The sequence below is a fragment of the Triturus cristatus genome, chromosome 8, assembly GCF_964204655.1.
Source record: "Triturus cristatus chromosome 8, aTriCri1.1, whole genome shotgun sequence".
Lineage (NCBI taxonomy): Eukaryota > Metazoa > Chordata > Amphibia > Caudata > Salamandridae > Triturus > Triturus cristatus.
In genome coordinates, this window is record NC_140591.1 from 1,553,579,666 (window position 1) to 1,553,651,754 (window position 72,089).

General features: G+C 47.8%; 1 protein-coding gene and 1 pseudogene across 2 annotated transcripts; both read right to left on the reverse strand.

Annotated features, from left to right (window-relative positions):
- Positions 1-8,432: 8,432 nt before the first annotated feature.
- On the reverse strand, positions 8,433-11,892 carry LOC146806130 (rho-related GTP-binding protein RhoG-like). Its single transcript, XM_085623864.1, has 2 exons — positions 11,813-11,892; positions 8,433-9,012 (listed from the first exon to the last, which is right to left on the reverse strand). Exons 1-2 carry the CDS (start codon positions 11,890-11,892, stop codon positions 8,433-8,435), a joined length of 660 nt encoding a protein of 219 aa, XP_085479990.1.
- A 17,276-nt stretch (positions 11,893-29,168) lies between these two features.
- Positions 29,169-39,489, reverse strand: LOC146806131 (rho-related GTP-binding protein RhoG-like; annotated as a pseudogene). The gene is made up of 2 exons (XR_014967554.1): positions 39,411-39,489; positions 29,169-29,769 (listed from the first exon to the last, which is right to left on the reverse strand). The product of XR_014967554.1 is annotated as a rho-related GTP-binding protein RhoG-like (transcript).
- Between the last annotated feature and the right edge of the window lie 32,600 nt (positions 39,490-72,089).

The window sequence follows — 72,089 nt, forward strand, 5'->3', positions numbered from 1 at the left end:
TGTTACAAAGGATGACCGATACAGTGATGGGAAAGGGAACGCTGGGTGGCGTGTATTCAAGACGAAAGATGGAGCTGCCAATGCTGCCTCCTGAGTCCTGACGGGGAATGCCTCGGTTTGAGTTCCTAATTTCCCTAGAATACAACCGTGACTTCCTCCTGGTCCAGCTGCTCGCCAACTGTGCCATCAGCTGCTCGTTCTGATGATAATCCATTTATGTTTTATATGTATCGAAACGCCGTTGACACCCTATACACCTGCTCTAATTTGCCATTTTTTATGTGTAAAGGTGTTTCTTCATGATTTGTTTGTTATATTGAAAATTGTGTCTTCAACAAACCTACAGTTCTGCCTGAGCTTCTGTGTTCCCCACTGTTTGTCCTTCCTGACCAAGTAGGATGCAGGCTTGTGTCCCACTCGAATTGTAGTTTGTATTATTCTTGTTTGATCCAAAATATTAAGTATTAGACCTCAGTCCGACTCGACACATTTTACAAATATAGTACTGACCGGGTATATATTCATTCCCCTCACCCCATTGTTGTTTGTCTAGGGACCCTTGTTCTTGATAATTACTTTCTAAAAGTGGCATTTTCAAACACACAATTTAAAAACCATCTCCTTAAAAAGATAGTTTATTAAATTCTGAGCTCAGAGAGCCTAAACTCCAGTTCCTTCATCTTGTCCCAATGGGAAGTTATACTTGTAAGATGTAACAAAGCAACACCCATGTTAACTTAGGGGACAGATAGCCTTTCAATAGTGAAAAACACAATTCTCAGTATTTCACTATCAGGCAATGGGATACACACCAGTGCATTTCCTACCTTTCACATACACTGCACCTTCCCTATGGGGATACATTGGGTCTACCTGAGGGCCGCCTTACATGTGAGAAATGGGAAGGTTAGGGCCTGGCAGGTGAGTGCACTTGCCAGGTCGACATGGCAGTTTACAACTGCATATGCAGACAGTGGCAGGTCTGAGATACATTTACAGGGCTATTCACATGGGTAGCACAATCAGTGTTAACCCCTTCCCTGCTCATGACGGAACCACTCCGTCATGAGCCACGGTTGCGCTGTGCTCATGACGGAGTGGTTCCGTCATGCTGCGGCCGTTGGCCGCCGCTCCGCCCACGCGGCGCTAATTCCCCGCCTGTGCGGGCGATTAGCGCAGTGGGCGGAGACGTGATGGAACCACTCCGTCATGAGCACAGCTCAACTGTGGCTCGTGACGGAGCGGTTCCGTCACAAGCACAGCGCCACCGCGCTGCCCCCAAACCCCCCCCCAGCGCCGCGGCGGAATTCCTGCCACGGCGAAGGGGTTAAAGGCCCACTAGTAGCATTTGATTTACAGGCCCTGGGCAAACACAGTGTACTGTACTAGGGACTTACCAGTAAATCAAATATGCCAATAAGGGGTACCCAATCATAATAATAATTTACACAGAGCAAATGCACTTTAGCACCGATCATCAGTGGTAAAGTGCCCAGAGTCCTAAGGCCAGCAACAGGTCAGGAAAAATAGGAGGAAGAAGCAAAAAACAAAACCTTGGGAATAGCCCGGCAAAAGGGCCATTTCCAACACTGGGCAATTGTGTTTTTTCACGTTGCCTTCTTTTTCTTCGTTATTACATATAAGAGAAGCTCGAAATACATGAGTTCAGGATGTGCGTAGGAAAAAACCTTCCCTTGCGTTTGCGTTAATAAATTATAATGTTGTCCATGTTTAATAGAAACCCAGGCCACCCAGAGGGTGAACAGGACAAGTGATTTGCCTCTTACTTCACCATTGGCGTTGTTGTTAGGGAGGGTAGAAGCAAGAATGTTTCTAAATTCTTGTTTGAAAATGATAATTTTTTTCAGGAAAATGTAGCAATATGATCGGATTTATTAAGGTGAAACACTTCTGCATGTTAATGTAATACACTTCTCAAAATTTTCAAGTCTTTTTCATATTTTTGGTTTGTCTTTAAAAATGAAGGTGTTTCTAAAGGGAAGTGGTACAGGGCACCTTAGTTACTTTCCTTTCTTTAACATCGGGTACGTAAACAAATGCTTGCCCATTTATTTAACATCTATCTGAATGTTAGTGCTCAGTCAAGTAAACCCCAGCCCAGTGCTCTTGTTGAGCAGGGGGCCGAACGTGAAGATCCGGAGGGCCGCAAGGAGCCTCCGGGCTGTACATTGAGTATCACTGCTTTAACACCGCTGCATTGCTTTAGACACAGTGGTGGCTGCTGTTGAAGAAAGTGGTGGGGCTGCGCAGGGGAGAAAAAACCAATCAAAGTACTTACCTACCGGCCGCTGCCCCGGAGCTCTTCTCTTCTGCTCTTCTGCTCACCTGCTTGTGTCGATTCCTAGCAGTCCATGGGGTGGTGCACAGGCTCCCAGACACCCCTATGCCAATCCAGATGCTGTTCTCATTATGGTAATACTATTTCCCAGCATGAGAGAAGCATCGTGATTGGTATGAGCGGGCTGTTTTGACGCTCAGTTAGGGCCTAGGAGCATGGGACTGTTTTCCACCTGACTGTGCAACACATTTCGGGTTGGAGAAATCTAAGTGCGCATGTCAGTTTGGCCGTCCTACGACAGCCGGCCAAACCGACTTGTGCACTTACACTGGCCATCACTCCTCAACCCTACTGCTGTCCATCAGGATGGCCCCGCCCCACCACAGGCTTTTTGTGATGAAAAATAAAATGATAATAACATTGTTTTATAATCCTTTTATTTTTCATATTTGCACTGCTGAGAGAGCAGTGGGGGACGCTCCTCTGCCTTAACGGAGGAGCCACCTCTGTATAGGCACCAGTAAGTTGTGTGTGGGGTCCTATATACCCCTAACCGCCTTGAAAAGCAAGATTGCTGTTAAGTGCCACCTCCCAGAGCATGTTCCTTTGCCTGCAGACTCGTGCCTCTCCGCGATTCTAAGAATCTTTCAGGACATATAAAGCGTGTTCCTATTGGCTGACAACAAGCGCACCAAGAGCTGTACTCCCATTTCATACACCTACATCATCCTTGGATGCTGATTCTGCTGTAAACAATTCTGGTTAGGTTACACCCTCCTGCGACAAGTTTGGTAGTGAAGTGTACATCATGCATAAGGCGAGTGTGAACTGACAACTTAAAGGGCCTAAGGAGACGCGGGAAGTGTGCGCGTTGATTATCAATGGCCCCAAGCGCAGACATACTGTCCCATCAGGACATTATCCTCCTGCCCGAGATGTGCTCTCCCCAAGTGTGTATGGCCACCACAACGGATGTCACATTCTCAGTGACCCCTCCAAACGTCTAGAGCTCCGCCCACTTGTTAGAAACGTTGCCACAAGCCACTGCTCCCCTCTGGAGGGACAGCTGCACATAGGATGAACCTGGATCAGGCCAGATGACTGAGTCACTGAACTATCACAAGTGCACCAAAGTCCACCCCGACATGCCATGAAAGTCCACTGCGATGGTATCTGAAGACTGGTGTGCACCTACCTTGGGTTTCTTCAAGGAAGCTTAGCATAAAGGGACAGGCAGGTTAGAACCTGCCACTCTGTGCAGGCTAAGAACATAGTGTACAGAGGGGAGAGGCAGTGAACACAGTGAGGGGAGGGGCAATGAACACAGGGTGCAGAAGGGAGTGGCAATGAACACAGGGTGCAGAAGGGAGGGGCAATGGACACAGCGTGCAGAGTGGAGGGGCAATGAACACAGTGTGCAGAGGGGAGGGGCAATGAGCACAGTGTACAGAGGGGAGGGGCAATGCACACAGTGAGGGGAGGGTCAATGAACACAGTGAGGGGAGGGGCAATGAACACAGGGTGCAGAAGGGAGGGGCAATGAACACAGCGTGCAGAGGGGAGGGCAATGAACACAGCGTGCAGAGGGGAGGGGCAATGAGCACAGCGTTCAGAAGAGAGGGTCAATGAACGCAGTGTGCAGAGGGGAGGGGCAATAAACACAGTGTGCAGAGGATAGGGGCAATGAGCACAGTGTGCAGAGGGGAGGGGTAATGAGCACAGTGTGCAGAGGGGAGGGACAATGAACACAGTGTGCAGAGGGAGGGACAATGAGCATAGTGTGCAGTGATGGGCAATGAATGCAGTGTGCAGGGTGAGGTACAATGAGCACAGTGTGCAGAGTGATGGACAATGAATGCAGTGTGCAAAGAGGAGGGGCAATGAGCACAGTGTGCAGAGGGAGGGACAATGAACGCAGTGTGCAGAGGGAGGGGCGATGAGTACAGTGTGCAGAGGGAAGGGGCAATGAACACACTGTGCAGAGGGGAGGGGCAATGAACACATTGTGCAGAGGGGAGGGGCAATGAACACTGTGCAGAGGGGAGGGGCAATGAACACAGTGTGCAGAGGGAAGGGGCAATGAACACACTGTGCAGAGGGGAGGGGCAATGAACACATTGTGCAGAGGGGAGGGGCAATGAACACTGTGCAGAGGGGAGGGGCAATGAGCACAGTGTGCAGAGGGGAGGGACAATGAACACAGTGTGCAGAGGGAGGGACAATGAGCACAGTGTGTAGAGGGGAGGGGCACTAAACACAGTGTGCATAGGGGAGGGGCAATGAGCATAGTGTGCAGTGATGGTCAATGAATGCAGTGTGCAGGGTGAGGGACAATGAGCACAGTGTGCAAAGAGGAGGGGCAATGAGCACAGTGTGCAGAGGGAGGGACAATGAACGCAGTGTGCAGAGGGAGGGGCGATGAGTACAGTGTGCAGAGGGAAGGGGCAATGAACACAGTGTGCAGAGGGGAGGGGCAATGAACACTGTGCAGAGGGGAGGGGCAATGAACACTGTGCAGAGGGGAGGGGCAATGAACACATTGTGCATTGGGGAGGAGCAATTGACAGTGTGCATCGGGAGTGGCAATGAGAACAGTGTGCTGAGGGGAGAGGCAATGAGCACAGTGTGCTGAGGGGAGGGGCAATGAGCACAGTTTGCAGAGGGAAGGGCAATGAACACAGTGTGCAGAGTGGAGGGGCAATGAACACAGTGTGCAGGGGGGACAATCAATCAATGAGGGGTTTGTTAAGCCCGACTACTCACCCGTAGGGGTCTCAAAGCGCTAGAGGTAGGGGGGGTCGCAGGTTCCATTCCATCAAGGTGGGGGTCTGTCGAAGAGCCAGGTTTTGAGGTTTCTGGCGATGGTGGGGAGCGATGTTGTCTGTCTGAGGTGGAGCGGAAGGGCGTTCCATGCTTTGGCCGCAAGGAAGGAGGAGCGGCCTCCCGATCTGGTCTTTCTGGTGCGGGGGACCAGGGCGTAGGAGAGCTGGGCTGAACGTTGGGTCCTTTGGGGTGTGTCGAATTTGAGTCGGCTGTTCAGGTATGCTGGTCCAGTGCCGTGGAGGGCCTTGTGTGCATGGGTGAGTATCTTGAAGGTGATTCTCGCCTCAACGGGGAGCCAGTAGAGTGTGCGTAGGTGCTGGAGATGTGGCAGGGTTTTGGCAAGTTGAGGACCAGTCTTGCGGCGGCGTTCTGGATGTTCTTTAGCTTACGAGTCTGCTGGTGGCCAGGGCATGAGTGATGGTCTTTCGGTGTTCGAGGGGGATCCATTTGAAGGTCTTACGAAGGAGGCGGAGGGTGTGGAAGCAGGAAGACGAGACGGAGTTGATCTGCAGGGCCGGCTCTAGGGCGGTGCGATCGGTGCCACTGCACCGGGCACTGACTTGGGGTGGGGGCGTCATGTTCATATTTTCAAAAGCACCTGATGCCGCGTACATAATAAGCAGTTTTCCAGCATCAATAAAAATGACAACTCCGGTGAATAATGTTCTTCCTGGAGAGACCGGAGCTTTGTCTAGTGAGAGATTCGACTCATCATAGCGCAGAGGGTTTATAAGCCTGCGGCAAAGAATGTGCCCCATTCACATCACAAAGTGCATATAATATAAATAAATCAATGGGTTACTGCTTTTGTCAGAGATCCTTTTGTTATTTTCAGTTTATAAGTTAAAATCCTAATTGTGAGCTATTAACTGCCACCAAAGAACTTCATGCAACAGCAAGGAAAATATTAGAGCAATATATTTTTTGCTCAGTCTTTCATTGTCCTAATCTTACAAAAGGGGTTCATTTGGGTAGAAATCAATTCTTATTATTAAATAAAACCCCTAATAATGGTGTTACATTTTAAATTCTGAATTTGTGCTTTTCCAATCCAATCACTCTTAAACTATACTGCCTACCAGTATGGATGAAATGTGACTCTTACTCTTTGTAGGTCTCTGTCTTATGTAACATTTCCTATACACTGATTTACACACCGATGAGTGATTGTCTCTGTGCAATGTGTGTGTGATGTAAAGTGTATGCTGACATCTTAAACTTTTATGAGTGGCGATATAAAATGAAATAAATCTAATAGACAGTGGTTATGGAGACTTGAGGGGCGCTGTCAAATGGTAGTAGTGAGGGAATCCGCAGCTGAGGTGGTCATTTGGGGGGGGGATGGGGGCGCCAACAAACATTGTCGCACAGGGCGGACACTAGTGCTAAGGCCGGCCCTGTTGATCTGCCGGTCCATTTTGAGCTCGAAGTCCAGGATGATTCCCAGGTTGCGTGCGTGGTCCGTGGGGGTTGGCAGGTTTCCGAGGGCGGGGAGGCCACCAGGCGTCAGGGTTTGTGCCCATGATGAGTACTTCTGTTTTGTTGGTGTTTAGTTGTAGGCAGCTGTTTTTCATCCATTTGGCGACGACTTCCATGCCTTCTCCAAAGTTGTGTCTGGTGGTGTTGAGTTCGTTGGATAGGGAGAGGATGAGTTGGGTATCTTCTGCGTATAACACAATGTTGAGTCTGTAGGTTCTGACGATGGGGGCGAGTGGAGCCATGTAGACGTGAAAGAGCATTGGCTGAGAGAGGAGCCCTGGGGGACTCCGCAGGTGGTAGGTGTAGGGTCTGAGAGGAAAGGGGGGAGTGTGACCCGCTGCGTTCTGCTGGAGAGGAAGGAGCGGATCCAGTCGAGGGCCTTGTCCTGAATTCCTGCATCGTAGAATTTGCATATTAGGGTGCGGTGAGAGACTGTGTCGAACGTCGCTGAGAGGTCGAGGAGGATGAGGGCTCTATTTCACCTTTGTCCAGAAGGGTGCGGATGTCTGTTGTGTCGAGGAGGGTGGTTTCCGTACTGTGATTTTTCCTGAAGCTGGATTGGGAGGAGTCGAGGATGTTGTGTTCTTTGATGAAAGTGGCGAGTTGGCTGTTGATGGCTTTCTCGATGACTTTCGCTGGGAACTAGAGCAAGGAGATGGGTCTGTAGTTTTTTAGGTCGGGGAGGGGCAATGAACACAGTGTGCAGAGGGGGGGGCAATGAACACAGTGTGCAGAGGGGAAGGGCAATGAACACAGTGAGGGGAGGGGCAATGAACACAGTGTGCATAGGGGAGGCAAATTACAGTACCCTGTCTACACCGCTCTCTCTGGTGTTTCCAAAGGAAACTTGCTGGTTGCAGGCCCTATTAAGGGGCCCATTTTGCAGAAGATTTAAACATAGCGAGGTTGCTTGTAGGAGAGAGGGGAGCATGCCTCTGGGAGAAGAACCCTTCCCCAGGACATTTGCACGACTGTTGACTTTGACCCCTGGGTGCACACTAGGACCTCAACTGCTGTTACCGAGGTGGTATGGGAATAGAGATTGCACGCCCAAATTCTTGATACATACACATATGCAAACCCTTGTTATAGTTATAAACTGGTTATAGCTTATGTTATAATTATACAAAATTTACTTAGGAAACTCCAGAAAATTAATGACCACATTTCTTCACATGAGCATGGACATCCTTGGGTGCATACCATTGACATGCGAACGATAAACGGGATGCAATAAACGTTATATTTGATAGAAACACTTTACGCTATTATAGCAAATCCTGAACCTCAGACACTGACACCAAGTAGCAGGGGGAGACACCCACACTATGAGGTGAGCAGTCCAGGTGTAGAGCTAGAAAGTAATGGCTGTCATCAATGCTACCTTCACACAAATCAGTCCCATACCCACATCAAAATAGTTTCAAACAGTTTTTCAAGTCATAGAAGGTGCCATGGGTAATCATTCATTGTCACTCCTTTCTGCCATAGTGCATGTAGCTGACTCCTGAGTCTGTACTCATCATGCACCCAGCGGCATCTGCTCTTCTTGAGACGGCACCAATGATGGCTACGGCAAAGCCATAGGTGTTCCTGCACAAGGATGGACCGTTTCCAGAAGGCACAGCTCACAATTTGCATGCTGAGATATTCCACTCCGACCGCTGCCAAAATTTCAGCGTAGTGCTCCTCTTTACAGCTGAGTAGCCTATGATTTGGAAATTAGGTCTATTCAGCAACAATGGAAGTCAGTTCCACATGTGCTTCTGGTATTTTATTGCCAAGAAGCAGACTCTCTGGCCACCAATTAACTCTTCACATCATCTTCATTTCACATCAGGCAGCAATCCCCTTTGGGTTTTTTCTGGACGGGGTTGAGAACGGCTTTGGCTGCCTCCGTGAAGACCTCTTTGACACCCTCCTGGTTCAAAGCTGAGCACTCCATGTACCGGACAGCGTGGATCTCCTTCGCAAGGGTGGCCCCTTGTTGTGAGGTAACCGGGGCTTGGTCCTGTTTCTGAAGCTCTTTGATGACCTCTGCGTTATGCCTTAGATCTTTCTTGGTGCCCACCAGGAGGACAGCTATGTTGGGGCAGTGACGGCTGACCTCCGGGTACCACTTGTGTTTCACATTGTGGTAAGACGAGGGGCTGGCGATTGAGAAGCAGATGATTAAGACATTAGCCTCAGGGTAGCACAGTACCCTAAGCCTCTCGTACTCGTCGCGTCCTCCTAAGTCCCAGAGGTACAAATCAAGAGTCCTACCATCTACTGTGATCATGGATCCACGGTTGTTGAAGCAGGGAGTATAGTGCGGGAAGCCATTTGGTGTGTAGCAGATGAGAAGGCAGGACTTTCCAACGTCACTACCACCACACAGTTTGCACTCTGCATCGTGCCACTGCACAAACCTGCAAGGGAACAAAGACACGGTCAGAGGTGTTGCAAATGGTTAGGATATTTTGGCATGATACATCATCTTTCTTATTTGCCATCTTTTCCTTCTTCCACCCTGTTTTTTTTAGCAAGAGTCGCACACACAGGCGCATATTTCAATTTATCCGCCTTTCATTTTTGAATTTGCAGCATGCAGCAGGGCAAACTTTATTGCATCAAGCGGATAATGCGATAATAGAGACAGGGCACCAAGAGAGGGAATCCTGGGTGAAAATGGATCTCACTGCAGGCATGCCGGCCAATTAGATTGGAAGACGCTGAATGTGGAGCAGCCGTGAGTCCCAAGCACCAACCATCGGTAGGACCTGATCAGCTCACTCGCGGGATCGTCTTCGGGGTGTATAGCTCGATCAGATCTTGTATGTAGCCTGGTGCCATAACATGATGACTGACTGAAAGAAAACACGCCCTCTGGTTGATGGAAGCAAGGCCCACCGGAGATGTTGTTGGGGTTTGTTATGGAGAAAAACAACAAGAATCACAGGTCCTTTCAAGGTTCTACCTCCACCTGCATCAAAGAAAATGGCAGCTCCTTAAAATAAAACGTACCTTAGGTTTATAGCCGGGATCTCTCATTTGACTATTTTACCTAGCCTTGATTGTCGCAGATTATAATTCTAAGGGAATTCGGACGTGTACAGCCACTCTCCATTTACCGCTAGCTTGGAATTTTATTTAGAGTGGAGAAGAGTCTTTAAAATTCACGTCACACTTGCATAGGGGTTAACTGGCTCCATGTCAGGAGAGAGAGTTCCAGGAAGCTTTCTTTTTCAGCCTACTGCACTGAGAATGCTGGGACATGTAGTTTCACTTTTCTCGCTGCAGGTATGGGCCTGCAGGTCCCAGCATGCTTAGATCTACTGGATCTTGGATCCACTTGACGCCTATGTGGTGAATCCCCTCTTCTTCCCCATGCTTCAGCTTCAGGGTGTCATCAAATTATAGATCAGCCAGGGCATCAGGAAGACGACAAGAGACCCTGGTGTGCAGGGCTGAACCCTCCCCGCCACGGAGATGGCGCAAAGATCTTTGGCACACTGGCTGAAGAGGCCCTTTGCTGCGCACTTAAGGATGGTCCGCCTATCTAAACCCAAAGAAATTGGCAACATTGAAAAGTGATGGCAAAGATATTCTGTTTAACTTGATTGGTCACATACAGACAGCATTTTAAGGCAGATTCGTGGGTTAAGGCACCTGCAGCAGAGATCTATGTTTCAAGACATAAAGATAGTTCAAGTAATGAATGTACTTGCTGGAGAGGTTTGTGTGAAATACCTGGTCATAGGTGTGAATAATAAACTAGCTCAGGTGGTAGATATCTATGTTGACTTACATGTAAGAAGTGGGTCACATATTTCTATTTCATATATGATAGCTCCCTGTATTTACAATTTTGTTGCACAAATCCTTATGTAGCCTGCAGGACACAAGTTACAATCATGTGAAATAGTTCTCCATCTACATGTAACTTGCTAAAAAAATTTTTTAAAATGTTTGTTTTAAACTCACCCTTTTGTTATTTAAGTTGGCTGAAATGAGGCTGTGTTGGTAGCAACAAACCCTATAATTATGAGAACATTTTCTTTGCATTGTGAACTATGGAAATGACTGTCTACTAATTACACACACTGGCAGTCCTGCAAAGCGCACATTGTTACCTATACAGAGTGTTTGAGTCTCAAATATTTTCCGTCTCACTTTATCTCCTGGAATCTTGTGAAGTAACCCCAGTGGTACCTTTGTGTGTTTCTGAAAGTGGAGTCAAGGTCCCAGTTGTGTTAGTTTGACCTTCAGTTGCCCCCAGCAGGACAAAGAACTCGGACAAAGGGGTTTAGGGACTGTCCAGGAGGCGAGGCTGCAATGGAAGGAACACAAGAGCCCTTGCACCCTCAGCCTACAGCTTCCACGGTAAGGGGGATGAGTGTGAGCCCCTGGACGTGTCTATTAACGTCAGCATGGAACATCGGGACACATCCTGGAGTAGCTAGAAAAAAACCTTCTTCTGGATTAGTGCTCTGTTGCATCTCTTGGTCCGACCTTCTTCATATTCCTTCTACGCTAGCCAATGTCTACTTCAAGACACCCGTGGTTACCAGGATGCAGACGGTGTGGTTTTGGGACACTAAGAACATTGACATTGACATTAACTCTTCCTTCTGTTGGAAGTCAACAAGACATTCATGGCGCCGCAGCCAAGTACAATGATTCAATGAACGATCTGACTGAAGAATTTGCTCCTCTGAAAAGCAAGAAGAAGATCCCATGAGAGGCTGAAACGTGTTGATCCAAGCGACAGAAGAACAATAGTTATCCCTAATGTGCCGTTGTTCTTGTTCTTAATATCCCTCCGAGGAACCAAGAATAAATTACAGATATTGGTTTCAACTGAAATGGATTTTTAATGTTAATAAGATCTCTCTCCTCGGAACAGGTGGTAATTTACCACCACAAAGTGCTTCCTCCACCCCCTAAAAAACTATCGGTGGAGGTAATATACTCGATGAGGAAGAATCCCATCTAGATTGGTGGGGGAGAGTAGCTCTTATTTTTTTATAAGCATCCAGACACACTGATAATACACAGTATTGCTATTCTATCACTCTCCCCGGTTATACCCTTTACACAGATAGCCCAAGTTTCTGATGTATATGTTGCGTCGAGGATGCTATTATGGGTAGCCCTATCCGCTCTTCCCTATTTTTGAGTTTTTATATATAAGAAAGAGAGCAGACAGATGCATCCACACAATCTCACACCACATTAAGTTGCCAGAATACTCCAACCAAGCAGTACTGTTGGGATCTGCAGTCGATAGTGGCTTCAGTTGGGATCATGGTGCCTATTTGGCACCCATCTGTTTGGAAACCTGAGGTAGGAGACATCCAAGACCCTGCCCAGGGTCCATCCTTCACAGTGGCCTCTGAGAAGGGGTCTCACTAGTGGGGCTCTGCATTAATGGTGTAAGGATGGGTGGACGTCTCAGAAAAGAGATGCAGCCCATCTTGCCTACTCCCTTTTCTCCGCTCCTTGATGCCTACCACACAAAAAAGTGGTACACGACTGGACAAATGTCCCCGTAACCGGACCATGAATGTGGAGGTAGGATTTGTCACCCCAGATACTAACTGAGGGTTATAGTTAATTCAGTCCTAGAGTTTTGTGCTTCAGTATCACTATAGAGGTGTTGTGGACTGGCACCCAGAATATTTCACTCCCTCACAGCCTTTGTGTGATCAGTGTTTGCATACAGGCTCACAAGGCCCCTTGTAATCACACTGAAGTTGTATTTCTATGGTAGTTTATCCAGTAAAGATGCACCTCTCGAACATGTCCCCATCTGTGCGCTGCACTGTATGGTCTGGCGGACTATTTTGTCGAGTTGCAGATGGATTTTGAGTGGGGATGGGAGTGGTCAAGGGTTTGGGGGGGGTTATGAACGTCACAGAGTACAAGGAAGAAAGAAACATCAATTCTGAAATATTTATACTGTTCATACTGTCCTACCTGCTTGGTCATTCATTCTTCCAGCAGTCCACGCACTCATTTTTGCTGCTGATTAGTGGGATTAGTGGATAACTCTTCCTAGCACAGGAGACCTGGATTCTGTGAATGAGCTTCAGAGACGCCAATCACCGTGTTCTTTGCAAGCCCCCTCTTTTGTCTCTGTTTTGTCACTTTGGATTTGTAATTGTCATCTTCTAGGTCTTCCAATGTTTGTAACGTACGTTGCACTGTACACACATTTATTATATTCCACAGACTTACATTTTAAAGAACAGGGGCCCTATTACACAAGCGCTCCGGGGGCGCAACATTCATTTGCGCCCGTTTAATGCTCCCCGGGTCACTTTGGAATTACAGAAGTAGCCGCAGATGCTTGCGCGGCCCCTATTGTAATAGATCGCGCTGGCGCACACCCAGCACATGCGCTATCACTAGAGGGCGTTCCCTCATTTGCATGGGTTGTGCCTCTGTGCAAATGAGGGAATCGCTTTGCCTCTGTGCCTGCACTATATTGACATGGATGCAGAGGCAAACATGCCTTTACAAGACACACTGAAAGTGCGCCACAAAAAGATGGCGCCCCTTCTAAATGCAGCCCTCTAATGGGAGGAAAGGGGGTTCTAGGCCACCCCAGACATCTCCTTGCAGGCGGGTGCAGTCACTCCCAGCACCTGCCTGCAAGGGGATCTCTAATCACGCTTAAAAGTGCAGGCCGGTTGCCGCCTACACGGAGAAACACGGAGCAGCTTTTAAGCAGCTGCTCCATGTTTCTCTTGACTGCACGGCCTGAGGGCAACGCGAGTTTGCGGCTTCCCAAAAGGCAGCACATTCTTCCTGATACAAGACACTTTCCATGTATGAGCCCTATGCCATGCATGCTGGGAAGTATGAATGATCGGGTAGCGGAAAGGAGTGACCAAAGGCCTAGACATGTAGTAAATGGCAAGTTCCCCAGACTCTAGCAACATCCATCAGGGTATGGACCTGGAAGTTGACAACCAGTGCATGAAGTGGGCCAGTTGTTGAACCAACCACAATCCTTCCAGGTGCGGGAGATGTAAGCCGCCCTTCTATGATGAGGAGTGGAGCTTCGCCCCCTTCATTCCCGGTCTATCTGGATGGCGGAGATGGAGCGCTGGATGCTCTGCAGACAGAAGAGCGATAGAACGAGGGGCAGCATCCCAAAGGTGTATTTAAATCTAGGGAGGACATTCGTCTTCATGGTCTGAACCCTCTTCCACAGGGACAGGTTCAGAGCAGACCACCTTTCAAAATCATGCTCCACACGGTCCGCAATGGGTTGCACATTGTCAAGAACCCTGTCCTCCAGACCTCGATTAATATGCACCCCAAGGAATTTGAAACTGGACTGAGGCCACTTGAATGGTAGGCTACCCAGAGAGGCTCTCGTGGTGGATGGTGCAGGGCCTCACATTTCAACCAGTTGATCTTATAGCCAGAAAAGTGGGAAAAAGTCCAACTGAGAGATCAGAGCGGCCATTCCTATCCTGACACCTGCATACCAGTAGAACAGTGCTATGTGCAAGAGGGCAACGGTGAAAAATCCGTTCTGCCCCTTGAATCCCCCTGGATTTTGCACTTTTTAAACAACCTGGTTTGTGGACGTCTGCCATGAGTCTCACTATCCATGTCTCACCCACAGGACCGGCTTTAGATGCAGTGCGACCGGAGCAGCTGCACCTGGTGCTGACTCTGCAGCATGGTAGAGGGATGAGAGTGGGCAGGGCTGGCTGTGTTTAGAAATTAGTGGTTGGAAAGCATTGCAGTGTTCCTTGTGTGTCCAGCAGTTTTCAGGCAACAATAAAAATGTCAAAATATGTTCCAAGATTTATGTTCCTGCTGGAGAGAGATCAGAGTCTAGTGGCAGTATTCATCATAAAGTAGACCGGAGGGTTAATGTGCCTGCTGCAAAGAACGTGTACCTTGCAGATCACAAACCTGTCTTCTAGGTGAATAGCTCAGTGGGTTACCTTTTTTGTCACAGAGGTCCTTTTGTAACTTGCAGTTCATAAATTACAATCCTAATATAGCACAGTGACCTATCAACAGTTATCAAAGAGCTGCATGCAAACGGCATGGTATGCATCAAAAAGTTATGTTTGTCCTCTGTCTTTCATTATCCTAATGTTGCTAAAGAGGGGTTGTTTAGGTAGAAATACATTCTTATTAGTAGAGCCAACCCCAACCACTGTGGTATGTTTTAAATCCTGGGTTGGTTCTTCTCTAGACTAAACACTCTTAAAATATCCAGCTTGGTGCATGTATGGTTGACCTGCGATTCCAATACCATGTCATCCTCATGGTCTTATGTAACATTTCCTATAGACTGATTTACACTTGTAGAATTCATTATCTGTATAATGTTTTTGTGATGTAAATTGCTCTGCCATCCTACACGGGTATGAGTAGCGCTATAAAAGAAATGAAATGCATGTGAGAAAGGGGCGATGGAGTGATGAAGGACACTGTTGGAGGGAGGTAATGAGGGGATCCATGGAGAAGGAGGTCAATGGGGGGGGGGGGGCTGCAAAAAAGATTGTTGCACCGTGCACTGCCAGCACTAAAGACGGCCCTGCGTGCTCACTGTAAACTCTGTTATAATGGACTGGGAAACCTAACAAGCAGCGTCTACCTTTTAAGGGAAGGTCCGCTGCTGCTAGGGAAGGAGGCTCAGCGCTGGTTGCAGGTGAACATGTATGCACACGTGTGTAAGGTGAGCATGTGAGACCGCTATCTAGCTCAGCCTGATATCTGTGCACATGTAGCCTGTCGCAGTTGGGATCTCCACAGATTAGTACAGACCTGGGCTGACTTCATGAATCGGCATTAATAGTGTGACTATGGAGTTGTATAGTGATTACTAAAGAGTCCATTTGCGTCACTGTTTTACACCCTAAGGGCACAATCTACGCTAATCTACAGGTTTGCCATTGTATTCCTAGGAACTCAGTTGAACCACCAATATTATGAGAAATCTCAATCCTGAGTGATGATGTGACATAATCTGCACTTATCTGCACTCCTTGTGGATTCATCACACTGCTGGGCCTAGCTAACTATCGCCTGGCCAGCTGGAGGATCACAGGCCTCTCGACACAATAGGGCAAGTAGCCAGCAAATACACCTGCTCCCAGGAGAGGAGAGGGTGGGCACAGAATATACATGTGCTGGTTACTTTTCACACTGCACCTGGCCCGAGAAGGCTCAGTCCCACAAAAACAAAAGAGGCTAGCCAAGCCTCTAGAGCCCGTCACAGGAAAGGCTTCACTCTGACGTTTTGCAGAAAAGTGGCCAGACAGATGTGGCAGTTTGGGGCAGGGTGTAGACTCTCAGGGAAAATGCTTCAATAGACTATTCTAAAGCGCCATCTTGGAAATTCCCAAAAATGCTGTGCAGGAGGGTTGGTGGATGTATGACGTTACAACGCACACTTTTACAACGCATGCACTTACAACGCATTTTTTACAACGCATAATCCATTACAACGCATGACATTACAACGCATGACACTACAACGCATTTTTAAAAACTACCTTTACAACGCATTTCCATTACAACGCATAATACCTTTACAACGCATACCATTACAACGCATAATATTAAATTGCATTTAAGGTAAGTATTAGATAGTATAGGGGTAAAAGTTACTTTTCTAACTCCAGGGGGTGCAACAGTAGGGTAAGTGTTGGATAGTATAGGGGTAAAAATTACTATTCTAACTCCAGGGGGTGCAACAGTAGGGTAAGTGTTGGATAGTGTAGGGGTAAAAATTGCTATTCTAACTCCAGGGGGTGCAACAGTAGGGTAAGTGTTGGATAGTATAGGGGTAAAAATTGCTATTCTAACTCCAGGGGGTGCAACAGTAGGGTAAGTGTTGGATAGTATAGGGGTAAAAATTACTATTCTAACTCCAGGGGGTGCAACAGTAGGGTAAGTGTTGGATAGTATAGGGGTAAAAATTACTATTCTAACTCCAGGGGGTGCAACAGTAGGGTAAGTGTTGGATAGTATAGGGGTAAAAATTACTATTCTAACTCCAGGGGGTGCAACAGTAGGGTAAGTGTTGGATAGTATAGGGGTAAAAATTACTATTCTAACTCCAGGGGGTGCAACAGTAGGGTAAGTGTTGGATAGTATAGGGGTAAAAATTACTATTCTAACTCCAGGGGGTGCAACAGTAGGGTAAGTGTTGGATAGTATAGGGGTAAAAATTACTATTCTAACTCCAGGGGGTGCAACAGTAGGGTAAGTGTTGGATAGTATAGGGGTAAAAATTACTATTGTAACTCCAGGGGGTGCAACAGTAGGGTAAGTGTTGGATAGTATAGGGGTAAAAATTACTATTCTAACTCCAGGGGGTGCAACAGTAGGGTAAGTGTTGGATAGTGTAGTGTAATATTATGCGTTGTAATGGTATGCGTTGTAATGGTAGTATGCGTTGTAAAGGTAGTTTTTAAAAATGCGTTGTAGTGTCATGCGTTGTAATGTCATGCGTTGTAATGGATTATGCGTTGTAAAAAATGCGTTGTAAAGGTAGTGCGTTGTAAAAGTTGCGTTGTAAAGGTTGTTCCCCAGGGTTGGTGCATGGTGGAGTAAAGACATGTCAACCTAGGATTGTGTAGAGGTGCCTACCTTCTAGAACTTTCCAAAGCCACTTAAAACCCCCTGTACAAGGGAGTTTTGGGAACATCCTGGACCTGGGGAAAGTGACAACAGAAGAATGGCCATCTGGAAGAGAGAAAACTACCACCTCAAGAATGGATTCATGCTCCGAAAAGCTGGTGATCTATGGAAGTCGAAGGGATTCGATAGGTGGGAACTCATTGGGATCTTGCAAATTAAAGATATGAGGGAGAAGGGCGAAGTGAAGACGTTTGCCTCTCTACGACAAAAGCATGAATTAGCCGACACACAGCGATTTCGATACACACAAGTTCGCCACGCACTGCGATCACACCTTCCGAGGGGCTCCTCCCCCCCTGAATCCTCCGCGTAGGAAGATAGATTGCTGGATGGTCACATGCCCGAGAAAACTATTTCATTAACATATAAGAAATTGATCAATAATATGACAGATCCCCTCCAGCCACTGCGGGAGAAATGGGTAAGGGATGGCATGGAGTTGGACGATGAAGAATGGCAAGAGGCGGTATCTTCCCCAAGGGTGGTGGCAATCTCAGCTCGACTCAGGCTAGTGCAGCTAAAAATTCTTCACAGAGAGTATATTACAGGGCCTGGACTGGTACAAATGGGAAGGGCTGAGGGAGGAGAATGAAGGCGACGGTGCGGCCAAGTACGCACATTCATGCACATAATATGGGAATGCGAACACATACAATCCTATTGGCGAAAAATACACGGCATCCTAAGTGACGTACTTGCCTTAGCCCTTCTCCCAGAAGCGCGTAGGTGCCTCCTGAATATATGGGAAACTACTGATCTGAATAGTTACCAAACACAGTGGGCTACACTGGGATTAATGTTAGCAAAAAGAAATATTGCACAACTATGGGGAGCGGCGCAACCACCTGCAGTAGAGGCCTGAGAAAAAGACCTCGACTGGTGCATGTATAGAGAAAAGACGGTTTATGCCGCACGGGGTTGACCTAAAAAATGGTCCCGAATCTGGAGCCCGTGGGACACCTACCGAGGTGAGATATGTAGCCCTCCATGTAGCATTTATTAGGATGATTCCTCTACACCGTAACCCGCCCTCACAATGTAATGTCCTTAAGAGCTGTTACTCATTGTCTTCGCCAAGAAAGATTGTACCGATTCCTCTGCACTATTTTATGTCGATGAATGTTAATAAAAATAATTTTTTTTTAAAAATGGATTCATGGACTTCTGACATTAGCTGGCTCCCAGGGGCAAGGTTTTTGTTCTCCAGAGCCAGTGGCCCAGGCCACCTTATGCCATCTGGGAGAAAGTAAAGGGTTGGGCCTGCTGGAAGGTTCCCTCTGATCTTCAGTGAACTGGTCCTGCAGGTGTGTGACCTCCAAAAGGAAGAGGTTTCTCACTCCTGCTGACATACAGGTGCCTTGCAAGTGGCTATGAAGTCCTAGGACCTGGGGAGTGCAGACAGGGAGAGTATTCTGCCTTGGGGGTGCAGCTGAGGAAGCCCCCGAGCCCAGGAGAGGTGGCAGGTGTCCATAAGGGAGACATGTCCTGCGCATGGAGATGTGTAGAAAGAACACAAGCTCCCAGAAGAAAACACAGGTGTCGGGGCTAGTAGGCTCAAGATAACCCCTCTGATTGGTTGGCTAGAACTGGCCAACAGGAGCAGAACATCACCAAAATTACTTAAATCAGCCCAGTGGGGCCCAAGAAAATACAAGCATTCTGGTGGGTCGGTGGGACCGGGTCTGGCATCGAGAGGGTAGTGCTCCCCTTCTGGTTCTCTGGATACCCCTGGGGAGTGAGAGCCGAGGGACCCTGAGGTCAATGTCAGCAATCTGAAATATGGGATGCATGAAGCCCCATCCCCAGTGAAGCTTTCTGTTTCTGAGACCCCCCTCCCTCCATAGACCAGAGATAATGACATTGTGAGAAGTTGCCCTGGCATATGCTGTTCCTAGTTATAGGGACACCTTGCACCAGTCCAATTCGACTCCTATTGATGATAGGTTTAAGACAACCTTTAAAGAAAGCTATCCTAGTGGTAGCTGTGGAGAGCAGCCTTCAGGCTAAGTCTTGAAGGAGTGTTAAGCTTATTGTTTTACCATAATAACCTCTTGAATAACCAAATGAAAGAGTAGCCCACACAGGTATATATATAAAATATATGTATTTATTCTAGACAGAATCCCACAGTCACTTTATGTGGCTAGTGGCAAAGTTACGATTCAAACAAGCATTTATAAACACAATAAATAGCACAGAAATCAATGGGCCCCAGGGGGGGACCAAACCATATACTAAAATAGTGGTATAAGAACCACGACAATTCTACAGGCAATGCCTAGGGCATTTAGGATCGCTTGCCCCTTCAGAATCCACCCACAGTTAAGAGGAAGGGGACCCACGGGAGACGCGTGCAGTGCAAAGAGCTGCTATCGGGATCGCTATGTTAGCCTATGGAGAATGTCGCGGTTGAATATTTAAAGCTTAAGGACACTTCTAGCAACAGTACAAAGTTAAGGCTTGAGACTTAAGGCTTTGGAGAGCCCACCACCACTGGAGTACCGAAGTACCACTGTTACCTGCCCCAGGGAAGCCGGGTGCATAGGTCGATTCTGGTGTCGGGTCGCGGGCTGATTTTCTATGGAAAAGTAGTCCAAACTGCTGCTAGCTGAGAGTGTCGTTGGAGTCGTGAAGATTAGAGTTGAAGAGAAGATAAAGATGAACCTGAAAGCAGAGGGGACAGAGTCTGGGTCACAGCAAGTGACCAGGGAGCTCACAGCAAGGAGCTCGTGGAAGTCGGGTGCTTCAGGTGCAGGAGGTACAGCTGGGCTCTGCAGTCACGGGCTCCGGGAGGCTTCAAGGAAGGCCAGCTTCTGGAGGGCGACTGTCCCACGTCGGCTGAGGGTCGCTGCAGTGTTAGTGTCCCGATTGGATCCACTAAGCATTGGCAACCGCAACCCACGCAAGATGAACAAAGCAGCTGCTGGTGCAGACCCACGAGGTCTGAGGGTGCTCTCCTTTGCAGGGAGCGTAGAGCAGGCCTGGAGCAACCAGGGGAACTCTTGGAAAAAAAGATTGTCCTCCGTCAGGGCCCACAAGTCGAGAGACAAGGGACCGCGGAAGGCAGCAAAATGGAGTGCGTAAAAGGGCTCCCACGGGCCACCGGTGCGGGCCAGGGAGCTGAGAGTTGGCACAATTGCTGCTGGATGGTTGGCTCAGAAATGGGCCAAAGCACAACTTCCCCACTGGTCGGGGTCGTGTGCTGGACAAGAGGTGGCCGGTGTCTCGGGGTATGCGGGGATCTCGACACCCACGTGGTCCAGGGTGCTCAGACTTGCTGGGCACACTCACAGGACGCTGGGATGCACTGGAGACCCACCTTGAGGTTGCTGGAAGGCGTCGAAGGTCGGGAGAGCCACGAAGTTCTAACCGGGTATCTTGTAGTCTTTTAGGTGCCTGCCAAGCAGGGGGATAACTCCTTTATCCCAAGGGAGATTTCTTCAGTCAGCTGGGCAGCAGCTCGTCGAAGGTCAGTTCTGTGAAGTTCTGCACGAATCTAAGGCTCTAGGGCAAAGTTATTCCCATATATCCCCAAGATTAGGGGATGGTCCAAAATAGAGCCTACCAATCAGAGTAGAGGCGGGAAAGGGTGGCTACACCCACTCCCCTTTGTGTGTTTCCCGCCTGGGCGAGGGGCAGGATGCCCCTGAACCGGTTCCAGGCGGTGTATGCAGAATTGGGGCTCTGCAGCTGCCTACGTGCAACTCTGAAAGGACATTTGGTGCACCCACCCTGTTCCAATCCACATTATCCTGTCTGGGGAGGTGCTGGCACCTCCCTGCCACAGGAGCCCTATTGTCCAACTGGCGAGGCTGGGGTTTTCCCCAGCAACAGCCAGCCAGAGTCGTGTAGGTGGCGGACAGTAGCCATTTTGTGGTACATGTGCACTTTTAAATTGGTGTCTAAAATCTACCGCTTTTCCCATATCACCCTCCTAGCAAGGGGGAATCGTGCCCCCATGCCCATGGCTGGACTGGGGGTATGATTCCTTCATGTTTGACACCAAACACGATATGGTTCTGTGTAGCCATTCTCAAGTTATCGCGATGACGCGATTCACTTATAATGCGGTTTAGAGTATATGGTATGGCTACACTACAAACAACCCAGTAACGGTTTTACGAAGGTTGCAGAGAGGTCCTACTCATGTAGGGGTCCCCCCTCACACATACCTCAGCACCCAGCCCTGTAGGATACCAGGGCCTGCCATAGGGGTGACCTATGAGAGTATATGTGTTGTAATTGTATGGAACATAGGGTACCTACATCCCTGTAAGGGGTGCTAGCACCACCTTACCCAGGCTACAGTAGTGGCCTGGTGGTGTCAGTTTGGGTGGCTGTCCCAGGGTGGCACAATAAGTGCTGCAGCCCTGGTAGGCCTACTGGGGGACCCATGCCCTGGGTACCTAGGGTACCATCTACAAGGGACTGGTAGGGCATGCCCAGCATCCAATTATGTTTGTACCTAGAGTACTCACGACAGTTTTAGGGAGAAAGCAGATAGGCTGGGGTCCTGGATAGCAGGATCCCAGCCAGACTAGTCAAAATCCACTTAAATACCAGGCAAAAAGTTGGGGGCAACCATTAGTCAGATTCCACTCTCCTACATAACCCCCCCCCCCCAAACGAAAGGAGATAAGGCTAACCTTGTCCAGATAAGCCTTTATTTCCTGAGTGGCCATATAAGGAAGAACCTGTACTAACATGGTTGCTCCCTGTGTCATGGTCCACTTGGGAAATCCTACCCCAAGGGGTTCTAGAGTTTCTCCAAAGTCTAGGGAAATTACCTGTATTGGTTTTTGGGTCAGAGGTGGGCTGGTGGGGTGTCTGAGTCTGGAAGTGAGACCCTACTTGGGTTGGTCTCAACCTCCTCAGATCACTGGCCACTATGGAAGCCTTTCTGCCCCGGACGGTGTCATATCTGGCCCTAAGGGTCAACCTCTGGCTGCCTACAGCTGGGGGTTGGATCCCTTTGGCTGGAATAGTGGAGGGCACTGGAAGGTTTGGGGCGGCTAGGCCCCAGGTTTCCCTGTGCTCAACAACATCCATTTGAGGGGTGCCTAGACCTAGGGGTAAGGGGGATCCCTCAGTTTGTAGAGGAATATTCACCTGGCTGAAACTACTCTGCTGGGTGTCCCTAATCTGTTGATGAGGGGGTTCCTCTGGACAGGGGCCCAGTAAGGGTCCACTGACCTCCCTGTCCTCTGCAGCCCTGGGCTGACTGAGGCAGGGTAGAGAGGGGCAGGATACCTGCTCCAGACTGGGTACCACCTTGGAAGGGTCCCCTGCCATCAGAGAGGTGGGCAGGCCAAGCCTGTCCACTTCTGGGGCAGTTCCTTCACAAGGGGCAGGATCAGTTCCCTGCGAAACTGGACCTTTACCTGTAGTCTGGTGGGGGGAAGACTGCTCCTCCTCCCCTATGCTCTCTGTTTGGGTAGAGTGATCCATAGTTTCAGGCTTCACTCTTTCTATTTTCTCCTGGGGTGGAGGTGAGGCCCTCGGGGTCTCATCCACTCTCTCAGGGATTCCTACCATTTTCAAATGGGCCTTGTGGTCAACCTCAGCCCAGGCTGAGATTTCTAGATCATTCCCCAGGAGGCAATCTACAGGCAAGTTTGGGGACACTGACACTCTCTTGGGGCCAGTGACCCCTCCCCAGCTGAGATTTACCACTGCCATGGGATGATCTGTCCTGATTCCATCTATGTTGGTCACCTGGTAGCTAAACCCAGGTAAAAGCTGATCTAGGGGCACTAGCCTCTTGGTCACCATGGTGACACTGGCCCCTGTGTCCTTATAGGCCACAGCCTTCTGACCATTGATTATTGGTTCTTGTCTGTACCTGCCCAGAATACTGGGGCTCATGGTAAAGTTGGCAAACCCCATGCCACCATCACAGACCATAGTTGCTTGAGTAGGGGACCTGGATAGGCCAGAGTCCCCCTGAGTTCCCCAAGAAATCCCAACTAAATTTTTGGGTGCACTCCCACCGCCTGGGGGATTACTACTAGTAGTAACAGGGGGTGTTGGAGCTGGTTTTGGAGGAACATTTTCTTTATTGCCACTGTTAGGACAGCTGGAGTCAGTTTTCCAGTGGCCAGGTTGCTTACACACATGGCAATATGGTTTCTTGTTATTAGAGGAAGTATTTTGGGACCCACCCCCAGCACTGGGTTTTTGGGGCCCTTCAGAGGACTTTTCTTGTTTATCATCCCCACCTTTCTCTTTGGGCTTAGTGGAATCCTTCTTCTGGTCACCAACTTGGTTCTTAGGCCTAATCCTGGTTCTGACCCATTTGTCTGCCTTCTTTCCCAATTCTTGGGGAGAGGTCAGATCAGAGTCCACCAGGTGCTGGTGTAAAAGTTGGTTCTGACAATTATTAAGAATCTGCTCCCTCATAATGAGATTATACAATCCTTGATAATCATTAACTTTACTGCCATTTAACCAACCTTCCAGTGCCTTGGTTGCACAATCCACAAAGTCTACCCAATCTTGATTCTGTGCTTTCTGGGTGTCTCTGAACTTAAGTCTGTATTGATCAGTGGTTAAGCCAAACCCATCTATTAAAGCAGCTTTCAAGATATAATAATCATCAGCATCCTCTTCTCTTACAGAGAGGAGCTTGTCTCTACCTTTATCTGAAAAGGAGAGCCACAGGATTGCTGCCCACTGCTCTACAGGGACCCTCTGTACTCTACAGGCCCTTTCAAGAGCAGATATCCATTTGTGGATATCATCCCCATTCTGATAGGGGGGCGCAATCTTGTGGAGGTTCCTATTGTCAGGGACTTTCTCTCTAACTCTAGGGGTTTCATCACTGCCACCAGTGATCTCTAGACCCCACTTCTTTGAAGCTTTCTGAAGCTCCAGGGCTTCCCTGTCCAATGCTAACTTTTCTCTTTTAAGCTGAAGCTTAGCCTGCTCAAATTTGATCAGTCTGCATTTCCTCTCATGGGAGGATTCTCTTCTCTGAGAAGAGGCAGAGGACCCTTTGGATCTCCTAGAATGGTTGGATCCCACTGAGGGGGATCTGTTCCTTCTTGGATCCACCACTCTCCTTTTAAGGGTGGAGGGAGTGCCTCTTGAGCCATCACCTCCATGTTGTGAGTGGTCTGTTTCTTCCAGGTCAGGACTTTCATCCCCTTCCTGGTCCTCATCAGAGTCCACTCTGGGAGCGTCCTCTTCTGAGGGGTGCCCACCCACTCTGTCCGTCCCTCTGGACCCTATGGACTCCATAAAGTCTGCTATGAGCAGGATTTCCCTGAGACGTTTTGTGTTGGCACCTTTGTTTGTCTTCAGTTTTCTAAGGGTGCACATTTCCCTGAGCTCTGCAAAGGAGAAATTATCATACTTATCTACTGGGACCCTCTGGGGTCCTTCCATAGCCTTAGTGGCACCTGAAGAAATGTTTAGTGTAGTGATGTATCTACCTACACTTAAGTGTGGCCTACTGAACCCTCTCTTGAGTTGTAGTCAAGGTGTGCTAAACCCTCTACACACAACTCTAAGTTCAGTAGAACTTACTGTATTCTAGCTTGAATTTATATGTACCTTTGGTACCAAGTGGCTTTCACTTTAGAAATTCAATTTGTTATCTGGTAAAACAATGGCAAGCTTGAATCCAACCGCTGCACACCAATGTGAGAAGTTGGCCTGGCATATGCTGTTCCTAGTTATAGGGACACCTTGCACCAGTCCAATTCGACTCCTATTGATGATAGGTTTAAGACAACCTTTAAAGAAAGCTATCCTAGTGGTAGCTGTGGAGAGCAGCCTTCAGGCTAAGTCTTGAAGGAGTGTTAAGCTTATTGTTTTACCATAATAACCTCTTGAATAACCAAATGAAAGAGTAGCCCACACAGGTATATATATAAAATATATGTATTTATTCTAGACAGAATCCCACAGTCACTTTATGTGGCTAGTGGCAAAGTTACGATTCAAACAAGCATTTATAAACACAATAAATAGCACAGAAATCAATGGGCCCCAGGGGGGGACCAAACCATATACTAAAATAGTGGTATAAGAACCACGACAATTCTACAGGCAATGCCTAGGGCATTTAGGATCGCTTGCCCCTTCAGAATCCACCCACAGTTAAGAGGAAGGGGACCCACGGGAGACGCGTGCAGTGCAAAGAGCTGCTATCGGGATCGCTATGTTAGCCTATGGAGAATGTCGCGGTTGAATATTTAAAGCTTAAGGACACTTCTAGCAACAGTACAAAGTTAAGGCTTGAGACTTAAGGCTTTGGAGAGCCCACCACCACTGGAGTACCGAAGTACCACTGTTACCTGCCCCAGGGAAGCCGGGTGCATAGGTCGATTCTGGTGTCGGGTCGCGGGCTGATTTTCTATGGAAAAGTAGTCCAAACTGCTGCTAGCTGAGAGTGTCGTTGGAGTCGTGAAGATTAGAGTTGAAGAGAAGATAAAGATGAACCTGAAAGCAGAGGGGACAGAGTCTGGGTCACAGCAAGTGACCAGGGAGCTCACAGCAAGGAGCTTGTGGAAGTCGGGTGCTTCAGGTGCAGGAGGTACAGCTGGGCTCTGCAGTCACGGGCTCCGGGAGGCTTCAAGGAAGGCCAGCTTCTGGAGGGCGACTGTCCCACGTCGGCTGAGGGTCGCTGCGGTGTTAGTGTCCCAATTAGATCCACTAAGCATTGGCAACCGCAACCCACGCAAGATGAACAAAGCAGCTGCTGGTGCAGACCCACGAGGTCTGAGGGTGCTCTCCTTTGCAGGGAGCGTAGAGCAGGCCTGGAGCAACCAGGGGAACTCTTGGAAAAGAAGATTGTCCTCCGTCAGGGCCCACAAGTCGAGAGACAAGGGACCACGGAAGGCAGCAAAATGGAGTGCGTAAAAGGGCTCCCACGGGCCACCGGAGCGGGCCAGGGAGCTGAGAGTTGGCACAATTGCTGCTGGATGGTTGGCTCAGAAATGGGCCAAAGCACAACTTCCCCACTGGTCGGGGTCGTGTGCTGGACAAGAGGTGGCCGGTGTCTCGGGGTATGCGGGGATCTCGACACCCACGTGGTCCAGGGTGCTCAGACTTGCTGGGCACACTCACAGGATGCTGGGATGCACTGGAGACCCACCTCGAGGTTGCTGGAAGGCGTCGAAGGTCGGGAGAGCCACGAAGTTCCAACCGGGTATCTTGTAGTCTTTTAGGTGCCTGCCAAGCAGGGGGATAACTCCTTTATCCCAAGGGAGATTTCTTCAGTCAGCTGGGCAGCAGCTTGTCGAAGGTCAGTTCTGTGAAGTTCTGCACGAATCTAAGGCTCTAGGGCAAAGTTATTCCCATATATCCCCAAGATTAGGGGATGGTCCAAAATAGAGCCTACCAATCAGAGTAGAGGCGGGAAAGGGTGGCTACACCCACTCCCCTTTGTGTGTTTCCCGCCTGGGCGAGGGGCAGGATGCCCCTGAACCGGTTCCAGGCGGTGTATGCAGAATTGGGGCTCTGCAGCTGCCTACGTGCAACTCTGAAAGGACATTTGGTGCACCCACCCTGTTCCAATCCACATTATCCTGTCTGGGGAGGTGCTGGCACCTCCCTGCCACAGGAGCCCTATTGTCCAACTGGCGAGGCTGGGGTTTTCCCCAGCAACAGCCAGCCAGAGTCGTGTAGGTGGCGGACAGTAGCCATTTTGTGGTACACGTGCACTTTTAAATTGGTGTCTAAAATCTACCGCTTTTCCCATATCACCCTCCTAGCAAGGGGGAATCATGCCCCCATGCCCATGGCTGGACTGGGGGTATGATTCCTTCATGTTTGACACCAAACACGATATGGTTCTGTGTAGCCATTCTCAAGTTATCGCGATGACGCGATTCACTTATAATGCGGTTTAGAGTATATGGTATGGCTACACTACAAACAACCCAGTAACGGTTTTACGAAGGTTGCAGAGAGGTCCTACTCACGTAGGGGTCCCCCCTCACACATACCTCAGCACCCAGCCCTGTAGGATACCAGGGCCTGCCATAGGGGTGACCTATGAGAGTATATGTGTTGTAATTGTATGGGACATAGGGTACCTACATCCCTGTAAGGGGTGCTAGCACCACCTTACCCAGGCTACAGTAGTGGCCTGGTGGTGTCAGTTTGGGTGGCTGTCCCAGGGTGGCACAATAAGTGCTGCAGCCCTGGTAGGCCTACTGGGGGACCCATGCCCTGGGTACCTAGGGTACCATCTACAAGGGACTGGTAGGGCATGCCCAGCATCCAATTATGTTTGTACCTAGAGTACTCACAACAGTTTTAGGGAGAAAGCAGATAGGCTGGGGTCCTGGATAGCAGGATCCCAGCCAGACTAGTCAAAAACCACTTAAATACCAGGCAAAAAGTTGGGGGCAACCATTAGTCAGATTCCACTCTCCTACAGACATCAAAAAAAAAAAATGTACCAAGGGGCCCAATGTACCAGGGACCTGAAGAGGCACCCAGGGCAGACCAGAGCCCCAGGGGCAGAGCCAGGTGCTCCCCTTTGCCCGTGTCTAGAGGGGGCAGGAGCACCGGAACAGCTGCTCCCACCCAAGGGTGGGAGAAAAATGCAGAGCCAGCTCCCGCGCCTGATTTCCAGGATCTGCTGGACCTCTCCCTCCCCACCCTCCACCAGAAGGCCCCCCAATGAAAATAATGCATGTGGGTGGACAAAGTGGGACTGTGGAACCAGTTGCAAAAAAAAATAAAAGAAACAAAAATCTGAAGAAAGGAGCATGCCGGGGTGGATCAGCTGGGGCATGGAGGGCCCCATAAGCCTTTGAGCTGGGCAATGAAATTTGCATATTTTCTCTGTGGTGTCCTAGAGAGGGCAGGGACACCACCACTGGAGAGCAGAGTGTTTGTGGGCTGGTCGAGACCGCAGGAGACCTTAAAACGTTCTTTAGAGTCACCCTAAGTCTCCCCAGGGGTGACCCCGGGAAAAAGTCCCTTTATTTTCAAAGACTCCTAGAGCCGGTGAGTTGGTACAAAACTCTGGAGTGAGGAGACCTCTGTTGCTGGATCTTCAGGTGGCACTTGCAGCATGTAAATGGAAACGAAAGAAAAATGCGCACATTTCATTCAAATGCTTTGATAATTATAAAATGTATAGTTAATCATAAGTTTAAATGGAAGTTATGAAAAGGCTTTATTGACAATCACAAAGTTAACATTCATTCCATGATGTAGTGAAGATCACTGAAATGTTAAGAAGTGCTTTATTGAGGGGAGTCATGACGGGCCTTAATGAATGTCATTGTAAGATGCACCATCCATAGCAGTTTAATGGTGTTGTATGGTTATATTATGACATATTTCTGTGCTTATGATTGCAGTGACACACTGACAAAACCCGCAGGGCTTCCTTCGATAACCACACCCCATCATGGTATGTCTTGTTATGTGGGGTGCATTGTAGTTACCAGGGTTCCGGGCTGGCCAGAGGTGCAGACTGTCTGAAGTCACCATACGTATTTCCACCTGCCGTGATTTATATATTTGTAAATTAATGCATAGTATTCAGTAGTGTGTGAGTAATAAAGTACTTTTCCTTTTTATAAGTAAGATTACTGACTGGACCGGATTCATTGGGTGTTGGTTGTTGCCTGCCTACAGACTGGGGTACAAGCCCACACCACCTTCCTTGAGTGGGCCTCGGACGGCTCTGCCGCGCTACCCTGAGAAAGTTGAGCACTACAATGGAGTACTTGGGCCCCAGGTGATGGGAGATTGCAGACGTGTTACTTGTGAAGGACCTACATTTTTTGCCACCAATAACCCACTTTCTTACCACCATTTCTATTACTTCACTAATGACTGAGATCCACAGTGGCAGTCATAAACTTGCTGCTGCTCCAGCTATCATGTGGCAGAGTCCCTGAACATCTCAAGGTCCTTCTCCTTTGTCCACTCTTCACAATAGGCAGCAGGGTTGTTTTCTTGGTGAAGGCTTGAGCACAGCCTTGGCTGCCTCCAAGAAGACTTCTCGAACGCCCTCCTGGTCTAACGCAGAGCACTCCATGTACCGTACGGCACAGATCTCCTTGGCAAGGCTCACACCTTGCGCAGGGGTGATAGGTGCTTGGCTCTTTTCCATAAGCTCTTTGATGACCTCCGAGTTGTGTCTTAGATCTTTCTTGGTGCCCACCAAGAGGACAGGGATGTTGGAGTTGTGATGTCTGACTTCTGGGTACCACTTATGCCTCACATTCTCATAAGATGGGGGGCTCGCGATGGAGAAGCAGATGACCCAGATGGCGGCATTGTGGTAGCAGAGCACCCTTAGACTATCATACTCCTCCTGGGGCGCTGTGTCCCAGAGGTGCAGGCTCACTGTCTTTTCATCCACTGCGACTTAGACAACGGTGTCTGAGAAGCTGGGGCGGGCGTAGGCTGAAAATACTTCTTTTGTGTAGCTGACCAGGAGGCACGATTTGCCCACTGCACTGTCTCCCACCACCACACACTTTGCACTGGCCATGCCCTCTCGTGTGCCGCTTTGTCGCCTCTCCAACCTGTTGGAGAACGAAGACAGAGAATGGGAGTTTTAGGTTAAAGCTTTATAGTTAATGCCAACAAACACGTCTCTGGAAAGTGGCAAGTCTCTAGTGTGGCATAGAGTGCTAGTCTTTCCAGCATAAGCTAACAAGGCGTCAATGCGCCATATTACATTAATCTGCACTGCAGCATAACTTGGAGCAATGGAAAAACCTCTCCAGTCCTTTCTTACATACTTCCCAGTGGATGTGGGACAGTCTAAACCTTGCTAGACCTTCAGTGCATCTAAGTGAACATGAAGGGCCACCATACCTACACAGGGACCGTGGGTCCATGGGTTGTGGGAGCAGACACACTGAAGATGCAGTTAGCTAAAGGACAGAGAAGGGGTCGGGAGCAAGTATCTCACAGATGTGCACCCGCCTTCAGGAACAACAAAGAGCCTCCAAGCTGCACCTTGCTGTCTGGTAGAAGGAATCGCTGTGACTCTGGAGGGTTGCAATAGGAAAATGTAGTTCTGAAGAGTAGGGTTCCTGGATGTGGAAGTAATGGTAACAAACCAAAAACTCAACTAGGTATATATATATATATATATATATATATATACTATCTACTGGCGGTCGCCAGTAGAAAGTTATAGTTAGGACCGAGTTTCCATAGGAAATCTCAAAATTCTATTGTGAATAACTTTTGCGCCGATTGACGAATCCTCGCGAAATTTTCAAAACTAATGGGGCGCTCCGCTCCGCTCCTACCCTGAAAGTCTCGGGGTGATTCGTCAAGCGGGGGCCGAGAAAAAGGGGGGGTCCCAAAACGCGTTTTCCCCATGGATTTTTCCATAGGGACTTTAGTCGCAGCTACAGCCCGAACGGCTGAACAGAATTACGTGAAATTTGGCAGAGAGGTAGCCATAAGGTCCATGAAGTGCCTTTTGCAGGTTTGGTGTAAATCTGCTCAGTATTTCCAGAGAAAACAGCATTTAAATCAATATATATATCTGTACGCGCGCAGCGTGCGCGCTGGGTGCGCACACCTTGCCGTGCGCGAGCGCAATTCTGATTGGTTGTTAGATCTTAGTAAACATTCGAATCGGTCGAAACCAGGAAGTGTCGGCCGCCATTTTGTCACTCGCACTCTGAGGGGGTGAAAAACAAATGTGGAGAACGTGAAAAGGGGGCAGGGTGGACAGTTCCTGACCCCCTAGCCGTGGTCAGGGGGTCCCAGAAGGACCCCCAAGGGCAAAAATTTTTTTTATTTTTTTTTCGAAAAATCGCCGAGTGCGCGCACCGTGCGCGAACCACTCAAAAGGAAAAAATTCTGCGAAGTTCGCGCAGTCTGCGCGCACACCGCGATTTTTCAAAAAAAAAAAATGTATTTGGCCCTTGGGGGCGAAACGCTCCGTGCCCACCGTGCGCGCACGGTGCGCGAAGCACTCCGTGCGCGCACGGCACGAACTGCATAAAGTGGGCGCGCGGTGCCGTGAAAAAGTTTTGTTTAAAAAAATATATTAACAAATACATAACTTAGCATTTAAAAAACCGTACAAATTCACTGAAAAAACCATAGGTTTCACACACGTTATAGTTAGGAATTAGCATTTAAAAAACCTTGCAAATTCACTTAAAAAACCATAGGTTTCACACATGTTATAGTTAGCTGGGCATTTCCCTCGTAAAAAACCAATGAAATTCCCCCGTTATAGTTAGTGCAGGCAACTATAACTCACGCGACCGCAATCCGCTGCTGATGACGTCAGATATTACATCACTGATGACATATGTGTCTTTCTGAAAAAAAAAAAATTAATATATGTATAGCTAAAGATGAATGGAAGAAGACATGGGTAAATAAGTGTCTAAATACAGTGATGTTCATATATATTTGCAGTTTTTAAAGTCGTCTCAGTAGCTCGTGGCTTGGCCTCGCCTGTGTGCGAACTGCGGCCTTGTGCACATCATGTTCTGATTGGAAGCTGAGCTGTGGGCAGCATACGTCAAACAGACCACGAGGCCGCAGTGAGCATGTACGTCCACATCACGAGAAATAAAATACCCCTCTCGGGGCACCAGCACTAGACGGACCGGGACCAGACTATTTTAAGGGGGGAGGGACCCACTCCCTCGTGGCAATTAAAAAAAACTGATTAAAAGTGATACGTTTCCGAAACATAAACACGAGGAGGCAAATTCGCCGACTAAAAAAGACCCTTCTGACTTATTTATAGCTGCTTGGCACAAGAGCTGTCAAGTTTCCGGCAAAGTACGTGCATTTCTTAACGGGCGAGTTTCCATGATTTTCAAATACGGCTAATGCATTTATCGCCTGTGGCATCTATATTTTTTTTAAGATCACTGCATACACCTCCCCTGCCAATTTCTATCCATTTGTAATACTATAGAATCATGACAAGTTGCAACCCGTGATTATAGGGGCTCCCTCGGAAATGCCAAGATTGGTTTCAGCACTGATGTGTCTCAGACTGAAACACACATACTCAGTCGCTCCCAGCCCCCCCGACCCAGAGGAAGGAAAAACTGGTTGACAAATAAATACCCTTTTCAGCGCCATGGAGCTTTGGCACACTCCCGCGCGCTCCATACATCAACTTTTCAATATGAGGAAGAAAAAACCTGCACACAAAAATATCAATTTAGCGGGGCATTTGGATGCAATTTGACCGCTGTCCAGCGCTGACCATGAGTGAAGTGAGGAAACATCTGGGTTCAGCCAGCCATTTTCAAAAATTTCATTTACAATCCTTGTTTTTCAATTAATAAGAAGGCACACAATTCCCACATGAATGCCTTCGTGTAAAAGATGTTACTGCGCAATATAGTAACTGCGCAAAGTGGCAAAGGTGCTCGGGGCTGTCCGCAACTCCGCACAACAAGGCGTGACGTGAATAGTGCTGGCCTCATGGCCTGGTGGTAAGTGCAAGTGAGGAGGGGTTCTTATGTAAAGGGTCAGGTCAGGGACTGGGCCTCAGTCGAAAGGGCTACACGAACAACACATTACATAAAAAATACAAAAACTTAAGCCTCCACAATCATAGTCGTCGTGATACATACTAGAGTCAAAAACTGACTGACTCGCTGCTGGTTCCGGCACTGACTGTGTGTGTCTCGTCTCTGCTCGTCGTCTGACTCTGTCTGTCTCTGATGGTGACCGTGACTCTCAGTCCTCGCCTCGCACCTCGTGGTCGTGTCGTCTCCGTCTCGTGTGGCAGGCAACAACAGGCACTGGCGCGGTGACGTGGTGCGCCGAACAGCATAGAGACTGGAATGGCCAATCACTACTGCATGGCTTCACATTGCCGCAGTGTGATTGGCCATACCATACGCACGGCGCACCATGACTCACTCCAACTGCTGCAGGACCGCGGTGAATAAACTCAGCCAATCCTGGCGCTGTATTACCAGCGCCACTGTGCCAGCAGCGCCAGGATTGGCTTAAGAGCAGGGTTAGTCCCTGCCCATAATAAGACCAGGGGGCCTGCGTTAGGAGAAGCACCCTCGGGTCCCAGTCACGTTGTGTAGTAGTCAAAAGTTTCAAGTGCCACACACACACATCTGCGCATGTTCGGGCCAGGATCCCAGAATAGAGCCCAAAACATGACATGCGCATTGCCCACCACTGTACTGTCTGCTGGAGTCTGGACTGCTGCGCACCGCTATCCACGTGACGTCAGCAGCAGCCCAGCCCCGCCCCCACACCGACCCAGGCACAGACTGCGACGATGCTCGGCTGCGAATTTTTTTTATTCAACCACAGTGACAGAAGCTGCTGTGGCGGTGCATCCATTGGGGCGTGGGGCTGTTCCAGCTTAGTGGGGCAACGCCCCAACGCCCCCAATGGACGCACCGCCACTGCTTTCAACCCAAACCTGCTCTTTCCTTCACATGTCTTACAGTGCATTTCGATTACCATCGCATTGTCCGCAGGCTGTCACCTGGGCCTCCACACTCTTCAGCCTGCCTTCCATCCTTGTAGTCACTCTCCACATATGCGCCTGCCTCTCCAGCTGCCGCTTCCCACTCCTTACATTTAATTTTTGTCTTTTTTTTTATTTACCATGTCCCCTTCGCTCTGCTTCTATGTACCTGCTCTTTCAAAATGTCCCCACTACAAATGTAGACCAAAAAGAAACCAAATGAGCTAAAAGCAGTGACTGTCAAGAGGCGTTCCCATCAAAGCGTAGATGCCAGTGGCGTAGCTAGGCCTCAGACCGCCCATGGCGGCCCCTGTGTTTGCCGCCCGCGGTGGACTGATTGAAGAGCAGGGGAGGTGCTGCCGATTCTTGCGGCCGCAACGACTGCAGGTAAGAGGGAGAAGGGCCAGCTGCCGCCCCCAAAACTCGTGCCGCCTGGGGCAGTCCGGCCCCCCTAGCTACGCCACTGATAGATAGATGGTGAGGAATATGGGGGTGAAGAGAGTTTTCAATAGAGAATGGTTTAAGAGACAAGGCAAATAGAGATGGGAGGTTCAGCTGCAGAGCAACGCATCACAAGGCACCAGTCGAGGGGTAGGACTGCTTGGTATCGAGAAGCGCACTTCAGAGCCTGTTTTGTCAAGGCGAGGAAGCAAAAATTAAGTTGATTGCTCATCTGGAGAGAGAGATGAACACCTAGAAGACATATATTAATTCCTGCACAGATACAATTAGTTACTGCACATGTGGTAGGAGTGGGACACTGACACAAACAGACCCCATCCTCCTGCGGAGCTGAGCTCCACACGGGTACAGCCGAGTCCCTGCATACATAGTGCTGAACACCTGAACGGATAGAGCAGAGTCGAAGCACATGTGAGAGCGGAGCTCATGCAGATCTGCTGCTGAGCTGCTTTAGACAGCTGGGGGTTTATTTACAAACCACTTGCGACGCCGGTGCATCACTTTTAATATGGGGAAAAGTGACGTAATGACTGTGCAAGGGGCTTGTTAATAAGCCCTTGGTTTCTTGCCCTGAACAGGCGCTTATCCCCTGTATACATAGAGAGAGCCTCCTGCACAGACAGAATCATGTTCCTTCATAGACTGAGGTGAGCCAGTTCACAGGCCGAGTTGAGCTATTTCTGTTTTTATGCCAACAGTGGAAAAGCTGATCTGGGGGGTTTGGGATACATGGCACCAGCACATAAGGAGGGACCACAGGCCTCTCACCCAGGTCAGTCTCCAAATGGCCTGTCTCTGATAGAAAGTGAAGAGGAGAAGGTGGGAGGATGGAGGAGAGAGAAGGGACAGACAGAAGACATAGCGGAGAGAGAGACTGAGAGAGAAGTGTCAGAGAAGAGAGAGAAAGTGTGAGAGAGAACAAGGAGAGGAAAAAGGAGAAGGAAAGGAGAGGAGAATGTGACAGATGGGAAAGAAGAGGAGAGCATGAAATGGGTGATGGCAAAGTGAGTGATGTGTGAACAAGCAGCCCACCAATGATGCTAGGGAAACTGTACATTTCACCCATTCCTTTTGCTCTCTCCTTCACCAGACGCCTGGCTGTCCCCTTGTCAGTGGGTGATGCCAGTGCTGGCAGTGGACGTTGCAGGTATTGATCCCCAAAGAAACATTTCGGGCACCGGGGAACCTGGTTAGGGTCTGAATATGGTGCTGTCCTGGACAAATCACTTCATCTCACTCTGCCTGAACTTCAAATAAGTGAGAAGCCAGCGTAAATGTGTGTAATTCAGAGATTTAAGACTCCATTTGAGAACTCGCCCCATAATGTACAATTTTACAAACATTTCTACACATACATGTGAACTTTGTGAACAGGTAATCCACTCCCTGAAAGCCCCTACCATTCGAGCTCTTGGTGAACCCTCAGTTTGTGACACCCAGACAGAAGCCCCACATAATTTCTCATCCCAGTACATGCGCCACCCTTTAACAACCTCAACTAATACATACATTTTTTAAACCCTGCCACAAAGAAATTGGCAACAAGGAGAAGCATGGTAGTAGATCTGTTCTGCATAATTGGATGCAAAGACCGCATTTTAAAATCTTTGATTGGTTTGAGGCATCTTCTGGGAAGGTGCCCAGTAAATATCAGGAAAGTAATAATGGTGAGATAACTCTGGTGGTTAAGGCACTTGCTGGAGAGATCTGTGTTTTGTAAAGTCCCAGATTTGAATCAAAGTAGTAGAGAAGGTAAACGTGTCTCCTGCAAAGCACATTATCTAACACGCAGATGACAGATTTTTATTTTATGTAGATAGTAAAGTAGGTTACGGCTTTTATCACAGAGATCCTTTTGTTACCTGCAGTTCATAAATTGTAATCCTTGTAATATAGCACAGTGAGTTATGACGGACATGCGACTCCTACACCTTGTAACCCTGTCTCATTTAACTCATCTTGAACGTTGATTTACATATGTACATGATTTATTGTCCATGTTTAATGTGTATGTTACGTAAAGAGCTCTGGCACCCTGCCTTAGGTTGCATAACTCTATAAATGAAATAAAAGAGTGCGATTGAAATTGTTATTTGTGTAAATACTGGGACAGACCAACACACCGGACGTTCCTACACTGCAAGCATCTATAATATAAAGGGACGGAACAAAGGCCGAAACATGCCTCTCTTAAGAACTTGTGAAGAGATAACAAGCTGTGTGTCTTTGTTTCCCCTCGGTGGCATTTATGTTTAAGTGTGAGGTTCCAGCCGCCTCCAATCAGGATATTCAAACAAAAGGATGCCTGATGGCCCCTTAACCCCTCCGCTGCACGCGTCGGCCAACGGCCGTCGCAAGCACTACCTCGGTAGTGCTCGCACGTCTGTTGGCCGACGCGGCACCGGCCACCTAATAGAACACCTGCACTGCGGTAAAGGGGTTAACTTCGGCTAGGCTGGAGATGAAAAGTAGCCCCCCTTGCAGCCTGCACATTGCTGCTGGGAATCGAAAGCAGACTACGTGCAGGCGTTGCTGAACGTGTCCTGGTGTCTGCTAATTACATCGGGACACGCTAAGCATATTTCTGTGGGGCCCAACTTCTTGGCAGGGGGGTCAGCGTCAACCCTGTGAAAAGAGTGGGTGGACGCCGTGTACCTGCGTGTACCCCCGACTCGTGCCCTGAATGTTTGTGATGCACCTTGAAGCTTGATGGAGTTGTTGGACTATGCAAGTAATAAAGCAAAACATGTTCTCTGACTTTCATTATTTATTTATTTAACAACAGAACTTTGGGCTGTTACGAGTGGGCTCTGGGTAAAAGTGTAGACAGGATAGTAGCGCCATGGCCTATGGCCCTATGCCTCCTGTATTGTTTTTTGGCTTCTTTCTGTATGGAATCCATACATTTGTGGGCAATAGTGTAAAAAGAATTTTTTTAATATGCACATTGATTAGTTCACCGACTTTCAACCTGGGAATCTCAAATTCCCTGTCCTTAGTAAAGTCAGCTTTATTCTAGCAAACCATGTAACCCCTCTCTTTTCAGGGTGTGCTCTGGTGCCACTTGTGGTGTGTACGTATGCTGCCATCCATGACACTGGCGCCGTATTTTTCACGACAGGACTTTGAACCTCGAGGGACGGAGAGCCGCTGACGCTAAAATGATCTGGTCCAATCTTTCGGTTCACAAACCCAGTGAGCAGGTTTGCAAACATTGCGTCTTACTTTCAATTTCATTCTGGGGAAGGAGTTATTCCCCTGTCTAGAGTGTACCCTTGTGTCCTTTTGGGTTGAGATGTTTGTCTCCATAAATGTTTTCTCATCCGGGTTTGTGAACCAAGAAATACCAGACGGGGTAAACACTGCCATACGTTTGTGTTTAATGTGCAAACGCATGTAGCGTTGGCACATTAGAATGAAACACACGAGGGGGGCCAGCAGGAGCAGACAGAAATGTCTCTCATTGTTTAAAGTAGTCCCTCATGCAGTCCAATGCGCACACCAGAGTGTAGGCGGATGGAAACACTCGAACAGCCAATAGCATTAGGTGAGAGAAAATACTCTACTGGGCTGAGCAAAGACGCGATTGACAAAGTCTCAAGCCAATGGCTGAAAGAGGCTGGACGAAGAAAGCTAATGCTTTAAAGGGGAAATCCCAGAGCCCACTCTACCTGTTAGCAATTGTTGAGTATGACAGCTGTGCTGCAAAAACCAGACCTAAATATGACGTAGCTCCAATTTTACTACTTTTGGTATTTATAAAGGTATGTTACTAGTTATTTAGTAGTAAAGTTACTAGTAGTAACTTACCTTGAGAATTTCAAAAAGTAGTAAACTTAGACTTAAGATGAAGTTTACTACTTGAGTTTAAGTTACCTCTTTTTGGTATTCACAAGGGTAAATTACTACTAGTAACTATACTACTAGTAAAGTTACTACTGGTAAAATTACTAGTAGTAACTTACCTTTGAGAATTTCAAAAAGTAGTAAACTTAGACTTAAGTTGAAGTTTACTACTTGAGTTTAAGTTACCTCTTTTTGGTATTCACAAAAGCAAGTTACTACTAGTAACTTTACTAATAAAATGTACTAGTAGTAAAGTTACTAGTAGTAACTTACCTTTGCAAATTTCAAAAAGTAGTAAACTTAGACTCAAGTTGAAGTTTACTACTTGAGTTTAAGTTACCTCTTTTTGGTATTCACAAAGGTAAATACTACTAGTAACTGTACTACTAGTAAAGTTACTACTGATAAAATTACTAGAAGTAACGTACCTTTGTGAATACCAAAAAGTAGTAAACTTAGACCTCATTCTAAGTTTATCTTTATGAGTCGGGCCCTTAATATACGTCCCTGCACACATAGATTTTTTTTAGCAATGTTAATGATATTTTGATTTAATTAAACAGATGTGTTTGTATACCAAGTTAATGAGTCTAAACATTGGCATGTAACCCTGGGTGTAGTACTACGCTATGCTCGCGGCGCGTGCTTAGTTTGTGCTACTACGCAGTAAGCGAATTGCACGTAGCACAGTGCAAAAATGCATAAAGTAGCAGGCATTTTTTGCTTGCTCACGGTCCTCAACGTCAAGTTGCCCACCGCGAGCGAGCAAAATCAACATCCTGGCGAGACTTTTTCCTTGTTCAGGATCAGCAACATCATCGATGAGAAACTACCAGTCCGTATTGAGAAAGCTGCCGCTCGAGTACAAATCTACTCGAGCGGCAGAAAACGGCAGCTTGCACTGTGCAAGATGCCGTTTGCAATGATTGCACAGTGCGGACAAGCATCCGGCACTGTGCAATCAGTGCGAACAGCATTTCCCTACCGCACTACACAGTTTGCGTAGCTACGCGTAGCGTGCATAGTGCGTAGTGCACTTTGCGTAGCTACGCGTAGCGCTACTACACAAACTACGACCAAGGTTATGGCATGTCACTATGGAAAGCGGTTGAAAGTCTGCACTTTTATTTGCTTAAAGGTATAATAAAATTGTTACTTAACTAGTCTTGGCATCTCAGCCCAAAACCTGTGCATCCTGGTCTTTGTATTTTATCTGTCCCCTTCGAACTACAAGGCTCTAACATTAAAAGCACAGTGAAGCGAGATGAAAAGCCAGGAGTGGAGGTACATCTTGCACCGGATATGAGATTTCTTACCACTGTAAAATTGTTCATCTTGGTGCTGTGATAAGATAATCACACAGTCCACTGCCATTATCCAGACACAGCAACACTTACTCAGCCCACCGAGCTAACTTACCCGCAGCGAAGTTTCAAAGGATGAGGGCCCAGCGACCCCTGCTCGCCCGTGAGACCGTGAGCCCTGTGGTGAGAGCGGGTCTCCCACTGTCCAATTAGTGCTCCTTCCTCCCCACCCGAAGTAGGAAGTAAAAGCAACAGGAAGTTACACATAAAAGGAAAACCCAACCCTCGGAGCGGTGACTGCATGAGTAAGTGAAGAAGAGGAAGGGGTGCAGGTTGTAACAGCCAATGTGAAAACGCGGTCTCTGCTGCCACCTAGTAGCCACGTTTAAGAATGCACGAAACTTTCTTTCTTTGAAGCTGCAAGCCATACTGATTTAAAAAACAAAAATGTTTCTTTTTGGCGATTTTTATATGGCACGGAATTGACCGAAAGGCATTATACTGCATTACAACACAGCAGGAAGTACGTTCTGGTTAACAAACAATCATGAAACAACCTATTAGCAGCAGCAAAACAAAGGCGCAAACAGTTCTTAGCAGGGAGATATTGGTTTTTATTTTTTATGCATAAGAACAGTAATATGACAAAAGAAAATTAACATGTAGTCGAGATGAGACCATTATGTCAAGCGAATTGTGTTTATGTCGATGTGACTCGATGTAGGCCTCGAATGTGAGCTCTGCTTGCCGCCATCTCCCAGCACACGGGCATCTTTCCATGTCTGCCCCACTCTGCACATAGACGATTTATGCAACAGACACTCTGTTGAGGTGTGATGTTGCTGTCCCAGTGTAGAGATGAGGTGGTCTAGTAGCTGTGTGGGCGGAGCAGAGTGGGTGGAGTAAGGAAGGTACTGCCCGGGACAGGAAGGGGCGGTGAAAGGGAATAGCCAGGCAGTTGAGCGTAGGGCTATGCTGGTGTAAGGTCGTGAAATAAAGTGCCTTGAATAGAACCCTCTGTGTCTGTCCTTATTGGTGCCCTGAGGACACGACAGCTGGCGACGAGGGTGGGATGGAGCTAGCTGCTCTCCCCGGAACACCAGCACACTAAAGAGACCAGCGAAAGCGCCGTCACTCGCGACACACCCGGAGCGTGTGAAAGCCCCACGACCGAAAGAGCAAGATCGCGAGACGCGCCCTGCATGAGGAAAGGGCCGGCACCAGGAACGGCAAGAAAGGAAGCGACGACGCTGACACGCGCGTCACCAGGACAGATCGGAGCAGTGAGCGCGAAGACTTCAGCGAGCACAAAGACCCCCCGCCCGCCTACCTGCTGCAGAACCGTGAGTGAAGCGGATGATGAGAGGGGCCGCCTGAGCAGCGCGCAGTCCTGAAATGAATGGAGTGAGAGCCCAGCACCACGTGTGATATCTACGCGCGTTATCCAGCCGGCGGCCATCTTGGAGTCAGGCGGATTTTCCAGACGCCCCATGCAAATAGACCCGGGCGGCCATTTTGAAGTCAGGCAACGCTGAAATTTAAACAAGCACAAGCAAATACAAAAAAAAAAAAACAAAGAAGGCGGGCAACGACCTAACACAGACGCACCCGATCCCTGGAGGATTCCCAAGGACTGTCCTTGCGCTGACGCTGCGCACATCACACGTGCACCACGATGTCGAACCATGGATCCCCTGCTCATTCTCCAGCGCGCCAGGATGCGAAGCCGATCATCATGGGGTTGTCGCACCTGCGCCCCCCAGAACCCTTAGCGCTTGTGGTTGGGAGCAGCATGGGCCCTCGCTGGGAAGAGTGGATTGAAGACTTTGAGGACTACATCAAGGGCTCGAAGGTGATGGGGGATGAGGATCAAATGATCGCACTTCGGAACCTCGTGGGCAAGGACGTCAGCAAGATGATAAAGGAACTTCCCGCCGCCGACGCGGGAACGTATGCAGATGTGCGTGCAGCCCTGGATCGGAAGTTTGTGCACAAGAAGAACGTAGATTACGAACGTTACGTGTTCCAAAGAGCGCGACAAGAAAAGGATGAGGTCATGGGCTCATACATCACAAGGTTGCGGCGACTGGCGCGCCATTGTGAATTCGACAAGTTCTCGACGGACGATGCCATACGCCTGCGGGTGATCGACGGCTGCCAGTCAGAGACACTACGCAGAAAACTACTAAAAAAAAGTCACACATTGGATGAAATAGAAGAGATCACAAGGCTCCATGATCAGACTGAAGAACAAGCCAAGACCATGGAGGCAGGACGCGTGGATCGCAAGGAGGTAGTCTGTCAAGTGCGCACTGACCGCCCTCGCCGGGGGTCGAAAGAACGGGAACGACAAGCTCGGCCGCCATCGAGACATCACCGTCACCCTGGCCATCGGCGGCCTGACTCGGGGAAGAGAAGCCGGCGTCAGGACTATGGGAAGAAGGCGCCATTGAGAAGATGTTACCGTTGTGGATACGACTTCCCACACATCGGGACGTGCCCAGCCCTGGGACAGAAATGCCACAAGTGTGGTCGCAACAATCATTTTGAGACAATGTGCGGGGACTACCGCCGGGAGAAGGAAAAAGCCTCCACGAGGTCACCAAGAGGCGAGACGCGCCGACATCACGCGCGTGCGGTACGAGACCGCCGGAAGTCCTCCTCCAAGTCCTCCCAGTCCAGCAGGGAGTCGCGGTCCTCACGGTGGTCTAGAAGATCACCATCCAGAGACTCCGAATCACCTTCAAGCGAACATGAGTACTCCGTTGAATATGCTAACATGATCGCCGATCCAGACCAACTAAAAAAATACCCTAGGCTGGACATCAGCGTTGGCACACATCCCACAAAGTTTGTGATGGACAGTGGGGCATCCCTCAACTACATCCCAGTGACAGAATTCAAAAAGATGAACCCTCGGCCTCGGCTCAGTCCCGCACATGTGCGTGTCTACACCTGGATGTCCAGGAAGCCGCTCCCTTGCCTTGGGAAGTTTTCAACGACACTGAGGCATCAAACAACATCTATTCCGGCCGTGATTCACGTCATCGAGGGACCGGAGGCAGACTGTCTCCTCAGTCTCCCAACTGCTGAACGGTTAAAGCTGGTGGAGATCCTGTACCGCGTCAACAGTGACAATGACACCATTCACAAGTTCCCACGGCTATTCTCCGGACTCGGAAAAATGAACAGGGGCCAGATCCGCCTCCACATAAATGACCAGGTCCGCCCGGTTGCCCAACACCCGCGGAAGGTACCGTTCCACCTCCAGCAAGCGGTGGAGGATGAGCTACAGGATCTGCTGGACGCCGACATCATCGAACGGACAGAGGGCGCCACACCGTGGGTTTCTCCAGTCGTGATAGTACCGAAGAAAGGAACGCCAGGGAAAGTACGACTCTGTGTGGACATGAGAATGCCCAACACCGCCATTGAGAGAGAGCGTCATCCAGGACCCCACTTAAGTGACATGATCGCCGCCCTCAATGGGGCGAGGGTGTTTTCTAAGTTGGACCTAAATAAAGGCTACCATCAGCTGGAACTACACGAGAGTTCCCGCTATATCACGACATTTGCGACACATCTGGGGTTGTTCAGATACAAGAGACTGAACTTTGGCATTTCATCAGCCGCGGAAATATTCCAAGAAGCCATCCGGCAAACCATACATCACATCCCAAATACGCTGAATTACAGCGATGACATCCTAGTCTACGGGGCAACACTCCAAATCCACGACACGGCCTTAGACAGGGTTTGCCATGCTCTCCTGGAAGCCAACCTCACACTCAACAGGGAGAAATGCGAGTTTCATCAGTCGCAACTGAAATTCTTTGGCCACATCTTTTCAGGAGCCGGAATGCAACCAGACCCTGACAAAGTGAGTACTCTGAACAGCACCAAGAGTCCACTTGACGTCAGTGACGTGCGGTCCTTCCTCGGCATGGCGAGCTACTGTTCAAGATATATTAAGGACTATGCCACAATCAGTCACCCACTTCGCACTCTCACCAAACAGGGACAGGCATTTGAGTGGACCCCCGAATGCGAGCAAGCATTCCAGGACATAAAGAGAGCCGTGGGCACGGTGGAAAGCCTGGCCTATTTCAGCCCGGATCGCAAGACCGAAATAACAGTGGACGCAAGCCCCGTCGGGCTGGGAGCCATCCTGGCTCAATATGACAAGGACACAGACCACCGCCACATTGTGGCGCACGCCAGCCGGAGCCTCTCCGACACGGAGAAGGCCTACTCCCAACCAGAAAAGGAGAGCCTTGCGGTGGTGTGGGCGTGTGAGCACTTTCACGTGTTCATCTACGGGAAGCATTTCACCATGGTAACAGACCACCAGGCGCTCGTCACCATCTATGGCAACCCCCGGTCCAAAATGCCACCCCGCATCGAGAGGTGGGGACTCCGTCTGCAGGAATACACGTTCACAATCGTGCACAAGCCAGGGAAGGCTGCCAACCCGGCCGACTACATGTCGCGCCACCCGGAAGACTCGCAGCGTCTCACACCGTCCATGGCCGACGAGTATATCCACTTTGTGGTGGACCAAGCGCGACCACCAGCGGTCCCCCTAGAGGCCATCCTGGACGCTACCCAGCAAGACACCATGCTACAACAGGTGATCCGAAGGGTCCAAACGAACAGGTGGCGGCACGAAGAGTCGGAGGACGGGAGGGGTGACAGCACAAAGCGTCAGGAGTGGCAAGCGTTCCGGAATGTGTGCGACGAACTATCTGTCACGCCCGATGGCCTACTGTTGCGAGACAACCGAATCGTGATACCCCAGCAACTGAGACAGGGAGTCGTCAACCTGGCACACGAAAGCCATCGAGGAGTAGTCACGACGAAAAGAGCACTTCGTGAACGTGTCTGGTTCCCCTTCCTAGACAAAATGGTAGAGCACACTCTGAAGGACTGTCTGCAGTGCCAAGTGGTAAGGCAAGGAGACCCGCCAGCTCCACTTCAGATGACGCCCCTGCCACCAGGAGTATGGCAAGAACTGGCCATGGATTTCTACGGCCCCATGCCGTCGGGCAAGTACGTGTTAGTTATAATAGATGAATACTCGCGGTTTCCCATCGCCCGGTTCGTCCCATCCACCAACGCGGCTGCCACGCTTACCATCCTGGATGAAGTCTTTGCAGCTTGGGGTATACCCACTGAGGTGAAAACAGACAATGGGCCCCCTTTCAATGGCCGGGAGTTCGGTGACTTCCTGACGCTCATGAACGTGCGACACCGACGGATAACACCACTATGGCCGCAGGCCAACGGCACCGCGGAAAGATTCATGGCCACTCTCAAAAAGACATTCCAACAGGCTGCTCTAGATAAGAGAGACCCGCAAGCAGCCCTCAATGATGTACTCCGAGCATATCGGACGACACCGCATGCCACCACAGGCAAATGCCCGGCCACACTCATGCTGGGACGCCCAGTCCGGACACGGATACCCACCTGGGAGGGAGCACTACGACCCATTTCCCCCAGCCGCATCCATCGGGAAGTGGAAGCCACCGACAAAGCTCGCAAAGAAAGCATGAAGGCATACGCGGATGGCAGAAGACGTGCTCGGTCCCTGTCATTCCACGAGGGAGACTGCGTGGTCGTTAAGCAGGAGCAGTGCAAGAAGACGGATAGCAAGTTCAGGGCGGAACCCCTAACGGTCACCCGACAAAAAGGTACCATGCTGACAGCAGAGTCGGACAACAGGCGCGTAACAAGAAATGTGTCCCACTTTCAGAAGTGCAGCCCAGGCCTACAAGAGACACTTGAGTCGCGAGTGACACCGTCAGGAACTCGACAGTTCGAAGCACAGAGCGACGGTGATGGCCACCTGGGACAGATACCCGGCGCCGGCACCACTGCAGTGTCTGAAGGTCGCACGCTTAGACCACGACAAACAATCCGCCAGCCCAAGCGGCTGATTGAAGAGATGTGACTCTTGGTGACTCATTTCTTGCTAACAAAGGGGGAGATGTAGAGATGAGGTGGTCTAGTAGCTGTGTGGGCGGAGCAGAGTGGGTGGAGTAAGGAAGGTACTGCCCGGGACAGGAAGGGGCGGTGAAAGGGAATAGCCAGGCAGTTGAGCGTAGGGCTATGCTGGTGTAAGGTCGTGAAATAAAGTGCCTTGAATAGAACCCTCTGTGTCTGTCCTTATTGGTGCCCTGAGGACACGACACCCAGGTGCGGACCGAGGTTCCTTTCCTCAGGACTCTGCATACTCACTGCCTTCCTGAAGGTGATTGTTCCCAAGGTCTCACCTAGTGGCACCACAGTGATTCTCATGAGAACTTGACCTTGTATAACAAGTAGCTATATTTGTACTATCTCTTGGGGTGTCTGAGGCTCAGCAGGGGTGGGAACTGGGTTATGTGAAATTGCGGGAAAGTCCTGGCAATGTGATCTTATGTTATGTTAGCCACATTTATAAAGCGCACAGCTGCCCCAGCAAAGGGGCGTCCCGGCGCTACGGTAGACAAAATATCAGGCCACAGCATAACCAAAAGACAAAAGCATAGCATTAAATGGTCTGAGGAAAAAGGAAGGTTTTTACAACTTTCCTAAAGACCAGGAGATCGTCTCTAGCACGGATGTGCACAGGGAGAGAATTCCAGAGCCTGGCAGCTAATACCCTAAAAGAGCAGCCACCAGCCCTCGCCCTCTTAAAACGAGGAACTGTAGCAAGATGACGTCCAGCCGACCTTAAAGTACGCGAAGGGACATGAGGCTGAATAAGAGGCACCAAGATTTGAGGAGAGGAGTGCTTAAGAATTTTAAACAGTAAGCAAAGGGACTTAAACTTGATCCTCTGAGAGACGGGAAGCCAGTGAAGTTGTACTATGGTTTTTTTAGCCGAGCAAAATCTCGGTAAGCCAACCAGAGCTCTGGTGGCAGCATTCTGAACGCGTTGAAGTCTAACGAGTTCAGCTAGGTTGGCTCCTAACAAAAGAGAGCTTGCATAGTCCAACCGAGACAAGATCGTAGCTTGAACAATGAGTTGTCTGGTTGGAGCATTAAAAAATTTGAAAGTAGGTCTTAACCTTCTGAGTATCCCAAACAAGTGGCCGCAGTTTTCTTTGTGTGGGAAACAAAGCTGAGTTTGGAGTCTAACCAAATCCCAAGATTTTTAACCTCCGTGACAGGGAGAGGAGTGGGACCAAGTTCAGATGGCCACCAATGATCGCACCAGAGATGACTCTGCTTGCCGACAATGAGCACCTCGGTCTTTTTAGCGTTCAATTGCAGGCAGTTATCAGTCATCCACCGCGAAACTGAACTAATTCCCTCCCGGAACTTAGCAGCGTCAAGATCGGAAGCCCCACTCAATGCAACCGCCAGCTGAGTATCGTCTGCGTAGGACACCATAGTCAGGTTCCCACGTTTGGCGACAGCAGCCAGCGGCTGTACATATAGGTTGAAAAGTGTGGGGCTAAGGGCCGACCCTTGCGGCACGCCCTGGACAATAGGGTACGGTTTAGATTGGAAGGGAGGTGTAATAACCCTAAAAGTGCGATCAGATAAGAATGATCGAAACCATTCCAAAGCTGTATAACCGATGTCAACTTCGCCCAGACGTTGTAGCAGGATGGCATGGGAAACAGTGTCAAACGCGGCACTGAGATCGAGGAGCACCAGTGCCGCAGTTTGACCAGAGTCAATCAAAGTTCGCAAATGGTCGACCATAAAAAGCAGCGCCGTTTCCGTGCTATGGCCAGGTCTAAAGCCATTCTGAGTAGAGTCAAGAATGTCGGCACGAAAAAGATAGTCCGATAGAATAGCATTAACATGGACTTCGGTCAATTTAGCCGCCCACGGAAGGAGTGATATAGGGCGATAGTTCTCCAACTTAGATGGATCCAGGGCTGGCTTTTTCAGAATGGGCATCACCTGGGCTTGTTTCCAGCTAGCAGGGACAGAACCGGAAGTTAGAGATAAATTGACAAGGTCGCGCAATGGAGGAAAACAGAGTGATGAAAACTCTCTAAACTGAGCAGGGCATAGAGGGTCCCTGGGTGAGCCTGATTTAACTTTCACCGCAATTTTTGTGAACTCCTCTAATGAGAGCTCAGGAAAAGAACACAGAGACAAAGTTGTCATAGAGGAAAGATCCGCCTTAACCGAGGGAACCGATGGAAGAGGAAAGGAACGGTATATAGCCGCCACCTTTTCCACAAAGAAGGCGGCCAGGTCCTCACAATGCGAAGCAGAGCAAATCTCAACAAGTGGGGCTCGGCTGGCAGTGAGATCCTTAAGAACCCTAAAAATTAGTTTAGCAGGATTAGTGCTCGAGTTCAATTCATGGGAATAATAGGTGGCCCGGGTTTTACAGACCGCTCTATGATAAAGTCTAGTCTTAGCACGATACTCCCGTTTTTTGTCGGGTAGATAAGCCTTACGCCAGGCTCTTTCGGCTTGTTTGCAAGATCTCCTTAAAAGCCGAAGCGTATCGTCATACCAAGGACTAGGCTCACTACGACGGCCTTTAAACTCAGCAATAGGAATCAAACAATCCAGCGCTCCAGTCAGCCAGTTGCAAAATAGATCATAGCCCGTCTCTACATCGAAAAAAGGACCCAAAGCCTGCTGATCAAGGAGTCGATAGAAATCAGCAGGTTTCAGTTTGCTCCATGGGCGTCTCAGTGACACAGGAACCATTATTTTATGAGGGGAAGCCTTAATGTCAAGATGGAACTCAATGAGGTGGTGATCCGTCCAGGCCATAGGCTTGGGGGGAAACACTTTAGCCAAAGTAAGATTTGTAAAGATGGGGTCCAAAATATGGCCACCATCATGAGTACAACAATCAACAAGCTGAACCAACTGGAGAGCTTCCAAGTCTGCTAAAGTACTGCTAACAGCAGAAGAAAAGGGAAAGTCAAAATGGAGGTTCAAGTCTCCAATAATGCTGAAGTTAGCAGTAGTTAATGCCAGTGCGCCGACGGCCTCCGGTAGTGCTGACCTAAAGGCAGCATCAGGACCAGGAGGTCGATAAATGAGTAGCCCAGAAAATTTAAAATGAGGGCTGATCGAGATACAAAAATGGGCACTTTCGCAGCCAGCTATGTCCATAGGCTTCCAGACACATGAGAAGCAAGATTTAATGACAGCTGCAATGCCACCTCTTCTTGAGTTACGATTGTGGGTGAAAATCGTGTACTCCGAAGGAAGGGCCAGATTAACCGCAACCGCCGCATCCTCATGAAGCCATTTTTCGGACATAAACAAAATGTCAGGGGCGACATCAGTAAGTAGATTATACACATCCCCATGATGTTTGACCAGTGACCTCACATTAAGATGACAAATTTTGAGAATCAGAGGAACCTGGGATTTAAATGGCGGCAATACAACACGTTCTAAACACCCCAAGGGAGCATCCCTATAGGCTGCAGTATGGATAGACAATGGCAGCTTAAATGGACATTCGGGACACTTAACAGGGCCGGAAAGAGGATGCAGTGCACGGCACTTGCAGGGCATCTGACTTCGCAGACTTAGCAGCGCAGTCCTAGCATACCTTACTACTGTGGATAACGAGGACATCTCAGGATGCAAAAGATGTAACAGGGCCCCGGCTAGCACGGCCTCGGCGCGGACGAGCGCAGACGGGCAGGACTCTGGCACGACTCAGGCGCAGAGAAGGCGCCCCCGCTGCGCGTAATCGCTGCGCGCTCAAAGAGCTGGCTCATATAAGGTGGCAACGTACCGGCTTCCCCACCAGGACGCTAAAGATGGCGCCCAAGAAGCATAGAACGGCTCCCAAACTAAGATGGCCGCCGATTCCCCACTACACAAACCCCAATGGCAGGACCCGCTCTAACAGCGGTGGAGCAACACAATTAAGGTGCAGGTATGAGGACACCCCCCCACACTAAAAGCAGGGTACAATAAAGCAAATTAAATGAAAATACAAAACGCGGTAGTTTTTAAAAAAAATGTAACTCTGCACAGCGCGCCTTAATAGAGCTGAGCGCGCGTGTCCACTAGCAAGCGAGTGAGCTGGATGAGTTGTCACTGTATCATCCTTTCTTGTTATGTTATAAAATTTTAATAAAGCGCTCGAATACCAACAAGGTGTCTTGGCGCTAGCTGAGCGAACAACCTGAACAAAACTGCGGTAGTTGAGAATTAACGCAGAGTAAAAAGCCATGTTTTGAGAGCCTTTCCGGAAGGCTAACAAATCGGGTTGAGGTTTAATAGAAAGGGGGTGAGTGTTCCAGGCCTTGGATGCGTTCAATACACATCCACGGCCGCCCCATTCAACTCGTCTGAAACGAGGAACTGGCAGGAGGAAGGGTGAAGCTGAGCGTAGGGATCTTGATGGAAGATAGATGGAGGAAGCCGATCTCAGGAAGGCAGGGCCCTGCCCATGGAAGGCTTTATAGACCATGCATAGGGATTTAAAAGTGATCCCGGCGGTCCTATAGCTTCGGATGCCGAGTGTATGTAGGGAGCTTGACCAGAGCCCTAGTGCCCCATTCTGAACTGTCTGAAGTTTGTTGAGCACATGCTTGGTGCATTAAATAAAGTATTTTGCTGTAATCGAGTTCCGACCAAACCAAGAATGTTACCACAGATGTTTGTAGACCGACGGCAATGAAAGGCAAAGTCTTCTTCATTAGTTTTAAAGTAAAAAAAGCGGCAGATGAGACAGGGTTCGCCTGAATTGTATAAGAGAGATCTGTGTTAATTTTGACTCCAAGATCTTTTACCGATTTAACAGGCAATGGCAGAGGACCTAATTCAGATGGACACCACTTATGAGGCCAGAAAAATGACTGAGCTCCGAAGAGTAGCGCCTCAGTATTGGTGGAATTCAGTGTAAGACAATTGGATGGCATCCAGATGCTGGCGGCTCTCATGCAGTCGCAAAAGTTGGAAGCAACAGCTTGTTTTTCCTGTGAAAGTGAGACGACAATGTGTGTGCTGTCTGCATAGGATGTTAGGGTAAAAGCAAAAGAATGGACCAGGTCTGCTAGTGACGTAGCATAAAGGTGAAATAATGTGGGGCTCAGTGAGGATCCCTGCGGGACCCCGCATGGAAGGGAAAAAAGGGGTGATGTGTCCAGATCACTGGACCCTTCCACAATTGTATATATATATGGGTTTTATGATATTTTACATTATAAAAGCACCCTGTGCCAGAGGGTGCTGGGCTCACTGTCCCTTGACTTCAGCAGCCGACGTCACCTTAGTCTGACCTCTGATTTATAACTTTGATTTATTTATTAGAGCCGAACTGTATTTGGTTCCGCCTCTTTGTTTCCTACATTTCATCCCAAGCATCATATTTTTACTTCATTTAAATAACTCATTGCCTGATTCTACCCAGTTACTTTGCTTTGCCTTTGACTCTTTTAATAAATTGTTATGGTTTCGTTTTAAATTCTTGTCAGTCTTCATTCTACAGCCTAATGTGCTTTAGATTCATATCTAAAGCACTAAATCTAATAGTTGGCAGGTCTAATCGAGGAGCAACACAATCCTTAGGGGATTGACACCCCTTCCGAGCACTTTAAAATATTCCATTAGTAAAGAAGAGCTGACAAAAGCCAGGATCGCGACAGGAGAGAAGGTAAAGTCAGCAGCAAGGATTCTCGCTTGAACCCAAGTGACCCTCAAACAAGAGTGTTTGGAGGTTCTCTTTGCATGGGAACAGACCAGAGCTTGTGCAAAGGGCTGGTGGGAGGGAGTTCCAGCGCCTGGTTGCACTGCCAGGGAATGCCTGTCTCCTGCAGGGGTCTTGCTTGAATGTGGGAGGTTCGAGCCGGACGGACTCAGCGTTTCTTCATCCTCTTTGAGCTCGAGCGAATTTCAGTTTTCCGGCCAGGTAGGCGAGAGTGGATTTGGGGAAGGTTTCATGTGTAAGGCCTGCAATGTTACATTGGGCTCTAGCATCACAGGAGAGCCATTGCCAGGTGCGAGGAATAGAAGAGATGTGGCCACATGTCCTGCGGCCTGGCACACAGCGGGCAGCTGCATGGAGCACTGCTCTCAGAGGAGCTGGAGGCCCTTTTTGGAGATCAGGGAGGACTGAGTTTCCATACTCCATGTTTCAAGGCCTGCTCAGGAATGAGCTGCCTGAGGCCCAGAGTAGTCTGAGCTGGTGGTGAGCGCTGTCGGCCATGGCTGAGATTTGCTTCTGGGGCTCTAGATGGTTGTCTGGGATAATGCCCGGCGATTTACCACTCTCCACAGTGGCAGGAGAGAGGATTCCAGCCACTCTTGATTGGGAGATCTGGGGCCAGGTTTATCATAGTATTGCATTCACCCTTGCATCAAACGTTGTGTCGCAAGGGCAACACAATACTGAAGTCAGATTTACCAAACAACGCAAGGCCACCTTGCGTGGCCCTGCATCGCTTGGTAAATCTGGAGTAACACAAGTCACTGCCTTGCATTGATCTGCCCTGGGAAGGCCTTCCATGGGTGGAGCATGGGTGTGCCCACTCCTCCACCCATGGATTGTAACGCATTCCCAGACTTACCAAGACTGGTAAATCTGGGAATGCATCAAAATGCTTCACCTTTCCAGGGGAGGTACAACAAGGAGAAATATCCTCATTTCTCCTCTTTGTTTCTTCTTTCTAAGTGTGCTGCAACCTGCACACTTAGAAAGAGCAAAGAGCCTCAGAGGATTGTTCTTGGGCAGGAAGCTTGAAAAGGGAAGTAAGTTAGTTACCTTGCACTAGCCCCCGGGCAACGCTACAGCTGTGTTAAGGCTGTTTGGAGACCATTACATTGCACAAAATTGAGTAATTTCCGAAACGTATTTCATCACATGTGACATAATTACTTTGTTCTACTAAAAGTTCACACAATGTTTCACACACAAAGCACTGAAATGTAGAGTTGGCCACCGACTGAAAGCTCGAGCCAGGCTTGAGTCTGAAGCCTCAATCTGGCTCAGTACGAGGACCTGTTGAAACCGAGAACACATAACAAGCCGGGCTTTCATGAGGCTTTTTCCCACAACCCCCACTCTACCCAGGATGTGGCTTTAAGGCCAGAGCTGCAGACTTTGGAACTGGGGAACCATATTCACGTACTGGTGTCGGCTCAACAGCCTATCATTTTGGGCAGATCACCCCATGCCTAAAATACGAATCAGACCTTGTGTTATATAACTGGTGCTCATGTAAAGCGATTAAATACATTCGGGTAACACTATATTAAATACTGCTGAAAAATGCACAAGGAGGCATAAAGAAAGAGTTTATATACAAAAGGAAAGAGAAATAGATGCACATTTAGTGGCTGATTTGTACAAAGTGAAACCAGAAAACCTGGACAAATCACGGCTCATCTGTTTAAATTGTGTTATCTTAGGCAAAAAAAATTATTTCAGCAAAACTGCTTTTTCTTCATTATCACGTAGGAAAGCCAGTCAGTAAAAACGTTATTTCGGCGCAAAGCCATAAAAGTGCTTACATTTTAAAAAGAAATCACAGATACAATATATTTACAAGCCATTTACATCCTTACATGACAGGCCTCTCCATAGCAACACGATCAAAGAATCCCTAAAAACTGCTAAGTTAAAAGAATAAAAAGATGTTAAATCTATCAATAAAAATAGATACAAGAAGATTTACAATAGTAATACCACATACTGTTTAAAAAACGAGAAACCGCAAATACAATTGGAGGGCTAGTATCATACTTTAAGATTCTCAATGCCGCTATACATTGCTTGAAACCCAGGTTTTTACAAAGTTGTGTTTACGCTGTATCCGATAAGCACGGCAGAGAAAAAGAACGTGGATTTCAGACTCCTCCTTATAATTACATACAGGACATTCCTTCTTTGAATCTTTTGCTCATCTACTAGTAAGTACATGAATTGGGAGGGTCCCTAGTCTGAATTGCAGATATAATTTCCTAGCCCTGGGAAGTAGGATAAAATCTAGGAAGGGTTCCTTGTAGTATGTATCTTTTATAAGGAGAAATTCTGACGTGAAGCGCCCGTGTACGGAACTGTTTTGTATTTGGATGAGTTTCATTGCTCTGTATTGTCTTATTAGTTCCAATCTAGAGATCAGAGTACATGAAGTTTCAGGTGAACTCCACAGATCTGGGTTCTTTAATTCCAGAGTGAGGTCCTTTATATGACAAAGCCAAGGAATTCCCTTATTGCGGCACTGGGGCAATATCTCTTTTAGCTCAGCCCTAATGTCAGACAGTTCAGGTGTCGCCCAGAGTCGCCTCCAAAATGTAAGGGGTCTCAGTGCTATCTCTGCACCCAGAGGCCTAATGCCCAAATCCATATGGAGGGGAGTAAGTGGAGTGCTGTTCGGTAGACTTAAAAGTTGCCTTATAAAATTATTTTCTGCCTTTGTTAGATTGGAAACCTGGCAATGGCCCCACAGCTCTACCCCATATAATGCAGCCCCTCTGGCTTGGGCAGTATATATTTCAAGTGCGAGGGCAATGGGTTTCCAGTCTGAGGTTCTATGCAGCTTCAAGATACCACCAATCGTCTCTGTTAGCCTAAGGCTAGCTTTTGCGACCGATGCCTCCCAATTAAAATACTCAGCCAGGGTGATTCCCAAGTAGTCAAACGTCTCTACTCTCTCAAGAGGGATACCATGTAAAACTGGGTTGGAGCGCTTCAGTTTGGGGGGATTAAAAACCATAAACTTAGTCTTTGCTAAATTTATCTCCAATCCCCACAACATGCAGAACTCTGCGAACCCATCTAGGATCCGCTGGATGCCCATTGGAGTTTTGGAAAGTAACAGGGTGTCATCCGCAAACATTAGTGCGGGAACCCTTCCTGTGGCTAACTTTGGAACATCACTATCCTTGATTTTCCTTAGGAAGTCAATGAGCCCATTTATAAAGAGACAGAATAGGGTGGGAGCGAGGACGCATCCCTGTCGAACACCATTAAGGACAGGGAACCGGGCAGATAGCTCACCTGATTTTCCACATCGGACCTGCGCAAAGTTATCCGTGTGTAATTTTATGATAGACCCGAGCAGGTACAGGGGAATCCCAAGATCCCTCAAGACCCTCCAAAGCTTCGCCCTTGGTACCATATCAAAGGCCGACTTCAGATCCACGAATATTAAATAGAGGCTGCCACCCTCTAGGACAACCGTTTTCCAGAACAACAGCTGAAGCCTGAATATCTGGTCCACGGTTGACATCTTTGATCTGAATCCGGCCTGATATGGGCTGAGTATATGTTCTTGTTCTACCCAGTCCTGTCAGCGATCCAGGAGCACTCGCCCAAAGAGTTTCTGGGAGATGTCTATGAGGCGGATTGGCCTGTAATTAGATGGCGTGAGGGGCAACCTTTCTTGAATATTGACACTATCTCGGCCCCACGCCATGTGTCTGGAAGATCCATACCCCCAGCAATTGTGTTAAATAAAACGCAAAAATAAGGGGCCCAGATCTTTGGCTCTCCCCAAAAAAGGTCCCCTGGCAGTCTATCCAGCCCGGGGGCCTTGTTGGGACTGAGCTTGCAAATGGCATTGCTCACCTCCAACACACTGAACTCCATTCCCTCAGGACTCGTGCACTCTACTCCGCTAAACTCTCCACTTTCATGTTCGTCTCCCCTTAATGCATATAGTAACCCAAAATATGATTCCCAAGCTTCTGGAGCCATATTGGGTGCAATAGCCAATGTCCCCTCCCTGTCACCTGTTGTCACTATAGCCCAGAAGGATTTCATATCTTTCCCTTTGAGGGCCGTCCTAAGGCCATCCCACCTCCTCTCCTCCCATTCCTTCTTACCTTTCTGGATGGACCGTTTGTAGTTGGCCCTTGCTACTTTTGCTTGCACCCTATCCTGTTCTTTCACCGCCCTCAAAAGTTCTTGTTTTGCCTTGCGCCAATCCCCATTATACCAGGAGCATTTGTTACCAGCGCTTTTTCTATGGCTCCCCGTCGGACAGAAAATATCTGCCAGATTTAAGGATAAGTCCGCATGAATTTTTCCTACCTCACCCTGATCTATGCTGGGCCCCTCCACCAACGTGAAATCCCTCATCCTAATTAACGTTGGGAGGACTAGCTGATATATTTGCTATTTGAAGTAGAGACTCCTGTATACGCTCCCATCTAACTTTCCTTCTATTGTTCGTTACAACCAATGCACTAGTCTCTTTCTCAAAACCTTGGGATGGATTGACAATCCCCAGCTTGCAGGGTTTGAGGATCAAGCTCAACGCATTATGATCACTGTCCTGCCTCTGAATAATGTAGAAATCTTGCACCCTACTCCAAAATCTAGTTTCTACCAGGATGCAATCCAGGAGCGAGGCTTGGCCTGGTCTGTTAAATGTACATTTCCCCGGCTGGTCTGATTTGGTCCGCCCGTTGCAAGCTCTTATCGACAAGGTTAAAGTAAGCGCATTCAGCTGCAAGGCCAAAGGAGACCAGGTTTCAATGGGTGTTATCTGTGGGTCAGGGATGAGCCACAATTGGTCTTCTTTCGAAGGGTCTAAATAGTCGTAATCTATGAGTGGTTCGAAGTGGCAGTTAAAGTCGCCTCCCACAATGACCCCAATTCCTGGGTCCAGCGACGGTATAAATTGGCCAAGGAGGTCAATAGTAGCCGATTCTTGGCTATTATTAACCGGACGAGAGTATGCATTGACTAAGGCAATTTTTAGCTTAGAGCGGAAAGAGAGGAGTGCACACTGAATATCCCTAGAGGGAGTAGTCAACACTTCCAGTGTACATCCAAGGTATGTGCCCACCCAAACTGACAGCCCACCCGAGGGTCTCCCCCACTTCCCCTTAACTGCTAACTTATCAAATGTGGCAAAGCCCACCCTCTGCACACCCTCTGTCGCCCACGTATCTTGGAAGAGACAGATGTCATACTTGCCCACAAATTCCCCCCAGTCCGGGCATGGGAGTTTGTTCTTTAGCCTCGCTAAGTTCCATGACAGAATTTTTAACCCGATGCCCTGGTCTGATTCATCTGTCACACCTGCAGTATTACCATTCCTAAAATGTATACAGTCTGCCATACGGGCACTATCCTTCCCATCAGCCCACATAGCTTTTTCTTCTTTATTTACTGATCCCCCTTGAGCAGCCGAGTAGTTGAGGGTAAAGACCTCGGGGCATTGCAGCTTTGCTCCCTGCGGGACTAATTGTAGGATGTGATCTGTTCTGCCCCTACTTGTTGCTTTTTCTAGATTACAATCAACTCTGCTCATTCCAGTTTCCCTCACCAATTTAGTGTTCCCTCGCTGCGTCAATCCCTCCCCCAGTCAATCTACCTCCTCCAAGGCAGTGTACCTATTGTGCACTGGGATTCCAAAGCGGGGGGGGCTCGTTTAAGGTAGCCAATCTTCCCTCAAAGTGTGGTCCCTTATCCCATGCTGCTCGTACAAAGGGTACATATCTTCTTTGTCCCATCCTGACTTGGGGGTAGAAGAACCCTAGGGGTCGCAAACTCATTCTAGTGGGGGCGTTACGACAGCTGGGTATTGATTTTAGCAGGTTCTCCACGGTACAAGGGTTGCTAAAGTTTATCACTATGCAGTCTCCAGGCTCGTCCTTCCTACAATTCCCCACCCACTCAACACGACGCACCATTATGATCTCTCTTGTTTTCGCATAGTCGAGGTGCTTGTGCCTACTAAGCCAATGCAGGCACTTGTTCCTCAGCTCTAAATGAGACTCCCTTTCATTATGGGCCAGTTGCGGGGTGCCTGTTAAGATTGCTACATAGGGCGAGCAGGGCAGGGGGAGGTTGATAGTACAAAATTTAGCCCTTTGATTTGTATACGAATCTCCACCACCTTCTTGTATTGGCTGCCTGCTATCTATTGTATTACTACCCTGAACTAGCGTGACAGGGCCTACTTCATGTCTTTGAGGGTCAGGGCTACAATTCCCTCTCGACTCACTTTTGTCCGCACTGGTTAGGGGTTCCTTAGCCTTGGTCTGCTGGCCAGATTCAAGGCTATTGGAGGGAGATTCATTCCTGGGGTTTAATTGCAAGTGTGGACCTTTGCTATCTGTCTGACATCCTACAGTGATCCCATTTCTGGATGTATTGCAAATAAGGGGCAGTATAGCATCCGGTCTCGTAACCCCTCCCGCCACCATTCCCTCCAGTTTGTCTAGGCGATTGATGAGTGGCGCCAATTCACCTTTGATGATGATCCTTAGATTATTCTGAAGGTCTGCCAATAGATTCACAGCCCAGGTTGGGGAGGTCTTTTCGGGCTCAATTACAACAAGGTTATCTACGGTCGCTGGCTGGTCTACTCGCCCTCCCAATTTATCTTGTTGCACCTCGCTTTCATTTTTCTTATTTGTGCCGGCCCCACTAGTTCGTTTATGCTTTACAGCCCTGGGGACACAAGTGGTGTTTTTACTCTTGCGTGCTGCTTTCTTATGCACAACTGGCGTTAGGGGAGGCGACCGCAGGGCCTCCTCATGAATTTGTGTGGGTTCTCGCAGCATTGTGGTTTCAGGGGGTGGGAAGAATAGATCGGGTGTGAGTGATAAGCGCCGTTCAGTTAACTCGATCTCGGTGTTCACAACCCCTATTGCTCTTTGCAGCATTTTGTCTATTGAAGTTTGGGGCAATGAGGATACTATTGGTGTTTTTACTCTTATTGGCGCTTTCTTACCCATTTTGAGGCTCTTTTTCCTCCTTCGATCAGGGAGTAACTCCTTCGGCTCGAATGCCTTTTGCAAAGGCACTACAAGTCGACACCTCGTTCCCCACAGCCCAAAAAAGCTGAGGATGACTCAGGGGGAGCAGGGCTAGTATCTGCTACTGTACCCTTTTCGCCACACCTGCCAGTAGATGTAAAACAATAGACTGTAGTCCCGAAGACCCTCAACCAGTACCCTGCAAAGCCCCAGCCAACAAGAAGTGAATTCTAGTTAAAGGGCAATAGACTGGGATGCGGGCATCTTTTCCACCTCAGTACATACATTAATTTTGCTAGTTTCACAGCCCTCTCCCAGTTCTGAATCAATGTCACTATGCAAGCTGGGGTTACTTGTGGGTGTTCAGAGTTAGTTATATGTTGTTTCTGTAGCTCTGTACCTCTTACCTATCCTGGTGACTGCTGTATCCCAATGCAGGTCGACCAGGGGGGGTGGCCCTGCCCTGTCTCCTCCTGGTGCTGACAGGCGCAGGACGGGCCTGCCCTTGGCCCGGGCTTCGCCCGGGCGCGGCCCGCACGCGTCCAGCACTGCGGTAGGAGTGCAGTGCTGATAAGGGCAGGCGAGGCTCCTCCCCCACGCACCTGAGGCAGATCTTGTGTCGCAAGGCACCCTGGGATTTGGAGTCCCACCAGGGTTTTGCGCATGCCTGCGGCATCTGGAAGAGTCAGGAGTGCGCCCTCAGGTAAGGTAAAGCTCCCACCACGATGAGAGGAGCTGGAGCACAGACCCCCATGGATCAGGCGTATGGGGGCAGGAAAGCAAGGCAAAGTTCTGGATCCCACACTGCCGTAGGAGTGCACTGCTGATAAGGGCAGACGAGGCTCCTCCCCCACGCACCTGAGGCAGATCTTGTGTCGCAAGGCACCCTGGGACTAGGAGTCCAACCAGGGTTTTGCGCGTGCCTGCGGCGTCTGGAAGAGTCAGGAGTGCGCCCTCAGGTAAGGTAAGGCTCCCACCACGATGAGAGGAGCTGGAGCACAGACCCCACGGATCAAGTGTATGGGGGCAGGACAGCAAGTCAAAGTTCTGGATCTCGCACTGCGGTAGGAGTGCAGTGCTGATAAGGGCAGACGAGGCTCCTCCCCCACGCACCTGAGGCAGATCTTGTGTCGCAAGGCACCCTGGGACTTGGAGTCCCACCAGGGTTTTGCGCGTGCCTGCGGCGTCTGGAAGAGTCAGGAGTGCGCCCTCAGGTAAGGTAAGGCTCCCACCACGATGTGAGGAGCTGGAGCACAGACCCCCACGGATCAGGCGTATGGGGGTAGGACAGCAAGGCAAAATTCTAGGAAAGCACTTTCAAATATGTGAGTTCAGAATAACAGCTGTACAACACCTATTCTGTTTGATTTAATAGACTATAATGTTGCTCTATAATAATCTGGGCCACAGACAGGGACATGACAACTACTTTGCCTCTCCGTTCACTAATGGTTCACGTTTAGAAACTATCACTTTTAATAAGTACTACTCAGTGCTGTGCTATAACGTGACATATTAAGCTTCCACTATTAAAGAAGTGCACTTTTTGAAGTTTGAAGAGACGTCATCATATTTGAAGTGCTGTTTGTTGTTTGATCTACATAGCAACCATTTTCGGTGCTTGGCTCGTGCACGGGCTCTAAGAGCCGAGCCAGACCATTGGCTCGGCTCTTCCTGTTAATTTGTTGGCTTGCCCACTTCTACTGAAATGTCACACATAATCAAACTGATGGCCTTGCTGATCTGTGTGCGCCATCCACACTTGATGACACTGTACCCTTTTTTTTGTGCACACCTGAGGTTCCGACTGCTGGCTCCTCCCCCCCCCCTCAAGGTTGTGAAGCCGAGGTGGATGGCGGCTGATGCGGATGGCGGCCGTTGTGGACGCTAAGCGTTTTTACTGACTTAATCGGCTCCTGGACTCGATCACGCTTGATTATATGCGGCTTTCCTGGTAGCGACAATCTCTACGGGCTCAAGTTGTCAGCGGGGCGGAGCAGAGCGGATTTACCTCTGTCTATTCCCGAATTCGTAGCAGCTGGGATCGGGCGTTGGAGAAGGTACCGGTCAAGTGGGGCTCTGCATCGGCTCCGCATTGGTTTTCGGACGCCAGGACTGTAGTTCATGGTGAACTGTACGTGGTGAGTCTCGCCCCTCCCTTTTCTTTTTTGGATAAGGAGTACTGCTGGATGGCTGGCTGCGGTGGCTTATAGATTTATAGACTTACAGACCCCGCAGCGTTGGGAGATTTGCTCCGGAAAGTCGTCAATTGTTGGGACGTGTACACTCAGAGGCATAGAGGCATAAAGGCTTCGGGCGGACGGAGAAAAGGAGGAAAGGTCGAATTCCAGTAACTCCAGGCATCAATTAACTCACTGCTGCCTCTCCAGTTCCAGTATGGGGAACTTACTCAACACTCGTAAGGCAAAAGCCCTCCGCATACAGGTTAGAGAAACAAAAAATGCTGCCAAACTAATAAATAAAAATGATAACAGCGATAAGGGCGACAAAGGTGACGTAAAGGGAAAAAGTGATAGCACTGGGAGCTCAGAGGAATTGGAGGAGTCTTTTGCGGAATCTCCGACTCCGACTTCGATTCCGCATTTAGAGAACTCTCACAGTGCAGAGGTAGTTCGCTCTCCCCTAACTCAGGATGCCATATCTCAGCAAGATAGATTTATGGATGTGCTAAAAGGCGCTAAACCATTTCCTCTTTTTGGTAAAAAAAAATGCAGTACCCTGTCAGGGCATCCCCGTTAAAATATCTTCCTCTTCCTCAACTACTCAACCCCCAGACTTACTGTATAAGCCTAACACTTTGGCATCCCCAACAACTTCGACATCTCTGCTCAAAGAAAATTCTCTGGCATCCTCTGTGAATAATACGGACGTTGTTCAGGAAGAGGTTCTGATTTCGGAGAACACGGGTATGGCTATACCTTTGGCTGATATGCCATCAAATACTTCTGCTGACTTGGCCCCCAATGGTAAACTTTTTAGTCCTCTGCTGGATCTTGATACTGAGACTGTGGGGGAAATTCAGATGTCGGTAAAAGATATGTTGAATCTAATTCTTGATGAGGTCCGCGAATTAAAGAGGTTTCAAAAATCCGAGTTGGCTTTAATTAATCAGCGACTGGACAAAATGGAGGACCTTTCTCTACATTCCCTGGCCGTCTTCAAGAAGCCGAAACTCGTATTTCTAATTTGGAGGACCAAATGAATGAGGTTAAAAAAGAAGCGAGTAGGATTTCTTTTACAACACGTTCATTGGAAACTAAATTGGATGATTTGGAGAACTATAATCGTCGATCGAACCTTCACATCGTGGGGGTTCCGGAAGGCATTGAAGGATCCAGCACGCTTCAATGGGCCACCTCCTTTCTAAAACAAAAAGTGATCCCCAATCATGAGGGCGACTTGACAATTACGCGAGCACATCGAGTTCCTGCCCAGCCTTTCCTGAATTCCTTTCTTCCTCGAACAATTTTATTAAATTTCTCAGACATACGGATAAAAGAGACTATTCTTTCTATGGCGATTCAGCAAAGACAATTCTTTGTTAACTAAACTGTTAAATGCCGTATTTTCTCCGATATGTCTGCCTCTGCTGCACGGAGAAGAAAAGAGTTTGTCCAAATGTTACAGTTGTTTAAAGCCAAAGGGGCCCAAGCTACGATAGCGCAACAATCTAAGCTCAAAGTCTTAGTGAAAGGTAAAATTCTTTATGATATCTGATATAGCAGCAGCACCTGATCTGCTTAAGGAGATCTCGGCTTCTCAATCAAACTAGAATCGAAGGGTTTATGACGGCTATTTTATGGCCACTGGCTATTATAGGTATTACATCGATAGGGGTTAATTGCTTGGATAGTCGGTGGGGGTGGATAGAGCATGAGGAGTACGGGGACCCAGGGAGCCAGGGGGTGCTAACAGGTCACCCTAATGAAGTGGGGTAGGTTCCTGTGGTCCGCGTGGGAGGAGGGTGAGGAAGTAGGGCCACTGGAGAGTTGGGTTTGGGGGGTTGAGGGTGGTGATGGGTGGGTTATAACAAAAAATGAAGTTGATGGTGTCAGGTTTTGTTCATTTACTTATGTTTTGATTCAAAGTGCCAGAATGTCTACAATGGGTAAGGGGAGGTCTGATGATAACTGCCTTCAATTAGTTAATCTAAGATGTCAATGTCAAATAAGGAGAGTTTGAAATTGTTTTCTCTTAATGTTAATGGTTTAAACAATATTAAGAAAAGGCGAGCTGTGGAAATGTGGATTAAGGCAGAAAATCCTTCCGTAATCCTATTACAGGAGACTCATATTTTCTCTCTTAAGATAGACGAGTTCTCAATGTTCAAATCTTGGGCTTCGTTTCGGTGTTTTGCATCATGCAACAAATCTAAACGAGGGGTGGCGATATTTTTAAACAAGAACATACATGCTGAAATTATTCATTCAGAAGAAGGAGGCTTAGGGCGTTGGTGCTGGGTCTCATGTAGAGTCAAAAGTAGACAGAGACCCTTTATTTTTGTAAGTTGTTATGGCCCACTAAGTGAGGATTCCAATATGTTTGAAGATATGTTCCAATCCTTATTAATGGTGTCAGGGGACATTGTGATTTGTGGCGACTTTAACGTCTTTATGGATCCCAAACTGGACTCATCGTTTCAATCAAAAAAACAACTCAAACCTAAAGTTTCCCAGACTATTTCCAACTATAAAAGATTATTGGATCTCTCTGATCATTGGCGTCTAGATAATCCCTCTAAAAAAGAATATACCTGCTGGTCGGGTAGATTTAAGTCTTCATCTCGCATTGACTTTTTTCTCGCCTCACGTAATCTCAGGCTAGGTTATTATAACACTGTGCATAATGTATTTTCCGACCATGCTATGATCATTAGGGAATTTATTTTTGGGGATACTAAAAGGTCTCCTAAAAGATGGGTTTTTAATAAATTATATCTCAATGATGAGATATGGGTCTCCGAATTAAAAGTCATGATTAGAGAATTTATAATTCGCAATACTGGCACCGCCCCTCTCAGTATTATTTGGGACGCCTTAAAGGCTTTTATTCGTGGAATCATTATTGGGAAAGATGCCGCCACATCCATCGCTGTTAGGGCTATAAAAAACTAATTTGAACATCGTATACAGGTTCTTAGTGCTCTAAGACAACAAAATCCCTCTAGAAATATTAAAGATCAATTAAATGAAGCTAAACGTGAATTCAGTACATATTTATTTGAGCAAGGAGAGGCGTTCTTTCGTAGTCAATACCAGAAAGTCTACGAAGAAAGCAATTTTACGGGTAGATTTTTGGCCTGGCAGGCTAAAGAACAAGTAGCCTCCAATTTAATTCGGGGTTTAATTTGTCCCGTTACTAATCAATACATAACTGACTAGGGTGGGATAGGTAAGATAATGCACTCCCATTATCAAAAAATATATAGCCATCAGCATGAAATAGACCAGCTAAAATGAAATGCTTTTTTGAGGAAGGATGTGATCCCTTCCCTCTCCCAATCCGAGCAATTAAATATGGCAAGTGGATTTTCTTTGGCAGAGGTACAGTCGGTAGTGAAAGAACTTCCATCAGGGAAAGCTTCCGGCCCAGACGGATTACCCGCGGAATTTTTTAAAGTTTTTTTCCCTGCCTTTTCCGACATTTTTCTACAACTCCTCAATTCTATGTTGGCAGGAGCTTCTATCCCAGACTCGTTCCGCGAGGGTACCGTGGTCAGCTTTCTGAAGAAGGGGAAGGATGCTAGGGATCCTAATTCATATCGCCCCATCAACCTTTTAAACTCGGACTATAAGATCGTTACTAAACTACTCGCTATTCGATTTAATCATATTGCCACGGATTTGATTCACGAAGATCAAAATGGGTTTATTGCCGGTAGACAATTGATGACTAATACCCACTATTTGTCGGAAGCCCTGGATTACTTTCAGACACTGAGGATTCCAGCATTAATTTTGTTATTTGATGCGGAAAAAGCTTTTGATTTGGTGGTCTGGGAGACACTTTTTATTATTTTGCAACATTTTCATATTCCGTTAATTATTATTAATTTTATTCGGAATCTTTACACGGGTGCAAAAGCAAATATTATTATTAATTCACTAACGGTAGGATCAGTGTCAGTTAATCGGGGTACACGTCAGGGCTGTCCCTTATCACCGATTCTTTTTGCTTTTTTTATCGAACCCCTTGCAATCGCAATTCGGAAGTGTGCCTCCGATTCCATTAATGTCAAAGATAAAACTTTACGCTGATGATATTATGCTTCTTATTAAATCCGATTTGCAGTCACAAGTTCGAGCATTTCAGCTTTTTGAGGAATTTGAGACTTTCGGGGGCTACCGTATTAACAAAAAGAAGACAGAAATATTGGTCTGTGGCAATCATAATCCTGAATTATATCCGGATTTACGGGGCTGTATCAATAATAAACCTAAAAGATATCTCGGGTTTTTTTTTACAGCTTCAGTTAAAGATCTCTATAATCTTAATTTTGATCCCCTTCTTCAGAAAGTTGGCTCAATGCTCACTCGCTGGAATAAATTACCGTTATCAATTTTGGGCCGAGTTGCTTTGATAAAAATGTCAATTTTACCGTTGTTTAATTTTTTGTTTTCAACGATTCCTTGCTTTCTTTCGGGCACATTTTTTACTAAAATTGAATCTATATTTTCGCGCTTTTTGTGGGCACCTAAAACGCCTCGTATTGCGCTGAACACTCTCTATGAGGAATTAGACAATGGAGGCCTCGCACTACCGAACATTAGAGAATATTATAGTGCTTACTTTGCTCAGTATCTGACTCGATTTAAATTCCCAATTCCAAACTCTAACGTATTCATTAGTTTTTTCTTTGATTTAATTTTTTCGGAAAGTCAAATATTTTCCCCTCTTCAAGTTCCTAAATCTCCCAAACTGGTTAGGTATAAAATAATTGCCTGGCTTTTCAGGAAGCGTACGGCCATGCTCAGAAGATATTCTCTCTCTCTGTTTAATTCTTCCTCTTTGTTGATTAATTTACTCTCATTTAGTGGGCAGGTGGCAGGCTCTGATTTAATGGGTCATTGGACTAAAGCTGGATTTAGCAAAGTAGGCAATTTTCTGCAACATACAAGGTGGATAACCCCGCCGGAGATGCGATTATCAATTTCAGGAAAATTTTTGTTAGCCGGGTCTTATACTAAAATTTATCAATCCCTGCAGCAGCACGCTCCCACATTGTTTACTCAGATTTCTTCTTTAAACAATGATCTTTTTTTTAATAATACTTTGACAAGGAAACCCGGAGAGTGGAAGCGCTGCTTAGCTCAGTCCAGACAAAGCGATCTGGGCGCTAAAGCTGTCAAAAAATGGTGGGAACAAGAAAATCATGTTCTGGCATTGAGTACGTGGCGAACCATTAATAAGTTAAATTTTTCCACATTAAGGGGAGCTAACTGGCGCAGAATGTTAGTTTTCGGAAAATGGCTTTTGTATCGTACCCCGGCGGCAATAGCCAAAACGTACAGTAACTATATACCGAATTGTTTCCGATGTTTGAACTTCGCCCCAGCTAATTGGACTCACGTAATAACTGATTGCTGTATGGTAAAAGCATTCTGGGAAGACATTTTTGCTTTCTTAAGTTCTAATTGTCATATTCGGATATCTTCAAATGTAAAACTGATGCTTTATGGTTTCGATCCGTACCTCAATTTATCTGAATCATTCGCTAAATTGGTTTATATTTGCATGGCAGTTGCCAGATCGTTGTTACTTCAAAACTGGCGTACAAATCAGACTTCATCCATGCATGAATGGCTATTCAAAATGCGCAGAGTAAAGATAAGTGAGCGAAGCTATGCTTTGAGGATTGGGGGGGGGGAAGAAAATTTGAAAAAATTTGGGGGACACTTTTTGAATAATCTGTAAAAATCTTTTTTTTGTCTTTTGATTATGGAAAATTGTAAGTTAACTATTTTGTCCATATCAGCCGTTGAAAGCGGGGTATGCTCTATGAGAAAGCTTTGGGTTTCATTATTCTGTATTTCGAATTTTGAATATGTATGACACCATTCAATTTCAATAAAAAAAATTATTTTTAAAAAGACACTGTACCCTTTTAGCATAGGTCCGCTGCTGCCCCATAACGGAAAAGCTGCCTGCTCTGTTTTTACATTCGACCTCATTGTTCATATTCCAGACCCATTTAGAAGAGGTGTGGCGCAGCGGCCAGGGTGCTTGACTCCGAACCACGGGGTTCACGGTTCGATCGCCGGCGACAGGTCAGCCCAGCACCATGTGACTCTGGGCAATAGCTCGCTTAAACTTCCCGGGGCCCCCAGCGCCGGGAAACCACTTCAGAGGTAGCACTGCGCTTTACAAATTCAAGGATATTATTATGTTCAGTTCCCAGCGCCCTAACCACCCAAGCTATTCACCTGTCTACCCTCCCTCCCCCTACCCCTTTGGTATGCCTGTATTTTTCAGTTTCCAGAGAAGCGGAGGCGTAGAAATACCCCCCAAATATTTGAAGAAAGAATGATTTACACTTCAAACTTATCCCCCAATGTTTGGGAAACTGTTTGCTTGTGAGCCCTGCTGGACTATGGTGAGAAGACAATCATGCCGTCAGTGCGCATGCGTGAAAATCTCTTGCATGTGCATCAAAGTCTGAGGAGCGTGCACCTTGTACTGTTTCTCACTCCCTCATTTGAACTTGCTTGGCCTTCCATCTCAAAATTAGGTTGATGTAAAAAAAAAAATGCTCAATCCCAAACCAGTGTCATCTTGAGGATTTTGGGGGGAGGGCATGGTAAAACATATTTTGGGGTCACTGTACAGAACAACTTAGAATTGTATTACCCATTTCCTGCTAATTCTAGCCTGTGTGGTCTCAAACAATGTTAAATTACGTTGATCTTTAACAAAATCACAAAAACTGGTGAAATATGATCGGCCCGGAACCCCACAAATCATTAAGATGACAATGGGTAGACAGAGTCAGGCGCGGTGCGCCCATTGGGGCGTTGGAGCGATGCCCCCCCGCCCGCGCCCGCAGCTTCCTCGGCGTCTCTGAACTTAGTGTACTTAAGTTCAGATACGCCGAGGGAGAACTAACAATCATGTCAGTCAGCATGACATCGGACCGCCCACCCCCTTCAGAGTCTGAAGGGGGTGGGCGGTCCGGCGTCATGTTGACTGACATGCATTGTCAGACCAGCCAGGGACAGGCATCAGCACAAGTGCGCGTGAGTGGGGAAGGTGAGTGAATTTTTCGCCTGTGCCCAGTCATGCACACTTGTGTTTCCACTGGCTTGCGCATGCCCATTAGGAGCCCCTTGGTCTCCTAATGGGCAGGCGGTGGGCGAAAAGCAACCGTGCCCTAAGCCAGTATTGGCTGAGGGGTTGCCACTCCAGTACTGTTCCAACAGGCGCCATTGCCAACACGGACCAAGAGCATAGGCGGTCAGGTAAGTTTTCGTTTTAAAAAATGTCTCCCTTGGCCCCCCACCCCCGCGCGACCCCCCGCGAGTATTGCGAGCCGTGACTGCAAGTCTCAATGCAGTCTGCAAAAAAACAAGACTGCCCGTGCTAGGGCATCAAACAGAGCTCGATAGGGTCCCGTTTCGAGGCCCCCTTTTGAAAGCTGCCGGTGCTCAGCACCGCCTTGACCGGCCCACTTAAACACTGATTTTACAACTTAACCTTTAAAAAATCCTCAAACAAGTTAATCAGAAAGGAGATTGCGTTTTGTTCGCCTGCGTGCGTTAAGATATTTTTTTCACATTTGTTATGCATGACTGAAGTTTTTAGACGCATGTTGAGGTACATTTGTCTGTCACCCTCTCTGTTCCTCCTTTTATGAGCAGGCAGCTCTCTGAACAGCGTAAATGAACACACGATGAGAAAAGAGCTTAGGGGAAAGGCGTAAGTGACTGTATGCCGGGTTTATCACGGGCATGAATTTTTTAGTGCATTAACACATGACATGTTTTTCTTTGCGGTTTGGTTTGCAGGATTATGGAGCGTTTCCCTCCAACTAAAAGCTTTGTCTCTTATTGGTTGTGACTTTGGAAAGAAAGGAAAGATATGTTACAGATGAATTTCACTGCTGCACTCAGTTTAGCGACTATTTCTTCCTTTGAGGCAGACATGTTCAATACAAAAGGCGAGGAGCATTTGAAAAAAAAGCGGTAGGATGTCATCCTTAATTTATATCGAGTTACTTGAGCCACTGTAGTCTATTTTGGAATGTATTTCCCCTTTCTTTAGTCATCTTTACTCTGCGTGATTATCATGCTGTGTTTCTAAGTGTTGTGTGTTTAAGCCGATTGTTTTGTTTTCCACAGAAAGGGTCGTACTTATCTCTTTTGATTTGTTTTTGGCATTTAATATAGTGCCACGTGCCGCTGTGAAATCTCTTCAAATCGAAGAAAACGAATCGTGCAGTCTAGAGTGCTTCAGCTTCAGTAAATCTTTATTTCGCTGATTAAAAATCAACATAAAAAGTACAAAATACAAATACAATATACAGTGTACATTATATTTACATTAGATCTCAGCCGACGGACATTAAAAACAGGTTAAAAACAAAACTTTAAAAAGGCACTTTGCAAAGGGCACATTACATTATTAATTTATCATTATTCAGTCACGGGTATTCCTCAATCTTACCGACACTCTCAAGAAATTTACAATAGAGCACAAAGTGCAGGTGTCCACGGCCATTTGTAAGAAATTCAGGGTACTCTTGGCTTCACGTATTTTAGCCTCCTTTAGGATATGAACAAGAAATTTGCGACGGGGGATTTGATAAAAAGAACACAGAAGTACAAAATGAAGGGTGTCCTGCGGAGACCTATTGTCGCAGCCGCAGGCACCCTTCTGCTCAACCGTTACTGTGAAACCTGGAGGATAAGCTAAAATGTGGTGTAACAGGTTGAGCCTAAAACGGCACATTAAAAATCTGTCCTGGTGATTATGCATTAGATATAAATAGGGCTCCATTCCTGCTCCATTGCTCACTCGGTGTTGTGCTATAACTGATTTCTTTAAGGAGTCAGTGCTTGCTCTTTGTGCTTCAAATTTATCCAGTAGCTCTCTTTTAATCTGGTGTCTACATGTGGGGGTAATGGAGGTAGGATCACTGAAAAGAGATAGGTGGTCGGTTGAATCCAATGTCTCTTTTATGTACCTCAGCCATGGGATACGTAGGTGGTTGTCCATTTGCAAGCAGTCCCGAGCTATTTGCCTGCTTAGTTCCGCTGCGGGATTCACCCATAACCTAAGCCATAGCATAATGGGTCTCACCTTTACCCAGTCGGTGATATAAGGTAACCCCAGTTCTGTGTGTGTTATACCTGCTGGGGTACCCTGTGGTAGCTTCAATATCCTCCTAAAAAATGTATCTTCCTCCAGTTGCAGGGGCCTTACATCTCTAAATCCCCAAACCTCTGCTCCGTAATGGCTTTTGCAGTGCTAACAGCCACATACAGATTCATCACCTGTTCCGGCGACCACCTCCCCAGTCTACGAGCAAAGTTATGAATAGCCCCATTTGCCGATACCAGCTTTCTGCATCTATCCTCCATTAACAGATCAAAATTTGTATCCCCGTCAAACAGTAGACCCAGATAAGAAAAAGAGCTCACTGTTTCCAATTTGTGCGACCCTATCTTAAAAGCAAATTTCCTGCTTGGTTTCTTGCCAGCTATCATGACATACGATTTGCTCAAATTTACGGACAAATCTAATTCGCCCATAAACTCCACAAATCCATTGACCAATTGTTGTAGGCTCACGGCCGTCCTGGCAAGCAGGACGGCATCGTCAGCATACAGTAGAACCGGTATGTGACGATTTCCAGCATTTAAGGCAACCAATCTTCTCTCCAAATCGTTAATGTAGAGAGAAAACAAAAATGGGGCAAGGATACACCCCTGCCTCACTCCGCTCGTGCAGGGGAAGGGATCCGTGCACACCCCCCCCCCCCCCCCCCGTTGTGCAGCGGACCCTGGCAGTGAAGTTCCAGTGCAATTCTTTTAAGATGTCAATGAGTCCAGGCTCAATTCCCAGGTTGGTCATCAGATCCCAAAGTTTGCTCCTGTTAACATTATCGAAGGCTGCCGCCAGGTCCATGAATCCCATGAATAGTGTGCCTTTACCAGCCTTTGTGTATTTAGTTATTAATAGGTACAAATTCAAGCATTGGTCACTGGTAGACTTGCCTGGCCTAAAGCCGTATTGAGTGTCTGCTATAATGTTATGTTCTTCTGTCCATGACATCAAGCGACTCAAAATTGCCCTGCCCAATAGTTTGGCCGATACGTCTATCAACGATATTGGCCTGTAGCTCTGTGGATTGCCCCTACACCCCTTCTTAAAAATAGGGACAATCAGTGCCGTAGACCAAGACCGTGGCAGACCCGTGGCAATTGCTGCATATAGGACCCTCGTCATAATGGGAGCCCAGAGATCAGGGTTACTCAGGTAAAGGTCAGGTGGCGTCCCATCAGGCCCGGGTGCTTTGTTGCGAGTTAGCCCTCTGATTGCTTGGGTAATTTCTTGGAGTGAGAATTCGACCTTGCCCGATCGGCATTCCTCCCATCCCGCTGTAGTCACAGTATCACTTTCATGATTGTACAGTCTAGAGTGCAATAGAACAGATAACAGCATCATGCATCCAGATGTCAGACACAGGGGAACCGTCAGGAGTCTGCCAGGCAGAACAATCAAGTTATTAACTCTATTGTGGTATCTAGGTGGTCATGTTGAGATGTGAGGGCCGAATTTTGTGACTACACGGCTACGGACATGTTGCAGCCAATTTGGCGATGCGGTGAGTGCATGATAAGTGGTTTTCATTTTTTTTAAATTGTATTGCCCTGCCTCCTCCTCACCGCCCCCCCCTGCTCTGACCTGCACCGGCCGCTACTGAGTCAGAGGTAGAGGTAAGCAGAGAGAGGTTTAGATAGAAAAATAGAACAGACTGAGGTCAGATAGAGACAAAGTTTACTTTCCCAGGGGGCCCCTTGGAAGATGGCAGCCCTGGGAGATGCTGAACAAATGTCAACGTGCACTCAGTAAAGCGTTCGAGAATTATACGTTTTTGAGGAGTGCTGCTAGCGCCTTGGCGACTTCCCAGGGACGCCTAGTGGTAAACATCCAGTCTATAGTGCAAACAGAAAAAAAGTTCCTTTTGCTGGCGCGAGCACAATTTCTGAGGGCTAATTAGAAGCCTCTGGTAATCTCATCCAAATGAAAACATATAAGCCAGTAATCATGACGTTCACAAAACAATTGATTTATTCTCAATATGAATTGCGTCCAATAGAATTTGATATGTTGATTAAATTCTTTGCGGTGTTATACAACATCATCCGTCTTGCAGAAATATCAACAATAAACCCAATGCATTTCGGGTTCATAATGAACCCTTCCTCAGGGGTAAATCTTGAGGCTGAAAGTAACAAAAGGCATGGGAGACTGCCCACTTTGCCCACACGTTAAAACGTCTGTCCCAAACAGCACAAACACGTCTAGCAAGTTTAAAAGGATAAAGGCATTAACGGTCATCCAAAAAAAAATAAGTAAGCAACTGAATAATTTAGAATTGTTATAGAGTTTTTCCTTATTTATACTGTGACGCGAATCTGAACAAGCATTGGCAAAGCCAATAGGCCTGGTGTTGCCTACTAACCCTTGGCTTTGCAAAACGTGTATTATTAGGGAAGCTGCCGGGCCCCAACAATCCAAAAAAGTAAATAAATAAATTGGCTAAAAGCAACACATTTTTGGACTAAAAAAACACAAAGCCATAGTATTCTCTGGCATTTAAGGGAGCTGCTGTGTGTAGGTGTGGTCCTTCTGAAGGGGCGTAATGCTGTCAGTTACAGTGATATCAGCTGATGGCTGAAGTGGGCTGACCCCCTGTCTTATGCTGTATGACTTAGTATCCAGAATAAAAATGTCAGGAACACAATAACTGACCAATGGATGAGGAGAGCTGGCTGAAAGTTGATGTAAGTAAATTTATCAGAATAATAGACGAATGATAAAATATTATATGTATAATATTAGTAAAATCAAAATGTTTTGGATAAAGCCAGACCTAAAAAAGAGAATGCGAGGCAGCACA

Coding starts and splice junctions, on each gene's coding strand:
- LOC146806130 (XM_085623864.1), bottom strand. CDS start 11,892: ATGATCCCAACTGAAGCCACTATCGACTGCAGATCCCAACAGTACTGC. Junction 9,013..11,812: donor TTCTGGCAACTTAATGTGGT/GTGAGATTGTGT, acceptor GTTCCCTTGCAG/GTTTGTGCAGTGGCACGATG.